Genomic DNA, 72089 nt, shown 5'->3' with positions numbered 1-72089 from the left:
CAAGTCAGGAATGAAGCTAAGCACAGGTCAGGTAGAGTTCCTAAACTAGCAGTGCAGAGTATTGTCAAGCAGAAAGATAAGGACTGTAAGAAATGGTGTCACCGGGATCATCTCCCTCAGCAAACCCCCCCCCCCTCCATCTCACTGTGCTGTAAAGAATGCTGTGTTCATTAATGTGCCTTTTCATTAGAGCTGTGCCGTCCTGTACTACTGGGAAGACTGTGAACTGCTGTGCTGCTAAGGAAACTGTACTGTTTGTCACTGGAGCCTGTTGCTCATAAGATTTAACTTGCACTGGCTGTGCAGCTTCTTATTAAATGCTACTGTTCTACCGTTTATGAGGACTCTTGTCAAGTGTGTCTAGTCAGCAAGTGAAACAACCTACGTGTCTGTGCCTGAGGGTCAGTACCCCTGTGTGCCTGAGAGAAGCTGCAGCATATGGTCTATGGTCGCCCTGAGTAATGGCTCCACCAGGATTCCAAAGAATTCATGTAACCTCTCTAGCCCCTATCTGAACCTAGCACCGTGTGTGTAACATTGGTGGCCCGTACAGAGAGTCATGAGTGGGAATTAGCATGTAGAGGGAGAACAGGAAAAGTATCTGGAAAAACACAGCAGCACATCACCTCAACTCAACTCTGCTACACCAGTTAAAGGGGACCAGCCCTAAAGAAAACTCACTAGCAGCAATGGATGTGGAAATACAAATGGACAGAATTAGTGAGCTGCTTCTTCAGTTAACCTGTGAAGAGTTGAGAACAGTTGCAGAACATATAAAGATGTCAGAAGAACAGATTTCTAAAGCACACAACCGCAGGCAACTGTTAGCTGCCATTAATGCAAAAATAGATGAGCTGGGGAGAAAGAAGCTGAAGACGTCATGGGGACATTCTTCCAGGAACTAACACAGTTTCTAACCTGGCTGAAGTTGGAGGATGGAGAGGCGGCACCAATTACCAAAAGCAGGAATCTCCGTCTACAAACTGAACTACAGGAATTGAAACAACAATCCAAAGCCCTAACAACAGCCCTGCAGGAATCGACCAAAACCTCTGAACGGGTGATAGACTCAGACAGGATCTTTAACCTGCTCGGGTTAGATAAATCAGGGAGACAGTCCTCTCTAACACCACAAATCACCATAAGAAAAGAATTCAAGATCCTGGGACAGATTGGAGTGTGTGAACAGAAGGAGAGACTGTTTTATATGAACTTGTTGCACCAGATTGATGCAAGCTTACAGAAAGGCTACCAGCCAGATGAGATTGTTGAGAGGGTGGTGAAAGAGATCAGCCCAGGACTGAACCTCCGTAGTATGCTAGAAATGAAGAGTCAACTGACCTTGCAACAGCTGAAGATGATTTCCACCGACTTATTAACCTCTCACAGAAAAATAATGAATCACCCCAAAGTTTCTTGTTCAGAGCAATTGAACTAAAGGATAGACTGTTGTTTGCATCCAGAGATGTAGAAGCAGAAAAGAAGTTTGATGCTGGACTAGTCCAGAAGAAGTTCTTGAGATCATTGGGAACAGGGTTAATCAGCAAGGACATCAAGTTGCAGCTGAAACCGTACCTAGAAGATCCTGGCATTCTGGAGGAAGTCTTAATTGAAAAAATGAATGAGGCAGCTAGTTTGGAGTCAGAGAGCGAACAGAAGTTAAAGAAAGGCTCTGCTTCTAAAATCAACAAAATGAGTCAGGTGAAGTTGGAGACCCCCAGTGACCTTAAATCACCAACAAAAGAGAGAACCGCCAGCGCTGACTGGGAGGAAGTAATAGGAGAACGGCAAGCCTATTTGATTGAGCTGAAAAGGTTGTTTCATTCCAGGCCAGAACTTGTATCCCTCAGACCCAGTAGTGGGTTCCAAAACAGAAGATACCCGGCTTGTGACGCATGCTGTTCATCAAATCAGAGTACGGTGTGTGTCCACTGTCTAAGATGTGGTGAGAAAGAACATTATGTCAAGGAATGCCAATGGTCACGGTTGTTTGGGTTAAAAGACAGGAGGTTGCCAGTGCGGGGCGACTGGTAACCGCGACACAGAGGAGGCCCCAGAAGCAAATCCAAATCTCACCAAACCCCAGAACGGCGCATGAGGTTAAAGGCTGCGTCAGTACTATCCCCAAGTGTGTTCGCATCTACAATAGCTGCAAGAGAGACAGGGCATCAGTTACTTAATGCCCAGGGCGGAGGTCAAACAATGTACTCCTGGGAGGAGGATTCCTCGGTCAGTAAAGATAGCCTCATCAGCCTAATTGGTGAAAGGTGCTTTATACAGTGCCAGCTAGATGGACTCCTGGTAAAAGCACTGTGGGACACAGGAGCCCAAGCGAGCCTTTTAAATGAAGAATGGAGAAGGCGCTACCTGCCATATACCTGCCTTCAGTTGCTAAAAGAACTCTTAAGATCAGTGGAACTCCACGGCAAAGCTGTCAACCAGACCGAAATCCCTTTCATAGGCTGGGTGGAAGTGACTTTCCAATTGAGGGCCACAAAGAACATCAACACCATTGAGCTTTTGGTACCTTTTCTTGTGACCAGTGATCAGAACGTGGCGGAGGATCCTATCCTGGGTTATAATGTAATCAGTGAGGTCATCACGAAACACAAGTCAGGGACGCTGGTGGTGGATGCAATTGCCACATCACTTGCCATACCCAAAGCCGTGGCGGAAAATGTGATTCATAGAGTAAAGAAAGTACAGAATACAATGGACCTAAAAGAAGTCAAGGTAGGCTGGCGCCCAGCCATCATCCCTGCAAACCAAATGGTGGGGTGAGGTGTGGAGTCCGAGTACAACCGGGAAGAAAAACCCAGAAAAGACTGGTCATGCCAAAAGACTCCTCAGAACTTCCGGAAGGCCTAGTTCAAGGAGAGACTGTACTTACAATTCCTACTGGTGGGTTTGTTCAAGTGACAGTACCGGTGATGAATACTACGAAACACGAAATTAGACTGGATCCAAAGACTGTGTTAGGTCACATTGAAACCGTTAAAACGGTATATCCAGCCAGTGTGAGACCCGCCCAGGGGTCTACAGTGAATTCAGTCTCCCCACCAAGAAACAGGAGTTGCCCAGGGGAAGAAATTGCATGACCCACCTCGGAGTCCTGGGATCCCCCAGTACCTCTCTAACAGTTGTGTGCTGAAGATCGAGCGGTAGCAAAACAGATGCTGAGAGAAGAGTGTCATGCATTTGACTCGTCCCTGGGCCGCGGGGCACTCGGATCCGGGCAGTAGGGAAACGATGGGAGTAGTAGTGGCAACCCGGTTCCGTGGCTCAGGGTGGTCAGGCCAGTGGTAGTCCGTTATGTGCTGTTGACTATGTCCGACTACGCCACCCGTGGATTTGCGGTCATTAGGAACCGCCGCTGCAAGGCAGACCGCTGGGGCTGATGATGTATGCAGCTGGGATGGTGTGACTCCCCACGGGAAGAGTGCGGCCCCAGGGCAGTATAATGGAAGATGGGGGTGATGGTGTAGGGCGTCCCAGTACCGTTAGTGCTGGAGGAGCAAAGGAGCACACAGACAACAGGTTGCAGTCCAGGGTCTTTACTAAAACAGGTAAACTGACCCATAAACAGTCCCGGCTAGGAGGGGACCTGGATGTCTGAGAGCAATTGGGAGATTGGCCCTGGTCAGGGTGAGGGTGTAAGCCTACCGTGCTTTCTGCGCTCCTTCTGGCTATCTCCTCCTGATAGGGTAACAGCCCACGTTTCCGAGCTTTCCGTGTACTCTCGCCTGTATGGCCTGCGACGTGGGTTCCTTTCTGCTCCCGGCCTGGTACGGCTTTACTGGTCCCTTCTGTTGTGGCAGAGCCTCCAGGCTTCTTAGGCCAAGGAATATACAGTCCCCTGCGGACTGGTTATCTGCGGTAGGATGTGGAATCCTCCCAGCCTCAGACACCAAAGTCTGGTAAATTAAGTCCTTTATCTGCCAAGACAGGCTCACTTCGCCTCTTGTCTCTGGCTTGTGGCTCTCCTCCTGCCACACTTCCTCTTAGGTGCAATACAACTTTCTGTCCCTGCTCTGCTCCGGGACACGTCTCAGTACTGAGACAGGTCATCCAGTTCTCACTAACCCTGCCCCCAGCACCAGCTTTTATATGGGCAGCCTGCTCCCCACATACTGGCCTGAGACAGGAGGTACTGCATGCTAATGTTCCCCTGACTAGAGAACCTCCCCCTTGCTCTCAGACACAGCTTTATTACATTTTGTGGCATCCACGCCAGGGTGACACATTCCCCCCTAGTAAAATTTAGTACTCTGGGACTAAACAATAAACAAAGACAATATGCATAACCATAAAACATTATCAGGAAAGTGACGCACAAATTGAGTTCTTAAGGTCACAGTGTGGTCTGTGACCGGGTGTCCATATCACCAACACAACGGGGAGCCTTAACCAGGTGGGGGTTTGTCCTACCCCAAGTCTTTTACAGTCTTAGTTCATCCCTTGGTTAGGCTCCGAACGCAGTCCATACAAGGTCCCGGTTATAAAAAAGTCCATAACCTGTGAGTCCTTACGGTAGCTGCAAGAAACTGAAACACAGAATTACCAAACATGCATGTAACTTGGCAAACAATTCAACATTTAGCAACAGGGTTATTTACAATCTTAGTGCATCCTATATTTTCCAGCGAGCGGGTATCTGCCCCTTTGTGCTCCTGGTTGACCTACGTAGCCCACTGTCTGGTGGTGGACCGACCTGGCTTTCCCCACTAGCGTTAGGGGTACAGCTACCAGCTGGGTGTACAGGTAGGGCAGGCAGCTGTCTGCGGGTCCTTTGGCTTACCGCAGGCATGGCAGGCTCACTGTCAGCAGAGGGTTGACTCTCCTGGGCTGCTGGTACAGGCTCTTCTGCCTCTGGAACTGCTGGCTCCTCTTCACCTTCCGACTCTGGTGTTGGTTGTTGCTGTGCCGGTTGCAGGAAATGTAGGACGGGTACCACTATGGCATCATTTATGCGAGTCCAGGACTGAGGGAACTCTCCGAGAATGGTGCTGATCATTTCTTCCTTGTCCTCTGCGGGTTCAAGGTCACTCTGATCCTCTTCTGCACTACGGAGTTGCTCGGGGCACCCTTTGAGGTCGTCTCTGGAGACCGTACTAGTGGTTTCTCCTCCGTCCTTGGTGATCACGCACACCTTCGGGTTGTCGTGATCAGACTGCAGTACGGTGTAGGGTTCCCTTTCCCACTGGTCGTCCAACTTATGTAGCCTTCTCTTCCGCTTCAGGACCTGCTCACCAGGTTCTAGGGGACCAGCATAGGCGTGTTGGTTGAAGAGTCTTTCTTGCCTTTCTCTCACCTGGGCCAGGCTCTTCTCCATACTCTCCTGTACCTTCTTGTACTGCAGTTGCCTTTCCGTATCCCAGTCCGCATCCGGGGAGGTGTCCACAGGTGTTAGGACTCCCATCTCCAGGTCTACGGGCAGCTTACCTGGTCTGGCTCGCATCAGGTAAGCCGGGGTGCAGTTTGTAGCATTCACCGGGATATGATTGTATAAGTCTATCAGGTACAGCAGTTTTTCTGGCCACAGGCTGCGTTCCTCCAGGGGTAACGTCTTCAGGAGATCAATGACTATATTGTTCATTTTCTCACACATCCCATTGGTTTGTGGGTGGTAAGGCGTTGTCCGAATCTTCTTACAGCCATAGAGGTTGCAGAACTCTTGGAAGATTTCAGCTTCGAACGCTGGACCCTGGTCTGTCAGGACCTGTTCCGGATACCCGTGTGGACGGCAGAAGTATTGCTGGAAGGCTCTGGCCGCTGTTTGGGCTGTCCAGTCCTTTACCGGGACCACCACTAGAAAACGGGAATAGTGGTCCACGATTGTCAGGGCATAGATGTATCTTGACCGGCTTGGAGCCAGTTTGACGTGGTCCAGAGCTACCAGCTCAAGAGGCTGCGTGGTGACGATGGGCCTCAAGGGTGTCTTCTGGCTGGCACGGTCCTTCCTCCTTAGGTGACAAGGACCACAGTCTCTGCACCACTTCTCTACAGCCCCTCTCATGCCGACCCAAAAGAACCGTCCTCTTAGCAGGAACTCCAGTTTCTTCCAACCGAAGTGCCCCGCTCTGTCATGGTAAGCCCCCAGGACCATAGCTGCATCCCGCCTTGGAACCACGACTTGCCAGGTCAGCTCGTGCGTCCGGTGGTTGACAGTCCTTCTGCACAGCTTGCCTTCGTAGAGGAACAGCTTGCTCTTCTCTTTTCATAGCTGCTTGGCTTCCTCTGGAGCATCCGGATCCATGCGGGCATCTTCCTGGGTCAGCAGATCTTTCACTAGGCGGATGGCAGGGTCACTATCTTGGGTCTCGGCCCAGCTGTGGTGAGGTAGGGGATTGATCATCACGGTTGTTAGATCCTCCTCCTTCACGCGGTGGGAGTATTGAGCGGCTCCATACCGGTGAAATGCGGGGAGTTCTACCTCCTCCAGCTCTTCTGGGTCTTCGTCACCTTCAGGTAAGTGAGGCATTCTCGATAGGGCGTCAGCGTTGGCATTGGTTTTGCCTGCCCGGTACTTGATCACGAAGTCATAGTTGGAGAGACGGGCCATCCACTGCTGTTCCAGGGCACCAAGTCTTGCATTGTCTAGGTGTGTTAATGGGTTGTTGTCCGTGTACACCGTGAACTTTGCGGAGGCCAGGTAATGCTTGAAGCGTTCCGTCACGGCCCACACCACCGCCAAGAATTCTAGCTTGAAGGAGCTGTAATTCTCCAGGTCCCTCTCGGTGGGCCTCAGCTTCCGGCTGGCATACGCGATCACCCTTTCTCTGCCTTGTTGGTTTTGGGACAGTATGGCTCCCAGTCCCACATTACTGGCGTCTGTGTGGAGAATAAAAGGCTGGCCATAGTCAGGGTAGGCCAGGATCTCATCCCCCGTGAGGGCCATCTTCAACTGGCGGAAGGACTCCTCTTCTGGTTTATCCCACTTGAAGGGTGGCTTTTGACTTCTGGACTTAGACTGTCCGATCAGGAGGTCCTGCATAGGAGCTGCCATCTTAGTGAACCCGGGGATGAACCTTCGGTAGTAGCCTACCAACCCGAGGAACTGTCTCACCTCTTTGATGTTCGAGGGGCTTGGCCAGCTCTTGATTGCCGTGACCTTGTCAGGGTCGGGGGCCACTCCTTCCGCGCTTACCACGTGCCCTAGGTACTGGACCTTTTGTTTCAGCAGGTGACACTTCGATGGTTTCACCTTCAGGCCATAGCCTGCCAGGGCTTCGAACACCTCAGCCAGGTGCTTTAGATGGTCCTCGTAAGTCTTCGAATAGACGATCACGTCGTCCAGGTAAAGGAGGACCGTCTCGAAGTTTCGGTGCCCTAGACAGCATTCCATCAGCCTCTGGAAGGTCCCTGGTGCGTTGCAGAGCCCGAAGGGCATACAGTTGAACTCACTCAGTCCCATCGGGGTGGTGAAGGCGGTCTTCTCCTTGTCAGCCTCTGCCACAGGAACCTGCCAGTACCCGCTAGTAAGGTCTAAAGTAGAAAAGAAGTTAGCCGATTTTAGTGTAGCTAAAGACTCCTCTATTCTAGGCAGCGGATATGCGTCTTTGTGGGTGATACGGTTGATTTGTCTATAGTCCACGCACATTCTCATGGTGCCGTCTTTCTTTTTTACCAGAACCAGGGGGGCTGCCCAGGGGCTACAGCTATCTCTAATGACCCCAGCTTCTTTCATTTCCCGCAGCATACCCTTGGCGTTCTGATAATGTGCAGGGGGTACAGACCTGTGTCTCTCTTTTATTGGTGGGTGGCTCCCTGTGGGGATATGGTGTTCTATCCCTTTTACTCTGCCGAAGTCTAGCGGGTGCTTACTAAAGACTCTCTCGTACTCCTGTACCACCCGGTAGACTCCTTGTTTTTGGTGCATGGGAGTGGAGTCAGCACCCACATGGAGTTTCTGGCACCAGTCCTCCTTTTGTTTCTGGGAGCCATTACCCTCAGCCTGAGGAGATGGAGGCAAGGGTTCCACGGCCTCAGTTCACATTGCTTGGTTTTTTGTCTTGTTTGCATTCTGTGCAATTTAAGGGTGTGGCATCCCCTTTGTTGAGCTGATTAGTATATATGTAGCTTACCACGGGCCTAGGTGGTCTGGAGTTGGGACCCGATCCTATTTGTCTACCCTTTTATATGCATTACTTCAACTTTGATATACAGTAAGGTTTTTAATATAGGCAGTATAGGTACCGTCCCAATTTAGGGTCACCTTGCCGCTGGTGGGACGGCTTGTATACTTTTTTTGATCAAAAATAGTTCACTAAGTACCCTATATTTATTATGCAACTTTGCTTTACATTTATATATAATGATGGTAGGGTATGAGATATATTTTTGTCTTTTGTAGGTTTTGCTTCTTTTTGCTAGTGTGAACATGCTCCTATTTCTTGCATGTCTACCATCTTAGACCTCAGTTCACATTGCTTGTTTTTTTGTCTTGTTTGCATTCTGTGCAATTTAAGGGTGTGGCATCCCCTTTGTTGAGCTGATTAGTATATATGTAGCTTACCACGGGCCTAGGTGGTCTGGAGTTGGGACCCGATCCTATTTGTCTACCCTTTTATATGCATTACTTCAACTTTGATATACAGTAAGGTTTTTAATATAGGCAGTATAGGTACCGTCCCAATTTAGGGTCACCTTGCCGCTGGTGGGACGGCTTGTATACTTTTTTTGATCAAAAATAGTTCACTAAGTACCCTATATTTATTATGCAACTTTGCTTTACATTTATATATAATGATGGTAGGGTATGAGATATATTTTTTTTTTGTAGGTTTTGCTTCTTTTTGCTAGTGTGAACATGCTCCTATTTCTTGCATGTCTACCATCTTAGACCTCAGTTCACATTGCTTGGTTTTTTGTCTTGTTTGCATTCTGTGCAATTTAAGGGTGTGGCATCCCCTTTGTTGAGCTGATTAGTATATATGTAGCTTACCACGGGCCTAGGTGGTCTGGAGTTGGGACCCGATCCTATTTGTCTACCCTTTTATATGCATTACTTCAACTTTGATATACAGTAAGGTTTTTAATATAGGCAGTATAGGTACCGTCCCAATTTAGGGTCACCTTGCCGCTGGTGGGACGGCTTGTATACTTTTTTTTGATCAAAAATAGTTCACTAAGTACCCTATATTTATTATGCAACTTTGCTTTACATTTATATATAATGATGGTAGGGTATGAGATATATTTTTGTCTTTTGTAGGTTTTGCTTCTTTTTGCTAGTGTGAACATGCTCCTATTTCTTGCATGTCTACCATCTTAGACCTCAGTTCACATTGCTTGGTTTTTTGTCTTGTTTGCATTCTGTGCAATTTAAGGGTGTGGCATCCCCTTTGTTGAGCTGATTAGTATATATGTAGCTTACCACGGGCCTAGGTGGTCTGGAGTTGGGACCCGATCCTATTTGTCTACCCTTTTATATGCATTACTTCAACTTTGATATACAGTAAGGTTTTTAATATAGGCAGTATAGGTACCGTCCCAATTTAGGGTCACCTTGCCGCTGGTGGGACGGCTTGTATACTTTTTTTGATCAAAAATAGTTCACTAAGTACCCTATATTTATTATGCAACTTTGCTTTACATTTATATATAATGATGGTAGGGTATGAGATATATTTTTGTCTTTTGTAGGTTTTGCTTCTTTTTGCTAGTGTGAACATGCTCCTATTTCTTGCATGTCTACCATCTTAGACTTCAGTTCACATTGCTTGGTTTTTTGTCTTGTTTGCATTCTGTGCAATTTAAGGGTGTGGCATCCCCTTTGTTGAGCTGATTAGTATATATGTAGCTTACCACGGGCCTAGGTGGTCTGGAGTTGGGACGCGATCCTATTTGTCTACCCTTTTATATGCATTACTTCAACTTTGATATACAGTAAGGTTTTTAATATAGGCAGTATAGGTACCGTCCCAATTTAGGGTCACCTTGCCGCTGGTGGGACGGCTTGTATACTTTTTTTTGATCAAAAATAGTTCACTAAGTACCCTATATTTATTATGCAACTTTGCTTTACATTTATATATAATGATGGTAGGGTATGAGATATATTTTTTTCTTTTGTAGGTTTTGCTTCTTTTTGCTAGTGTGAACATGCTCCTATTTCTTGCATGTCTACCATCTTAGACCTCAGTTCACATTGCTTGGTTTTTTGTCTTGTTTGCATTCTGTGCAATTTAAGGGTGTGGCATCCCCTTTGTTGAGCTGATTAGTATATATGTAGCTTACCACGGGCCTAGGTGGTCTGGAGTTGGGACCCGATCCTATTTGTCTACCCTTTTATATGCATTACTTCAACTTTGATATACAGTAAGGTTTTTAATATAGGCAGTATAGGTACCGTCCCAATTTAGGGTCACCTTGCCGCTGGTGGGACGGCTTGTATACTTTTTTTGATCAAAAATAGTTCACTAAGTACCCTATATTTATTATGCAACTTTGCTTTACATTTATATATAATGATGGTAGGGTATGAGATATATTTTTGTCTTTTGTAGGTTTTGCTTCTTTTTGCTAGTGTGAACATGCTCCTATTTCTTGCATGTCTACCATCTTAGACCTCAGTTCACATTGCTTGGTTTTTTGTCTTGTTTGCATTCTGTGCAATTTAAGGGTGTGGCATCCCCTTTGTTGAGCTGATTAGTATATATGTAGCTTACCACGGGCCTAGGTGGTCTGGAGTTGGGACCCGATCCTATTTGTCTACCCTTTTATATGCATTACTTCAACTTTGATATACAGTAAGGTTTTTAATATAGGCAGTATAGGTACCGTCCCAATTTAGGGTCACCTTGCCGCTGGTGGGACGGCTTGTATACTTTTTTTGATCAAAAATAGTTCACTAAGTACCCTATATTTATTATGCAACTTTGCTTTACATTTATATATAATGATGGTAGGGTATGAGATATATTTTTGTCTTTTGTAGGTTTTGCTTCTTTTTGCTAGTGTGAACATGCTCCTATTTCTTGCATGTCTACCATCTTAGACCTCAGTTCACATTGCTTGTTTTTTTGTCTTGTTTGCATTCTGTGCAATTTAAGGGTGTGGCATCCCCTTTGTTGAGCTGATTAGTATATATGTAGCTTACCACGGGCCTAGGTGGTCTGGAGTTGGGACCCGATCCTATTTGTCTACCCTTTTATATGCATTACTTCAACTTTGATATACAGTAAGGTTTTTAATATAGGCAGTATAGGTACCGTCCCAATTTAGGGTCACCTTGCCGCTGGTGGGACGGCTTGTATACTTTTTTTGATCAAAAATAGTTCACTAAGTACCCTATATTTATTATGCAACTTTGCTTTACATTTATATATAATGATGGTAGGGTATGAGATATATTTTTTTTTTGTAGGTTTTGCTTCTTTTTGCTAGTGTGAACATGCTCCTATTTCTTGCATGTCTACCATCTTAGACCTCAGTTCACATTGCTTGGTTTTTTGTCTTGTTTGCATTCTGTGCAATTTAAGGGTGTGGCATCCCCTTTGTTGAGCTGATTAGTATATATGTAGCTTACCACGGGCCTAGGTGGTCTGGAGTTGGGACCCGATCCTATTTGTCTACCCTTTTATATGCATTACTTCAACTTTGATATACAGTAAGGTTTTTAATATAGGCAGTATAGGTACCGTCCCAATTTAGGGTCACCTTGCCGCTGGTGGGACGGCTTGTATACTTTTTTTTGATCAAAAATAGTTCACTAAGTACCCTATATTTATTATGCAACTTTGCTTTACATTTATATATAATGATGGTAGGGTATGAGATATATTTTTGTCTTTTGTAGGTTTTGCTTCTTTTTGCTAGTGTGAACATGCTCCTATTTCTTGCATGTCTACCATCTTAGACCTCAGTTCACATTGCTTGGTTTTTTGTCTTGTTTGCATTCTGTGCAATTTAAGGGTGTGGCATCCCCTTTGTTGAGCTGATTAGTATATATGTAGCTTACCACGGGCCTAGGTGGTCTGGAGTTGGGACCCGATCCTATTTGTCTACCCTTTTATATGCATTACTTCAACTTTGATATACAGTAAGGTTTTTAATATAGGCAGTATAGGTACCGTCCCAATTTAGGGTCACCTTGCCGCTGGTGGGACGGCTTGTATACTTTTTTTGATCAAAAATAGTTCACTAAGTACCCTATATTTATTATGCAACTTTGCTTTACATTTATATATAATGATGGTAGGGTATGAGATATATTTTTGTCTTTTGTAGGTTTTGCTTCTTTTTGCTAGTGTGAACATGCTCCTATTTCTTGCATGTCTACCATCTTAGACTTCAGTTCACATTGCTTGGTTTTTTGTCTTGTTTGCATTCTGTGCAATTTAAGGGTGTGGCATCCCCTTTGTTGAGCTGATTAGTATATATGTAGCTTACCACGGGCCTAGGTGGTCTGGAGTTGGGACGCGATCCTATTTGTCTACCCTTTTATATGCATTACTTCAACTTTGATATACAGTAAGGTTTTTAATATAGGCAGTATAGGTACCGTCCCAATTTAGGGTCACCTTGCCGCTGGTGGGACGGCTTGTATACTTTTTTTTGATCAAAAATAGTTCACTAAGTACCCTATATTTATTATGCAACTTTGCTTTACATTTATATATAATGATGGTAGGGTATGAGATATATTTTTTTCTTTTGTAGGTTTTGCTTCTTTTTGCTAGTGTGAACATGCTCCTATTTCTTGCATGTCTACCATCTTAGACCTCAGTTCACATTGCTTGGTTTTTTGTCTTGTTTGCATTCTGTGCAATTTAAGGGTGTGGCATCCCCTTTGTTGAGCTGATTAGTATATATGTAGCTTACCACGGGCCTAGGTGGTCTGGAGTTGGGACCCGATCCTATTTGTCTACCCTTTTATATGCATTACTTCAACTTTGATATACAGTAAGGTTTTTAATATAGGCAGTATAGGTACCGTCCCAATTTAGGGTCACCTTGCCGCTGGTGGGACGGCTTGTATACTTTTTTTGATCAAAAATAGTTCACTAAGTACCCTATATTTATTATGCAACTTTGCTTTACATTTATATATAATGATGGTAGGGTATGAGATATATTTTTGTCTTTTGTAGGTTTTGCTTCTTTTTGCTAGTGTGAACATGCTCCTATTTCTTGCATGTCTACCATCTTAGACCTCAGTTCACATTGCTTGGTTTTTTGTCTTGTTTGCATTCTGTGCAATTTAAGGGTGTGGCATCCCCTTTGTTGAGCTGATTAGTATATATGTAGCTTACCACGGGCCTAGGTGGTCTGGAGTTGGGACCCGATCCTATTTGTCTACCCTTTTATATGCATTACTTCAACTTTGATATACAGTAAGGTTTTTAATATAGGCAGTATAGGTACCGTCCCAATTTAGGGTCACCTTGCCGCTGGTGGGACGGCTTGTATACTTTTTTTTTATCAAAAATAGTTCACTAAGTACCCTATATTTATTATGCAACTTTGCTTTACATTTATATATAATGATGGTAGGGTATGAGATATATTTTTGTCTTTTGTAGGTTTTGCTTCTTTTTGCTAGTGTGAACATGCTCCTATTTCTTGCATGTCTACCATCTTAGACCTCAGTTCACATTGCTTGGTTTTTTGTCTTGTTTGCATTCTGTGCAATTTAAGGGTGTGGCATCCCCTTTGTTGAGCTGATTAGTATATATGTAGCTTACCACGGGCCTAGGTGGTCTGGAGTTGGGACCCGATCCTATTTGTCTACCCTTTTATATGCATTACTTCAACTTTGATATACAGTAAGGTTTTTAATATAGGCAGTATAGGTACCGTCCCAATTTAGGGTCACCTTGCCGCTGGTGGGACGGCTTGTATACTTTTTTTGATCAAAAATAGTTCACTAAGTACCCTATATTTATTATGCAACTTTGCTTTACATTTATATATAATGATGGTAGGGTATGAGATATATTTTTGTCTTTTGTAGGTTTTGCTTCTTTTTGCTAGTGTGAACATGCTCCTATTTCTTGCATGTCTACCATCTTAGACCTCAGTTCACATTGCTTGGTTTTTTGTCTTGTTTGCATTCTGTGCAATTTAAGGGTGTGGCATCCCCTTTGTTGAGCTGATTAGTATATATGTAGCTTACCACGGGCCTAGGTGGTCTGGAGTTGGGACCCGATCCTATTTGTCTACCCTTTTATATGCATTACTTCAACTTTGATATACAGTAAGGTTTTTAATATAGGCAGTATAGGTACCGTCCCAATTTAGGGTCACCTTGCCGCTGGTGGGACGGCTTGTATACTTTTTTTGATCAAAAATAGTTCACTAAGTACCCTATATTTATTATGCAACTTTGCTTTACATTTATATATAATGATGGTAGGGTATGAGATATATTTTTGTCTTTTGTAGGTTTTGCTTCTTTTTGCTAGTGTGAACATGCTCCTATTTCTTGCATGTCTACCATCTTAGACCTCAGTTCACATTGCTTGGTTTTTTGTCTTGTTTGCATTCTGTGCAATTTAAGGGTGTGGCATCCCCTTTGTTGAGCTGATTAGTATATATGTAGCTTACCACGGGCCTAGGTGGTCTGGAGTTGGGACCCGATCCTATTTGTCTACCCTTTTATATGCATTACTTCAACTTTGATATACAGTAAGGTTTTTAATATAGGCAGTATAGGTACCGTCCCAATTTAGGGTCACCTTGCCGCTGGTGGGACGGCTTGTATACTTTTTTTGATCAAAAATAGTTCACTAAGTACCCTATATTTATTATGCAACTTTGCTTTACATTTATATATAATGATGGTAGGGTATGAGATATATTTTTGTCTTTTGTAGGTTTTGCTTCTTTTTGCTAGTGTGAACATGCTCCTATTTCTTGCATGTCTACCATCTTAGACCTCAGTTCACATTGCTTGGTTTTTTGTCTTGTTTGCATTCTGTGCAATTTAAGGGTGTGGCATCCCCTTTGTTGAGCTGATTAGTATATATGTAGCTTACCACGGGCCTAGGTGGTCTGGAGTTGGGACCCGATCCTATTTGTCTACCCTTTTATATGCATTACTTCAACTTTGATATACAGTAAGGTTTTTAATATAGGCAGTATAGGTACCGTCCCAATTTAGGGTCACCTTGCCGCTGGTGGGACGGCTTGTATACTTTTTTTGATCAAAAATAGTTCACTAAGTACCCTATATTTATTATGCAACTTTGCTTTACATTTATATATAATGATGGTAGGGTATGAGATATATTTTTGTCTTTTGTAGGTTTTGCTTCTTTTTGCTAGTGTGAACATGCTCCTATTTCTTGCATGTCTACCATCTTAGACCTCAGTTCACATTGCTTGGTTTTTTGTCTTGTTTGCATTCTGTGCAATTTAAGGGTGTGGCATCCCCTTTGTTGAGCTGATTAGTATATATGTAGCTTACCACGGGCCTAGGTGGTCTGGAGTTGGGACCCGATCCTATTTGTCTACCCTTTTATATGCATTACTTCAACTTTGATATACAGTAAGGTTTTTAATATAGGCAGTATAGGTACCGTCCCAATTTAGGGTCACCTTGCCGCTGGTGGGACGGCTTGTATACTTTTTTTGATCAAAAATAGTTCACTAAGTACCCTATATTTATTATGCAACTTTGCTTTACATTTATATATAATGATGGTAGGGTATGAGATATATTTTTGTCTTTTGTAGGTTTTGCTTCTTTTTGCTAGTGTGAACATGCTCCTATTTCTTGCATGTCTACCATCTTAGACCTCAGTTCACATTGCTTGGTTTTTTGTCTTGTTTGCATTCTGTGCAATTTAAGGGTGTGGCATCCCCTTTGTTGAGCTGATTAGTATATATGTAGCTTACCACGGGCCTAGGTGGTCTGGAGTTGGGACCCGATCCTATTTGTCTACCCTTTTATATGCATTACTTCAACTTTGATATACAGTAAGGTTTTTAATATAGGCAGTATAGGTACCGTCCCAATTTAGGGTCACCTTGCCGCTGGTGGAACGGCTTGTATACTTTTTTTGATCAAAAATAGTTCACTAAGTACCCTATATTTATTATGCAACTTTGCTTTACATTTATATATAATGATGGTAGGGTATGAGATATATTTTTGTCTTTTGTAGGTTTTGCTTCTTTTTGCTAGTGTGAACATGCTCCTATTTCTTGCATGTCTACCATCTTAGACCTCAGTTCACATTGCTTGGTTTTTTAGCTATCTCTAATGACCCCAGCTTCTTTCATTTCCCGCAGCATACCCTTGGCGTTCTGATAATGTGCAGGGGGTACAGGCCTGTGTCTCTCTTTTATTGGAGGGTGGCTCCCTGTGGGGATATGGTGTTCTATCCCTTTTACTCTGCCGAAGTCTAGCGGGTGCTTACTAAAGACTCTCTCGTACTCCTGTACCACCCGGTAGACTCCTTGTTTTTGGTGCATGGGAGTGGAGTCAGCACCCACATGGAGTTTCTGGGATCAGTCCTCCTTTTGTTTCTGGGAGACATTACCCTCAGCCTGAGGAGATGGAGGCAAGGGTTCCACGGCCCTGATAGATTTGTGTTCGACAACAAACAGTTTGGCAAGTGTAGCGTACCTGGGTAAGTGTACCTCTCTCTCCCCAATGTTGAGAATGCGAACGGACACCCTCCCATTGCGGACATCAACCACCCCACGGGCTGTCAAAATGGTGGGCCTGCTGTCTGAGTACACGGGTTCTACCATGGCTTGGTAGTCTCTACCTCTCAACCCGATTGCAGTCCGACACCAGATCATCATTTCACTTTTGGGAGGCATGGAAATGGAGTATGGGTCACTCAGTCTTACGCTACCGATCTCACCACCAGACAGTTCTACCTGCTGCCGTCTCATCAGGGCTTTTATCTCCTTGTTGAGGACTCTCTGTTGGCTGGAACTAGCATTCACCACCACCTGTTTCAATCACGTTAGTACCCACAGTTATTTTAGGGTGACTTTCACGACGGTCAATGTCCACAATAATTACTCCCTGTGCCAGCAGTTCAACTTTACCAATCTTAATGGTCATCTCCTTGAACCCCATCTGCGGCACGGGTAAGCCATTACTGGCGATGATGCTCAAGTTACTGTCTGGATACCGTGTGCTATCAGCATCAGTCCAATACTGCTTAAAAAGTACATAAGGGATAGTGGTTACTTGCGACCCAGTATCCAGCAAGGCGCTCATGGGGATACCGTCCAGCACCACGGGTAAAACCGGGCGCCCCCCAAAGTACTTATTACGCCAATTATAAGGGCCTGGTGATCTTATGCCTGGGGGTTGGCCCTCTGCCCCAGGTTGGACCCGTTTAAATTACAGTACCTGGAAATGTGTCCGGGCTGGTTGCATCGACGGCAAATGGGCTGTCCATCCTCTGCGTAGCCGTCTGTAGGCCTCCCTCGGAACGACGGGATCCTCCTCTGTCGACGCCACGGGACATCCTCCGGACTTGAAGCCAGCTCGATGGGTCTTGATGGGTCCACTTGCAACTCCTGGACAGTCCTGGTCAATGCCGCGACGCTCCTGGTCAGCTCCTGGACTTGGTGGTGCAGATCTTTCGACGGGGCTTGGTTCAGGGCCTGTGCATCAGCCCCCACGGAGTCCATAGAGGTGGGCGCCGCCTCCTGGTGGTAGGTGAGAGCAGGGCGCCGGGGGTTTATAGCGCCACTTGTTGCGGGTTCACGAAGCACCCTTATGGCCCTGTCCTTGAATTGGGCAAAGGTCAGATCAGGGTTCTGAAAGAACATGAGGCGCAGCTGGGTCCTGTGGGCGCTAGACAGCAGACCTTCTATGAACTGTTCTGTTAGGAGCTTATCCGTATCCTGCACGCTGCCTGGGTCAGATTGTTGGATGGCCCTCAGGGCTTCCTGCAAATTTAGGGCATAGTCTCTGATGCTGTCCTGTGCCCGCTGCTTACATCCATAGAACCTCATTTTAATTTCACCGGAGGTACGTGTGTCAAAGGTACCCCGCAGCCGGGCCAGAATACCCTTCACGGTCCTTTTCTCCTCAGTGGGCCATGATTTTACCTCCCTTTGGGCTGCGCCAGTTAACTGCCCTGTTAGTATGCTGACCTTCTGTTCCTCTGTCAGGGGGTAGACTTGGAACAAACTGTACAGCCTTTCCTTGAAGTCAGTTAGGGCATGGGGCTCCCCTGAGTACTTAGGCAGCCAGGCCGCTTCAGGGATGTAGGGCAGGGAAAATGGCATCACCGCTGCTGCAGCTGCGCTGGTGGTAGTGGGCGCCTCCGTGTCCGACATCTTCCTCCCCCCTAGTTAAGCGTGGCCTACCTTCCGACGATCCTCCTCTGTAGGCCGCGGCTCCGCTGGTGCTGCTCTGGACGAGGACCTTGCGTCGCGTCCTGGTGACGTCAGCGTCGCTCTCTCTCCCTTCCAGGACCTTGCGCAGCATCGGTGCGTGGGGCGGAGCTTCAGGTCTCGCGCGCTTTCGGCGTCCACGCCCCTCTTCTTCCCGCGCGGCGTCCTGAAGATGGCGTCTGACGGCGGGAAAACGACTTCAGATGGCGGGAAAACAGCTGAAGATGGCGGGAACCGACTGAAGATGGCGGGAAACGGCTCCGGATGGCGGGAAACCTCTTTTCAGGTATGTGTACAGTCTTTTTCAGGCACGCAATACCCGTTTGTGGTGGGTTGGTTACAATCCTGCCGACTACGCCAAAGCTGACTCGCCCCCTGGGCCGTGGGGCACTCGGATCCGGGCAGTAGGGAAACGATGGGAGTAGTAGTGGCAACCCGGTTCCGTGGCTCAGGGTAGTCAGGCCAGTGGTAGTCCGTTATGTGCTGTTGACTATGTCCGACTACGGCACCCATGGATTTGCGGTCATTAGGAACTGCCGCTGCAAGGCAGACAGCTGGGGCTGATGATGTATGCAGCTGGGATGGTGTGACTCCCCACGGGAAGAGTGCGGCCCCAGGGCAGTATAATGGAAGATGGGGGTGATGGTGTAGGGCGTCCCAGTACCGTTAGTGCTGGAGGAGCAAAGGAGCACACAGACAACAGGTTGCAGTCCAGGGTCTTTACTAAAACAGGTAAACTGACCCATAAACAGTCCCGGCTAGGAGGGGACCTGGATGTCTGAGAGCAATTGAGAGATTGGCCCTGGTCAGGGTGAGGGTGTAAGCCTACCGTGCTTTCTGCGCTCCTTCTGGCTATCTCCTCCTGATAGGGTAACAGCCCACGTTTCCGAGCTTTCCGTGTACTCTCGCCTGTATGGCCTGCGACATGGGTTCCTTTCTGCTCCCGGCCTGGTACGGCTTTACTGGTCCCTTCTGTTGTGGCAGATCCTCCAGGCTTCTTAGGCCAAGGAATATACAGTCCCCTGCGGACTGGTTATCTGCTGTAGGATGTGGAATCCTCCCAGCCTCAGACACCAAAGTCTGGTAAATTAAGTCCTTTATCTGCCAAGACAGGCTCACTTCGCCTCTTGTCTCTGGCTTGTGGCTCTCCTCCTGCCACACTTCCTCTTAGGTGCAATACAACTTTCTGTCCCTGCTCTGCTCTGGGACACGTCTCAGTACTGAGACAGGTCAACAAGTTCTCACTAACCCTGCCCCCAGCACCAGCTTTTATAGTGGCAGCCTGCTCCCCCTACTGGCCTGAGACAGGAGGTACTGCATGCTAATGTTCCCCTGACTAGAGAACCTCCCCCTTGCTCTCAGACACAGCTTTATTACATTTTGTGGCATCCAGGCAAGGGTGACACACATTCTCCAAAGATGACTCTGATATAGGCTTTATCCCATCGTTGCAGTTGAAAATCAATTTGAAAGACACGACCCCAGTAACCAGAAGTTACATGTCTGTGCCAAAATCATTACACCGTGAAGTGCAAGAGTATTTACAAGACCTAATCAACAGAGGTTGGGTCCAAAAGTCAAAGTAGTCTTATTCCTCTCCTATAGTTTGTGGTAGGTACCTTGAGACTCTGCTGTGATTACCGGGAACTAAACCGAAAGTCAGTACCTCATTGGCACCCAATACCAAAGATCCAAGATATGCTGGTTAGCCTATCAGGAAGTACCTGGTTCTCTGTCCTTGATCAGGGTAAGGCATACCACCAAGGGTTTGTCGAAGAATCAAGTAGACCCTTGACAGCATTCATCACACCGTGGGGATTATATGAGTGGATCCGCATACTGTTTGGGCTCAGTTCAGCTCCAGCAGAATTCAAGAGGATCATGGAGACATGTTTAGAAGGATTGAGGGACAATATCTGCCAGCCGTACTTGGATGACAATGTGGTACACAGCAAAATCTTCCAGGAGCATGTTGAAAATGTGAGGACCGTATTACAGCGGTATCAACATCACTGAGTTAAGTTGACCCCAAAGAAGTGTGAACTGTTCAAAATGCAAGTACGATTTCTAGGGAAAATTGTGCATGGAGAAGGATATACCATTGACCCAGCAGAAATCGCTCCGGTACTGGCCTTAAAACACAAACGGCCCTCTACCGTCGGGGAGTTGAGGCAGATATTAGGATTCCTCTCCTACTATCGTACTTACATTCGGAACTTCTCCAGGATTGCCGTCCCACTATACCTCCTCAACAGAGACGACAACACCCATGGAGAAAAAGAAGAACGCGCATAGGACCGGGCTTAAAAGAAACTATGCTGTTTCGTCCCAACAGCCCATCCTCTGGACAGCAGACCACCAGGAGGATGTCGACTCGAGAAGTGAGGAGGCCCGTGATGCTGATGTATGAGATACTTGGTGAACCGAGTCAAGTGCCAAGGACTGTCGACTGGAAACCGCTATCTCTGCCTGTGGACCAGGTAAGCCCACTTGAGTGGTATTCACCACCGAGAGGCAGTATGGAAGATGTTGCCTACTGGAAAAACTTGTTTTCATGCTTTGATTTTTTTAAAAGACTTTGTAGAAACAAAGAACTGTTAAAGCATAGATAGAGAGAGCTGGTTGAAGACATACGAAAAGCTCCAGCTGAAGAGATGTTGATTGTTTTAATTATGTTAAGTGTTTATTTCTTACAGGCATCTTACAAGAAAAAGGTCATAAGAATAGGTTATCAATGTTTATGAACGTTATACCAATTTGTCAATGCCAATTTGTATGTAAAGCTATCCAACTTTCACCACTGTCTCAGAATTGGTCAGATTGACCAATTAAGACGAATGTCGAGGACGACATTCAAAAAGGAGGGAAGAGTGTGACATGCAGAAGTAGTGCTGTTGCAGAGTGTGACATGCAGAAATAGTGCTGTTGCTTTAAAAGCATTCAGCAACTATTAGCAGTAACACAGGCACATGAGACAGGAAGTGTTGTGCTCCAGAAGCATCCAGCAACTAGAGGAGTTAACACAGTCACAGGAGAAGGGGGGTGTTTTAGCAGAGCCCCAGGGGGATTGTGGGTAAGTTGTTTACTGCCTGGCTGGAGCCAAAGAGAAAGGTGGTGTGTGTGTTCTGCATCTGACAGAAGCTCCCTGCAAGTGAAAAGGATTCAAGTCAGGAATGAAGCTAAGCACAGGTCAGGTAGAGTTCCTGAACTAGCAGTGCAGAGTATTATCAAGCAGAAAAATAAGGACTGTAAGAAATGGTGTCACCGGGATCATCTCCCTCAGCAAACCCCCACCCCCCTCCTCCATCTCACTGTGCTGTAAAGAATGCTGTATTCATTAATGTGCCTTTGCATTAGAACTGTACTGTCCTTTACTACTGGGAAGACTGTGAACTGCTGTGCTGCTAAGGAAACTGCAGTTTGTCACTGGAGCCTGTTGCGCATAAGACTTAACTTGCACTGGCTGTGCGGCTTCTTATTAAATGCTACTGTTCTACCATTTATGAGGACTCTTGTCAAGTGTGTCTGGTCAGCAAGTGACCTACGTGTCTGTGCCTGAGGGTCAATACCCCTGTGTGCCTGAGAGAAGCTGCAGCACATGGTCTATGGTCGCCCTGAGTAACGGTTCCCCCAGGATTCCAAAGAATTCATGTAACCTGTCTCGCCCCTATCTGAACCTAGCAGCGTACGTGTAACACAATGTGTCGATAAAAATTGGATGCTATGCTGTGGCATACAATTTTTTCTCGCACCCATAGACTTAAATGGTCCCATCTGATTACCAGAGGAAACGCGTGCATGCTGCGATTTTTTTGCACACACAGATTCGGTCAGTGAAAATATCTTTCATCTGCACTGCCCCATTAAATAACATTGGTCAGAAAGCGATCCGTTTTTTTAATGGATAGTACTCGGACTGAAAATACGGTCATGTACATGAGCCCTTAAGGAAACCAGTCTGCAGGCAGCATGCTAAAGAACAAGAGAAGCTACACCATGGTTGTCTTTCCTGTATGAGTGCACATTTAGCTGTCAATCACTATTTACAACTGCCCACTGGACTCCTAGGCCTAGAATGAAGAGTGAATAAATTACACTCTATACAGTTGGTATTGAAAGTATTCAGACCCCTTTTAATTTTTCATTCTTTGTTTCATTGCAGCCATTTGGTAAATTCTAAAAAGTTCATTTTTTTCTCATTAGTGTACACTCTGCACCCCATCTTAACTGAAAAAAACAGAAATGTAGAAATTTTTGCAAATTTATTAAAAAAGAAAAACTAAAATATCACATGGTCATAAGTATTCAGACCTTTTGCTCAGTATTGAGTATAAGCACCCTTTTGAGCTAGTACAGCCATGAGTCTTTTTGGGAATGATGCAACAAGTTTTTCACACCTGGATTTGGGGATCCTCTGCCATTCTTCCTTGCAGATCCTCTTCAGTTCCGTCAGATTGGATGGTGAACGTTGGTGGACAGCCATTTTCAGGTCTCTCCAGAGATGCTCAGTTGGGTTTAGGTCAGGGCTCTGGCTGGGCTAGTCAAGAATGGTCACAGAGTTGTTTTGAAGCCACTTCATTGTTATTTTAGCTGTGTGCTTAGGGTCATTGTCTTGTTGGAAGGTGAACCTTCGGCCAAGTCTGAGGTCCAGAGCACTCTGGAAAGGTTTTCATCCAGGATATCTCTGTACTTGGCCGCATTCATGTTTCCTTCAATTGCAACCAGTCGTCCTGTCCCTGCAGCTGAAAAACACCCCCATAGCATGATGCTGCCACCACCATGTTTCACTGTTGGGATTGTATTGGGCAGGTGATGAGCAGAGCCTGGTTTTCTCCACACATACCGCTTAGAATAATCACCAAAAAGTTCTATCTTCGTCTCATCAGACCAGAGAATCTTATTTCTCATAGTCTGAGAGATCTTAATGTGTTTTTAAGCAAACTCCACTGAGGAGAGACTTCCGTCGGGCCACTCTGCCATAAAGGGCCGACTGGTGGAGGGCTGCAGTGACAGTTGACTTTGTGGAACTTTCTCCCATCTCCCTACTGCATCTCTGGAGCTCAGCCACAGTGATCTTGGGGTTCTTCTTTACCTCTCTCACCAAGGCTCTTCTCCCACGATTGCTCAGTTTGGCTGGACGGCCAGGTCTAGGAAGACTTCTGGTGGTCCCAAACTTCTTCCATTTAAGGATTATGGAGGCCACTGTGCTCTTAGGAACCTTGAGTAATGCAAAAATTCTTTTGTATCCTTGGCCAGATCTGTGCCTTGCCACAATTCTGTCTCTGAGCTCCTTGTGCAGTTCCTTTGAGCTCATGATTCTCATTTGGTCTGACATGTACTGTGAGCTGTGAGGTCTTATACAGACAGGTTTGTGCCTTTCCAAATCAAGTCTTATCAGTTTAATTAAACACAGCTGGACCCCAATGAAGGAGTAGAACAATCTAAAGGAAGATCACAAGGAAATGGACAGCATGTGACTTAAATATGAGTCTGAGCAAAGGGTCCGAATACTTATGACCTTGTGATATTTCAGTTTTTCTTTTTTAATAAATTTGCAAAAATTTCTACATTTCTTTTTTTTTTCAGTCAAGATGGGGTGCAGAGTGTACTTTAATGAGAAAAAAAATGAATTTTTTACAATTTACCAAATGGTTGCAATGAAACAAAGAGAGAAAAATTTAAAGGGGTCTGAATACTTTCCGTACCCTCTGTGTGCACAATTATTAGACAATTTGTATTTTTGATGATTTATTTTACTATTGAACAACTGTGCTGCATGTCAATCCAAAAGGTGAATAAACCTGAATATTTAAGAAAGTAAAAGTGAGGTTGTCTCTTTCCATCTCAATTGTTTATTTTCATCTGTTACAGTGAGAATAATAACCAAACAGCTCAAACTGTACAAAAATACATTTCCATAAGAATATCAGTGACCAATATACACTCCCGCTTTTCAATACTATCCATAAGCTCCATCAATGGAGTCTGTCAGTTTCTTAATCTGCTGACGATCAACTTTGTCATCTGAGTGAGAGCCGCATGAGAGAATCACAGCAAAGATGCAGAGAAGATGGAGTATGTAATTTCTCCATTTTCTCTGTGCGTTTACATCGGACTGCACTCGGATGATATCCAAGTGCAGTCCGATATTTCACATGCACTCATAGACTGGTATGACTGTGCATCATCCGAATATCGTAGGCACAATTTTCTCATGCTGAATCTGCACTTCCCCATAGTATAACATTGGGCCGAGCGCTATCTAATAAAACATCATATAGCACTAAGCCGTGTTATATGCCAGTGTGAGCGAGCGCTTACACTGACAGCTATAATGTATTGCAGTGCTGGTCCATTGCAATGCATTATACTAATGATCAGAGTCATAGAAGTTAAGTCCCATAAAGGGACTGAGTAAAAAAGTTTAAAAAAAAATTGCAAAAATATTTAAAAAAAAATCACAAAATAAAAAAAATGAAAAAAACAACATTATACCAATAAATACATGTATTTATGTAAAAACAAAAATAAACAAAAAAAATACACATTTGGTTTTGCCGCATCTGGAATGACCTGTTCTATAAAACTATTACACTAGTTATGCCCTTCAGTGAACACCATAAAAAGAATAAATATTAAACCTGGCAAAAAAAAACCTATGGTTCTATATTATACCACCAAAAATGGTTGAATAAAACGCGATCAAAAAGTCAAATGTAAATAAAAATGGTTCAACTGAAAACGTCATCTTGTCCCACAAAAAACAAGCTGTCATACTACTACTGTACATCACCAGAGAAATAAAAAAGCTATAGCTCTCAGAATATACTGATGCAAAAACTATTCTTTTTTATTTAAAGTAGTTTTTATTGTGTAAAAGCGGCAAAATCTAAAAAAATGATAAAAAATGTGGCATCACTGTAATAAAACTGACCTGAATAAAGATGCCTCATCACTTTTACCACCCAATAAATAGCATAAAAAAACAATTCCTGAATTGCTGTTTTTTGTTTATTTTGCCTCCCAAAAATTAGAATAGAAACCGATCAAAAAGTATTATGTGCCCGAAAATGGTACCAATAAAAACGTCACCTTGTCCCACAAAAAACAAGCCCTTACATGACTGTCGGCAGATGGAGGCAAGGGTTCCACGGCCCTGATAGCTTTGTGTTCGACAACAAACAGTTTGGCAAGTGTAGCGTACCTGGGTAAGTGTACCTCTCTCTCCCCAATGTTGAGAATGCGAACGGGCACCCTCCCATTGCGGACATCAACCACCCCACGGGCTGTCAAAATGGTGGGCCTGCTGTCTGAGTACACGGGTTCTACCATGGCTTGGTAGTCTCTACCTCTCAACCCGATTGCAGTCCGACACCAGATCATCATTTCACTTTTGGGAGGCATGGAAATGGGGTATGGGTAACTCAGTTTTACGCTACCGATCTCACCACCAGACAGTTCTACCTGCTGCCGTCTCATCAGGGCTTTTATCTCCTTGTTGAGGACTCTCTGTTGGCTGGAACTAGCATTCACCACCACCTGTTGTAGAATTACAATTACCTCTGAAAGACAATTTTCAATCACGTTAGTACCCACAGTTATTTTAGGGTGACTTTCACGACGGTCAATGTCCACAATAATTACTCCCTGTGCCAGCAGTTCAACTTTACCAATTTTAATGGTCATCTCCTTGAACCCCATCTGCGGCACGGGTAAGCCATTACTGGCGATGATGCTCAAGTTACTGTCTGGATACCGTGTGATATCAGCATCAGTCCAATACTGCTTAAAAAGTACATAAGGGATAGTGGTTACTTGCGACCCAGTATCCAGCAAGGCGCTCATGGGGATACCGTCCAGCACCACGGGTAAAACCGGGCGCCCCCCAACGTACTTATTACGCCAATTATAAGGGCCTGGTGATCTTATGCCTGGGGGTTGGCCCTCTGCCCCAGGTTGGACCCGTTTAAATTACAGTACCTGGAAATGTGTCCGGGCTGGTTGCATCGACGGCAAATGGGCTGTCCATCCTCTGCGTAGCCGTCTGTAGGCCTCCCTCGGAACGACGGGATCCTCCTCTGTCGACGCCACGGGACATCCTCCGGACTTGAAGCCAGCTCGATGGGTCTTGATGGGTCCACTTGCAACTCCTGGACAGTCCTGGTCAATGCCGCGACGCTCCTGGTCAGCTCCTGGACTTGGTGGTGCAGATCTTTCGACGGGCTTGGTTCAGGGCCTGTGCATCAGCCCCCACGGAGTCCATAGAGGTGGGCGCCGCCTCCTGGTGGTAGGTGAGAGCAGGGCGCCGGGGGTTTATAGCGCCACTTGTTGCGGGTTCACGAAGCACCCTTATGGCCCTGTCCTTGAATTGGGCAAAGGTCAGATCAGGGTTCTGAAAGAACATGAGGCGCAGCTGGGTCCTGTGGGTGCTAGACAGCAGACCTTCTATGAACTGTTCTGTTAGGAGCTTATCCGTATCCTGCACGCTGCCTGGGTCAGCTTGTTGGATGGCCCTCAGGGCTTCCTGCAAATTTAGGGCATAGTCTCTGATGCTGTCCTGTGCCCGCTGCTTACATCCATAGAACCTCATTTTAATTTCACCGGAGGTACGTGTGTCAAAGGTACCCCGCAGCCGGGCCAGAATACCCTTCACGGTCCTTTTCTCCTCAGTGGGCCATGATTTTACCTCCCTTTGGGCTGCGCCAGTTAACTGCCCTGTTAGTATGCTGACCTTCTGTTCCTCTGTCAGGGGGTAGACTTGGAACAAACTGTACAGCCTTTCCTTGAAGTCAGTTAGGGCATTGGGCTCCCCTGAGTACTTAGGCAGCCAGGCCGCTTCAGGGATGTAGGGCAGGGAAAATGGCATCACCGCTGCTGCAGCTGCGCTGGTGGTAGTGGGCGCCTCCGTGTCCGACATCTTCCTCCTCCCTAGTTAAGCGTGGCCTACCTTCCGACGATCCTCCTCTGTAGGCCGCGGCTCCGCTGGTGCTGCTCTGGACGAGGACCTTGCGTCGCGTCCTGGTGACGTCAGCGTCGCTCTCTCTCCCTTCCAGGACCTTGCGCAGCGTCGGTGCGTGGGGCGGAGCTTCAGGTCTCGCGCGCTTTCGGCGTCCACGCCCCTCTTCTTCCCGCGCGGCGTCCTGAAGATGGCGTCTGACGGCGGGAAAACGACTTCGGATGGCGGGAAAACAGCTGAAGATGGCGGGAACCGACTGAAGATGGCGGGAAACGGCTCCGGATGGCGGGAAACCTCTTTTCAGGTATGTGTACAGTCTTTTTCAGGCACGCAATACCCGTTTGTGGCGGGTTGGTTACAATCCTGCCCACTACGCCAAAGCTGACTCGCCCCCTGGGCCGTGGGGCACTCGGATCCGGGCAGTAGGGAAACGATGGGAGTAGTAGTGGCAACCCGGTTCCGTGGCTCAGGGTAGTCAGGCCAGTGGTAGTCCGTTATGTGCTGTTGACTATGTCCGACTACGCCACCCATGGATTTGCGGTCATTAGGAACCGCCGCTGCAAGGCAGACAGCTTGGGCTGATGATGTATGCAGCTGGGATGGTGTGACTCCCCACGGGAAGAGTGCGGCCCCAGGGCAGTATAATGGAAGATGGGGGTGATGGTGTAGGGCGTCCCAGTACCGTTAGTGCTGGAGGAGCAAAGGAGCACACAGACAACAGGTTGCAGTCCAGGGTCTTTACTAAAACAGGTAAACTGACCCATAAACAGTCCCGGCTAGGAGGGGACCTGGATGTCTGAGAGCAATTGGGAGATTGGCCCTGGTCAGGGTGAGGGTGTAAGCCTACCGTGCTTTCTGCGCTCCTTCTGGCTATCTCCTCCTGATAGGGTAACAGCCCACGTTTCTGAGCTTTCCGTGTACTCTCGCCTGTATGGCCTGCGACATGGGTTCCTTTCTGCTCCCGGCCTGGTACGGCTTTACTGGTCCCTTCTGTTGTGGCAGAGCCTCCAGGCTTCTTAGGCCAAGGAATATACAGTCCCCTGCGGACTGGTTATCTGCTGTAGGATGTGGAATCCTCCCAGCCTCAGACACCAAAGTCTGGTAAATTAAGTCCTTTATCTGCCAAGACAGGCTCACTTCGCCTCTTGTCTCTGGCTTGTGGCTCTCCTCCTGCCACACTTCCTCTTAGGTGCAATACAACTTTCTGTCCCTGCTCTGCTCAGGCACACATCTCAGTACTGAGACAGGTCATCCAGTTCTCACTAACCCTGCCCCCATCGCCAGCTTTTATAGGGGCAGCTTGCTCCCCCTACTGGCCTGAGACAGGAGGTACTGCATGCTAATGTTCCCCTGACTAGAGAACCTCCCCCTTGCTCTCAGACACAGCTTTATTACATTTTGTGGCATCCAGGCCAGGGTGACACACATTCTCCAAAGATGACTCTGATATAGGCTGTATCCCATCGTTGCAGTTGAAAATCAATTTGAAAGACACGACCCCAGTAACCAGAAGTTACATGTCTGTGCCAAAATCATTACACCGTGAAGTGCAAGAGTATTTACAAGACCTAATCAACAGAGGTTGGGTCCAAAAGTCAAAGTCGTCTTATTCCTCTCCTATAGTTTGTGGTAGGTACCTTGAGACTCTGCTGTGATTACCGGGAACTAAACCGAAAGTCAGTACCTCATTGGCACCCAATACCAAAGATCCAAGATATGCTGGTTAGCCTATCAGGAAGTACCTGGTTCTCTGTCCTTGATCAGGGTAAGGCATACCACCAAGGGTTTGTCGAAGAATCAAGTAGACCCTTGACAGCATTCATCACACCGTGGGGATTATATGAGTGGATCCGCATACTGTTTGGGCTCAGTTCAGCTCCAGCAGAATTCAAGAGGAGCATGGAGACATGTTTAGAAGGATTGAGGGACAATATCTGCCAGCCGTACTTGGATGACAATGTGGTACACAGCAAAATCTTCCAGGAGCATGTTGAAAATGTGAGGACCGTATTACAGCGGTATCAACATCACTGAGTTAAGTTGACCCCAAAGAAGTGTGAACTGTTCAAAATGCAAGTACGATTTCAAGGGAAAATTGTGTCCGGAGAAGGATATACCATTGACCCAGCAGAAATCGCTCCGGTACTGGCCTTAAAAGACAAACGGCCCTCTACCGTCGGGGAGTTGAGGCAGATATTAGGATTCCTCTCCTACTATCGTACTTACATTCGGAACTTCTCCAGGATTGCCGTCCCACTATACCTCCTCAACAGAGACGACAACACCCATGGAGAAAAAGAAGAACGCGCATAGGACCGGGCTTAAAAGAAACTATGCTGTTTCGTCCCAACAGCCCATCCTCTGGACAGCAGACCACCAGGAGGATGTCGACTCGAGAAGTGAGGAAGCCCGTGATGCTGATGTATGAGATACTTGGTGAACCGAGTCAAGTGCCAAGGACTGTCGACTGGAAACCGCTATCTCTGCCTGTGGACCAGGTAAGCCCACTTGAGTGGTATTCACCACCGAGAGGCAGTATGGAAGATGTTGCCTACTGGAAAAACTTGTTTTCATGCTTTGATTTTTTTAAAAGACTTTGTAGAAACAAAGAACTGTTAAAGCATAGATAGAGAGAGCTGGTTGAAGACATACGAAAAGCTCCAGCTGAAGAGATGTTGATTGTTTTAATTATGTTAAGTGTTTATTTCTTACAGGCATCTTACAAGAAAAAGGTCATAAGAATAGGTTGTTATCAATGTTTATGAACGTTATACCAATTTGTCAATGCCAATTTGTATGTAAAGCTATCCAACTTTCACCACTGTCTCAGAATTGGTCAGATTGACCAATTAAGACGAATGTCGAGGACGACATTCAAAAAGGAGGGAAGAGTGTGACATGCAGAAGTAGTGCTGTTGCAGAGTGTGACATGCAGAAATAGTGCTGTTGCTTTAAAAGCATTCAGCAACTAGTAGCAGTAACACAGGCACATGAGACAGGAAGTGTTGTGCTCCAGAAGCATCCAGCAACTAGAGGAGTTAACACAGTCACAAGAGAAGGGGGGTGTTTTAGCAGAGCCCCAGGGGGATTGTGGGTAAGTTGTTTACTGCCTGGCTGGAGCCAAAGAGAAAGGTGGTGTGTGTGTTCTGCATCTGACAGAAGCTCCCTGCAAGTGAAAAGGATTCAAGTCAGGAATGAAGCTAAGCACAGGTCAGGTAGAGTTCCTGAACTAGCAGTGCAGAGTATTATCAAGCAGAAAAATAAGGACTGTAAGAAATGGTGTCACCGGGATCATCTCCCTCAGCAAACCCCTACCCCCCTCCTCCATCTCACTGTGCTGTAAAGAATGCTGTATTCATTAATGTGCCTTTGCATTAGAACTGTGCTGTCCTTTACTACTGGGAAGACTGTGAACTGCTGTGCTGCTAAGGAAACTGCAGTTTGTCACTGGAGCCTGTTGCGCATAAGACTTAACTTGCACTGGCTGTGCGGCTTCTTATTAAATGCTATTGTTCTACCATTTATGAGGACTCTTGTCAAGTGTGTCTGGTCAGCAAGTGACCTACGTGTCTGTGCCTGAGGGTCAATACCCCTGTGTGCCTGAGAGAAGCTGCAGCACATGGTCTATGGTCGCCCTGAGTAACGGTTCCCCCAGGATTCCAAAGAATTCATGTAACCTGTCTCGCCCCTATCTGAACCTAGCAGCGTGCGTGTAACACAATGTGTCGATAAAAATTGGATGCTATGCTGTGGCATACAATTTTTTTCTCGCACCCATAGACTTAAATGGTCCCATCTGATTACCAGAGGAAACGCGTGCATGCTGCGATTTTTTTGCACACACAGATTCGGTCAGTGAAAATATCTTTCATCTGCACTGCCCTATTAAATAACATTGGTCAGAAAGCGATCCGTTTTTTTAATGGATAGTACTCGGACTGAAAATACGGTCATGTACATGAGCCCTTAAGGAAACCAGTCTGCAGGCAGCATGCTAAAGAACAAGAGAAGCTACACCATGGTTGTCTTTCCTGTATGAGTGCACATTTAGCTGTCAATCACTATTTACAACTGCCCACTGGACTCCTAGGCCTAGAATGAAGAGTGAATAAATTACACTCTATACAGTTGGTATTGAAAGTATTCAGACCCCTTTTAATTTTTCATTCTTTGTTTCATTGCAGCCATTTGGTAAATTCTAAAAAGTTCATTTTTTTCTCATTAGTGTACACTCTGCACCCCATCTTAACTGAAAAAAACAGAAATGTAGAAATTTTTGCAAATTTATTAAAAAAGAAAAACTAAAATATCACATAGTCATAAGTATTCAGACCTTTTGCTCAGTATTGAGTATAAGCACCCTTTTGAGCTAGTACAGCCATGAGTCTTTTTGGGAATGATGCAACAAGTTTTTCACACCTGGATTTGGGGATCCTCTGCCATTCTTCCTTGCAGATCCTCTTCAGTTCCGTCAGATTGGATGGTGAACGTTGGTGGACAGCCATTTTCAGGTCTCTCCAGAGATGCTCAGTTGGGTTTAGGTCAGGGCTCTGGCTGGGCTAGTCAAGAATGGTCACAGAGTTGTTTTGAAGCCACTTCATTGTTATTTTAGCTGTGTGCTTAGGGTCATTGTCTTGTTGGAAGGTGAACCTTCGGCCAAGTCTGAGGTCCAGAGCACTCTGGAAAGGTTTTCATCCAGGATATCTCTGTACTTGGCCGCATTCATGTTTCCTTCAATTGCAACCAGTCGTCCTGTCCCTGCAGCTGAAAAACACCCCCATAGCATGATGCTGCCACCACCATGTTTCACTGTTGGGATTGTATTGGGCAGGTGATGAGCAGAGCCTGGTTTTCTCCACACATACCGCTTAGAATAATCACCAAAAAGTTCTATCTTCGTCTCATCAGACCAGAGAATCTTATTTCTCATAGTCTGAGAGATCTTAATGTGTTTTTAAGCAAACTCCACTGAGGAGAGACTTCCGTCGGGCCACTCTGCCATAAAGGGCCGACTGGTGGAGGGCTGCAGTGACAGTTGACTTTGTGGAACTTTCTCCCATCTCCCTACTGCATCTCTGGAGCTCAGCCACAGTGATCTTGGGGTTCTTCTTTACCTCTCTCACCAAGGCTCTTCTCCCACGATTGCTCAGTTTGGCTGGACGGCCAGGTCTAGGAAGACTTCTGGTGGTCCCAAACTTCTTCCATTTAAGGATTATGGAGGCCACTGTGCTCTTAGGAACCTTGAGTAATGCAAAAATTCTTTTGTATCCTTGGCCAGATCTGTGCCTTGCCACAATTCTGTCTCTGAGCTCCTTGTGCAGTTCCTTTGAGCTCATGATTCTCATTTGGTCTGACATGCACTGTGAGCTGTGAGGTCTTATATATCACAAGGAAATGGACAGCATGTGACTTAAATATGAGTCTGAGCAAAGGGTCCGAATACTTATGACCTTGTGATATTTCAGTTTTTCTTTTTTAATAAATTTGCAAAAATTTCTACATTTCTTTTTTGTTTCAGTCAAGATGGGGTGCAGAGTGTACTTTAATGAGAAAAAAAATGAATTTTTTACAATTTACCAAATGGTTGCAATGAAACAAAGAGAGAAAAATTTAAAGGGGTCTGAATACTTTCCGTACCCTCTGTGTGCACAATTATTAGACAATTTGTATTTTTGATGATTTATTTTACTATTGAACAATTGTGCTGCATGTCAATCCAAAAGGTGAATAAACCTGAATATTTAAGAAAGTAAAAGTGAGGTTGTCTCTTTCCATCTCAATTGTTTATTTTCATCTGTTACAGTGAGAATAATAACCAAACAGCTCAAACTGTACAAAAATACATTTCCATAAGAATATCAGTGACCAATATACACTCCCGCTTTTCAATACTATCCATAAGCTCCATCAATGGAGTCTGTCAGTTTCTTAATCTGCTGACGATCAACTTTGTCATCTGAGTGAGAGCCGCATGAGAGAATCACAGCAAAGATGCAGAGAAGATGGAGTATGTAATTTCTCCATTTTCTCTGTGCGTTTACATCGGACTGCACTCGGATGATATCCAAGTGCAGTCCGATATTTCACATGCACTCATAGACTTGTATGACTGTGCATCATCCGAATATCGTAGGCACAATTTTCTCATGCTGAATCTGCACTTCCCCATAGTATAACATTGGGCCGAGCGCTATCTAATAAAACATCATATAGCACTAAGCCGTGTTATATGCCAGTGTGAGCGAGCGCTTACACTGACAGCTATAATGTATTGCAGTGCTGGTCCATTGCAATGCATTATACTAATGATCAGAGTCATAGAAGTTAAGTCCCATAAAGGGACTGAGTAAAAAAGTTTAAAAAGAAATTGCAAAACTATTTAAAAAAAAATCACAAAATAAAAAAAATTAAAAAAACAACATGATACCAATAAATACATATATTTATGTAAAAACAAAAATAAACAAAAAAAAATACACATTTGGTTTTGCCGCATCTGGAATGACCTGTTCTATAAAACTATTACACTAGTTATGCCCTTCAGTGAACACCATAAAAAGAATAAATATTAAACCTGGCAAAAAAAAACCTATGGTTCTTTATTATACCGCCAAAAAAGGTTGAATAAAACGCGATCAAAAAGTCAAATGTAAATAAAAATGGTTCAACTGAAAACGTCATCTTGTCCCACAAAAAACAAGCTGTCATACTACTACTGTACATCACCAGAGAAATAAAAAAGCTATAGCTCTCAGAATATACTGATGCAAAAACTGTTCTTTTTTATTTAACCCCTTAATAACATCTGATGTACTAATACGCGTCTGTGCCCTGGGACTTAAGAGCCAGACCCGTATTAGTACGTCATGGCGATCGCGCGCGCACACAGGCTGTGCGGGCACGATCGCCGCCGGGTGTCAGCTGATTGTCACAGCTGACACCCGGTACTATGTGCAGGGAGCAGTCCTGCACCGCTCCCAGCACATTAACCCCTGCGATGCTGCGATCGCGGCATTGCGGGGGCAAGGGGAGGTGATCGGCGATACTCACCTCCTCTTCCGGCTTCCAGCGCAGTCTGCAAAGGCTTCCCGGGTGTTAATGTGGCACCCCAGGGGTCTGGTTTTCCACAGTAACAGCAATGTTATGTCTGAGAGCAGGTGGGAGGTCTCTTGGTCAGGGATCCTATGCATGCCACACCTCCTGCCCAGTCCTGGGAGGGGAAGAACTTCCCCTATATAAACCTAGGGCTGAGGCAGGGTGAGTGAGTAGAGAAGAAGCAGAGAAAAGAAGCAAATATAGGAAGAAACAACAGGAGCTCTGTGGGAGCAGTGTTACAAGGAGTCAGGGGCTGGCAGCTGCAGAGCTCGCTCTGACTGAGAAGTTATCACCGGACCCGGAGTCCGAGGCTGTGGGGACTAACTCCTATCCAGCAGCAGAAACCGACCGGCAGGGGATTGCAGGTCCTCTGGCCCAGAAACCCGAAGGCCCCGAGTCACCGGCCATACTGGTGAGCACCACACGGTACACTCAGGGACGTGGGCTACTTATACCCGCCTCTAGCAAGGTAGCCAGAAGAGTATCGTTAGTTTGGGAGGCCTACAACTCCGCCTGGCCAGGGGAGATCCCATCTGCTCAAGGACTGACCAGGCCCCAATCGCTAGCCAGTACTCCGGGAGGGTATATCTTTGTCACCAGTAAAGACCCTGAACTACACAGTACCGTCTCCGAGTGGTTCCTGCTACCCCCATCATCCACGTCGGCTGCCCTGAGGCCATACCCCTCCCGTTGGGGGTTATACTATCACGCTGCACAATCCTACCACCGGCCTCAGCGGTCTGCCCTGCAGCAGCAGCTCCCTGGCTGCACTCAACGGGTGGCGTAGTCGTCCAACATCTACCGCTAAAACAGCGCCACTTAGTCTGACTCCCTGGGCACGGACCGGATCACCGCCACGAGACTACAACCCTCAACAGATCCGGCTCCGGGTAAGCTCCCGCGTGCGCAACGCAGCGCGACACAGGCCCAGGGGCGCGTCAACTTTTGGCGTAGTCGGCAGGATCTCGTGCCCGCAACCACCGGGTACTGCGTGCCTGAAAAAGACTGTGAAAACTTACCCGTGGTGAAGATTCCCGCCATCCGGCGCCATCTTCCGCTTTCTTCCCGCCATCGGTGGAGTTTTCCCGCCATCCGGCGCCATCTTCGGCCTTCTTCCCGCCATCCGTGGAGTTTTCCCGCCATTGGACGCCATCTTGAGGACGCCGCGCGGGAAGAAGAGGGGCGTGGACTCCGAAAACGCGCGAGAACTGAAGCCCCGCCTCACGTCCGGACGTTGCGTAAGGTCCTGGAAGGAGCCCAGCAGACGCCGACGTCACAGGAGTGCGACGGAAGGTCCTCAACCCTGACGATCCACTGCGGAGCCGCGGCCTACGGAAGAGGATCATCGCAAGGTAGGCCACGGTCCACTAGGGGGGAGAAGGATGTCGGATACGGAGGAGAGCTTCACCGCTCCAACCCCCGCCAGCGCCACCGCTGTTGCGGTCATGCCTTTCACCATGCCCTATATCCCGGGGGCAGCCTGGCTACCCCAGTACTCAGGGGAGTCACATACCCTGCAGGACTTTAGAGAAAAACTGGATAGCCTCTTCCAGGTGTACCCTCTCACAGAAGAGCAAAAAGTAAGCATCCTGGTGGCCCAATTAACCGGGGCAGCCCAAAGGGAGGTAAAGTCCTGGCCACCTGGGGGGAGGACTGTCGCAGGGATACTAACCCGGCTGAGGGACACCTTTGATACCCGCACCTCAGCCGAGATCAAGCTTAGATTCTACGGGTGCAAACAGCGGGCACATGAGAGTATAAGGGACTATGCCCTGAACCTACAAGAGGCCCTGAGAGCCATTAAGCAGACCGACCCTGACGGCGTGGGAGACGAGGACAGGCTGTTAACTGAACAATTTATAGAGGGTTTATATTGCAATGCCCACCGAACCCAGTTGCGGGCAATGGCCTTACAGGACCCTCATCTGGGATTTGCACAGTTCAAGGACAGAGCCATCCGGGTGCTCCGAGAACCGGCACCAGGTGGCGTTGTGACCCACAGACGCCCCACTACCACCTACCACCAGGAGGCAGCGCCCTTGTCGGCAGGGCCTGTGGGAGCTGATGCGCAGGCTTTGAACAATGACTCGGCTCCAGACATGCACCATCAGGTCCAAGAGCTAGCTAAAAGCGTTGCTGCGCTAACCCGAACTGTGCAGTCTTTACAGGTTTCCACTCCAGGGAAGATCCAGCTGGCATCCGGACCGGAGGACATCCCGTGGCGTCGACCAAGGAGGACCCCACCGGCCAGAGGAAGACCCAGCGACCGATACAACGAGGACGGACGACCCATCTGCCGCCGCTGTAATCAACCCGGACATATGGCAAGGTACTGTCCTTTAAACTGGCACAACCTAGGGTAGAGGGCCAACCCCTAGGAAAAAGATCATCAGGCCCATCAAACTGGCGCGACAAATATGTGGGAGGACGTCCAGTCTTGCCTGTGGTACTGGATGGCATTCCTATGAGTGCCCTACTGGACACCGGGTCACAGGTCACCACCATCCCGTACGTGCTCTTCAAGCAGTACTGGAATGACTCGGATATTACCCGCTACCCTGACGACGACTTGAGTATCATCGCCAGCAATGGTCAGCCCGTGCCACAGATCGGATTTAAAGAGGTGACCATTAAAATTGGTAGAGTTGAACTGGCAGCACAGGGACTGATCATTGTAGACATTGACAAACACGAGAGTCACCCAAAGATAACTCTAGGAACTAATGTAATTGAAAATTGTCTTGCAGAGGTGATTTTCCTTTTACAGCAGGTTGCCAAGAACGCCAGCTCCGGCGAGCAGCGAGTGCTCCAAAAAGAGATCCGGGCACTGATGCGACGGCAACAGGTGGAACTCTCCGGCGGTGAGATTGGTAGCGTGAGAATGTGTGACCCTTTCCCTATTGCCATGCCCCCAAAAAGTGAAATGATGATTTGGTGCCGGGCAGCTATTGGTCTGAGAGGTAGAGATTACCAGGCAATGGTAGAACCAGTTTACTCAGACAGTAGGCCCACCATCTTGACAGCACGGGGGGTGGTTAATGTACGCCATGGGAGGGTGCCCGTTCGCATAATCAATATCGGGAAGAGGGAAGTGTACCTGCCCCGGTATGCCACGCTAGCCAAATTATATACCATTAACCAAAATGCTATACAATCTGTGGAACCCTTGCCTCCATCTCACCCGGAGGAAGGTAACGGCTCTAAGAAAACAATGGAGGACTGGTGTCAGCAACTACATTTGGGTACTGACTCCACTCCCTCACATCAGAAACAGGGAGTCTATCGGGTGGTTCAAGAGTACGAGAGAGTGTTTAGTAAACACCCGTTAGACTTCGGGCGAGTCAAGGGGGTAGAACACCACATCCCCACGGGAGACCATCCTCCCATAAAAGAGAGGTATCGACCCGTACCCCCTGCACACTACCAACACGCCAAGGGGATGCTTAGAGACATGAAGGAGGCTGGGGTGATCAGGGATAGCTGTAGCCCCTGGGCAGCTCCACTAGTCTTAGTCAAAAAGAAAGACAACACCATGAGGATGTGTGTAGATTACCGGAAAATCAACCGTATCACACACAAGGATGCGTACCCCTTACCAAGGATAGAGGAGTCTTTGGCTGCTTTAAGATCTGCTAACTTCTTCTCTACCTTGGATCTCACTAGTGGGTACTGACAGGTTCCTGTAGCAGAGGCGGACCGGGAGAAGACCGCATTCACCACCCCGATGGGACTTAGCGAGTTTACCTGCATGCCGTTCGGACTCTGCAACGCACCAGGAACCTTCCAACGATTAATGGAGTGCTGTCTGGGCCATAGAAACTTCGAGACGGTCCTGTTGTACCTGGACGATGTCATCGTATATTCTAAGACTTATGAGGACCACCTGAAACACCTGGCGGAAGTGTTCGAAGCTCTGGCAAGCTACGGCCTAAAGGTGAAACCCTCCAAGTGTCACCTCCTGAAACCAAAGGTGCAGTACCTGGGACACGTGGTGAGCGCTGACGGAGTGGCTCCCGACCCTGATAAGATCACCGCAATTAAGGAATGGCCAAGTCCCTCCAGTGTAAAGGAAGTGCGGCAGTTCCTCGGGTTGGTAGACTACTACCGCAGGTTCATCCCCGGTTTCACCAAAAAGGCAGCTCCTATGCAGGACCTCCTGATAGGCCAGTCCCGGAAGGCCAGGAACCAGAAGCCGCCCTTCAGATGGGAGAAGTTGGAAGAGGAGTTCTTCCGCCAGCTGAAGATGGCCCTCACGGGGGATGAAATCCTGGCGTACCCGGATTACAGCCAGCCCTTTATCCTCTACACCGACGCAAGTAACATCGGGCTAGGAGCCGTGCTGTCCCAGATCCAGCAGGGGAAAGAACGAGTAATTGCTTACGCCAGCCGAAAACTGCGACCCACCGAGAGAAACCCTGAGAATTACAGCTCATTTAAGCTAGAGTTCCTGGCAGTGGTGTGGGCAGTCACCGAACGCTTTAAGCACTACCTCGCTTCTTCCCGGTTCGTCGTGTACACGGATAACAACCCGTTGACACACCTGGACACAGCAAGACTCGGTGCCCTAGAGCAGAGATGGATGGCCCGTCTGTCCAACTACGAGTTCACAATCAAATACCGGGCAGGACGCTCCAATACCAACGCGGACGCCCTGTCCAGGATGCCAAACCTACCGGACGTAGGAGAAGATCCAGAGGGACTGGAAGAAGTCGAACTCCCTGCGTTCCACCGGCATGGGACTATCCAGTATTCCCACCGGGTAAGGAGTAAGCAAGCCGCTACGTTTAACCCCTTGCCTCACTACAACTGGGAGGAAACGCAAGACAGTGACCCTGCCATCCGACTGGTGAAGGAGATGCTGACTCGGCCAGAGGCTCGCCTTGACCCAGACGCTCCGGAGGAAGCCAAGCAACTGTGGGCTGAGAAGAGTCGACTGTTCCTTTATAAGGGGAAGTTGTGCCGCAGAATGGTTAACTCCCGGACGCATGAACTAATCTGGCAAGTAGTGGTGCCACGAAGAGACGCAGCCATGGTGATGGAGGCATACCACGACGGGGCTGGACACTTCGGATGGAAGAAGCTGGAGTTCCTGCTGCGCGAGCGGTTCCACTGGGTAGGCATGAGGGGAACCATCGAGAGGTGGTGCAGAGACTGTGGCCCGTGCAACCTAAGAAGGAAGGACCGTGCCAGCCAGAAGACTCCCCTGCAGTCCATCGTCACCCGGCAGCCGTTGGAACTGGTAGCCTTGGATCATGTAAAACTGACCCCAAGCAGAAGTGGCTACGTCTACGCACTAACCATCGTGGATCACTACTCCCGGTTCTTGGTTGTCGTCCCCGTCAAGGACTTAACAGCTCGAACAGCAGCGAGAGCCTTCCAGCAGCATTTCTGCCGTCCACACGGGTACCCGGACCAAGTGTTGACAGACCAGGGACCTGCCTTTGAAGCGGAGGTCTTCCAAGAATTCTGCACTCTGTATGGCTGCCGGAAGATAAGGACGACACCCTATCATCCGCAAACTAATGGACTTTGTGAGAAAATGAACCAGGTGGTAATGGATCTTCTGAAAACGTTGCCCCTGGAAGAACGCAGTCTGTGGCCTGAGAAGCTGCCCGATCTGGTGGACCTATACAACCACATCCCGGTAGGTTCCACCAACTGTACCCCGGCTTACCTAATGAGGGCGAGACCTGGTAAGTTACCTGTTGATCTGGAAATGGGAGTCCTGACACCTGAGGACACTTCACCAGAAGCAGACTGGGACACAGAGAGGCAGCAGCAGTACCGGAGAGTACAGGAGAGCGTGGAGCGAAGTCTCTGTCAGGCTAGGGAAAGACAAGAGAAAACTTACAACCAGTATGCTCCCGCTGTTCCCCTGGTACCCGGAGAGCAGGTCTTGAAGAGAAAAAGACGGCTCCACAAGTTGGACGACCAGTGGGAGAAGGACCCGTACACCGTACTGCCCTTATGCCACGACAACCCAAAGGTCTGTACCATCAGTAAAGACGGAGGGGAAACCACAACCATTGTATCCCGGGATCACCTGAAGAAGTGTCCCGAACAGCTACGGAACCCTGAAGAGGAACAAGAAGACCCTCGACCCGTAGAGGAAAGGGAAGACATGGTTAATACTGTGCTCGGAGACTTCCCTCGGTCTTGGACTCAAGTCAATGGTGCAGTTGTGGTACCCGTACTCACCTTCCTCCAACCAGCATCCCAAGCACCTACGGAGCAACAGGTAGAGCTGGAAGAACAGCCGGTCCAGGAGGCAGAAGACCCCACACCAGCAGACCAGGAGGATCAACCCTCTGCTTGCAGTGAGCCTGCCATATCCCTAGTGAGCCAAAGGGCCCGTAGACCGCTGCCCAGTTTACCCTTAACAGCTCCTACACCCTGTAGTTCAGGGCCAGACAGTCAGCTCCGTAGGTCCACTAGGGCCACTAGGGGCCAGTTACCCGCACGTTGGAGGATTTGAAGTGTATAAATTGTTTTATTTGTGGTTACCTGTTTATTGTTGCTTGTGTATAATTATGTGTTTCTAGTTATTTTTAGGAGTCCTTGGTGGATTTACCGGGAATCCTTTGTACATAGTTGGAGCGTAACCCAGGACGGACTAAAGACTGTTAAGGACTCGGGGCAGGACAGACCCCTACCTGGTTACGTCTCCCTGTTTTGGTGAAATGGACACCTTGCTTTCTTCAAAGACTGCACCCGGTTACGGACATGCCGTGACCACCTTTATGTGTTTCTTTATTGTTATTTTTATATCTTGTTATGTTTTTCTAAAATATGTTTAGTCCCGGAGTACTAAATTTCACTAGGGGGGAATGTGGCACCCCAGGGGTCTGGTTTTCCACAGTAACAGCAATGTTATGTCTGAGAGCAGGTGGGAGGTCTCTTGGTCAGGGATCCTATGCATGCCACACCTCCTGCCCAGTCCTGGGAGGGGAAGAACTTCCCCTATATAAACCTAGGGCTGAGGCAGGGTGAGTGAGTAGAGAAGAAGCAGAGAAAAGAAGCAAATATAGGAAGAAACAACAGGAGCTCTGTGGGAGCAGTGTTACAAGGAGTCAGGGGCTGGCAGCTGCAGAGCTCGCCCTGACTGAGAAGTTATCACCGGACCCGGAGTCCGAGGCTGTGGGGACTAACTCCTATCCAGCAGCAGAAACCGACCGGCAGGGGATTGCAGGTCCTCTGGCCCAGAAACCCGAAGGCCCCGAGTCACCGGCCATACAGGTGAGCACCACACGGTACACTCAGGGACGTGGGCTACTTATACCCGCCTCTAGCAAGGTAGCCAGAAGAGTATCGTTAGTTTGGGAGGCCTACAACTCCGCCTGGCCAGGGGAGATCCCATCTGCTCAAGGACTGACCAGGCCCCAATCGCTAGCCAGTACTCCGGGAGGGTCTATCTTTGTCACCAGTAAAGACCCTGAACTACACAGTACCGTCTCCGAGTGGTTCCTGCTACCCCCATCATCCACGTCGGCTGCCCTGAGGCCATACCCCTCCCGTTGGGGGTTATACTATCACGCTGCACAATCCTACCACCGGCCTCAGCGGTCTGCCCTGCAGCAGCAGCTCCCTGGCTGCACTCAACGGGTGGCGTAGTCGTCCAACATCTACCGCTAAAACAGCGCCACTTAGTCTGACTCCCTGGGCACGGACCGGATCACCGCCACGAGACTACAACCCTCAACAGATCCGGCTCCGGGTAAGCTCCCGCGTGCGCAATGCAGCGCGACACAGGCCCAGGGGCGCGTCATTACCATGACGACCCGATGTCGTCATGACAACATCCGGGTCACCAGAGAGCAGGAAACGAAAAAAAAAACGAAGCAAAAAACAATGCTTTATCACCATACCGCCAAACAAAAAGTGGAATAACACGCGATCAAAAAGACGCATATAAATAAAAATTATACCGCTGAAAACTTAATCTCGTCCCGCAAAAAACAAGCCGCCATACAGCTCCATCAGCTCCATCAGCCAAAAAATAAAAAAGTTATAGCTCTCAGAATAAAGCTATGCTAAAAAATATTTTTTTCTATAAAATAGCCTTTATTGTGTATAAGCGCCAAAACATAGAAAAATGATACAAATGTGGTACAGCTGTAAACGTACTGACCCGAAGAATAAAGCTACCTCATCAATTTTACCATACGCGGAACAGAATAAAAAAAAAAAAAAACAATTCCTGAATTGTTGGTTTTTGTTTATTCTGCCTCCCAAAAATCGGAATAGAAAGCGATCAAAAAATGTCACGTGCCTGAAAATGGCACCAATAACAACGTCAAGTCATCCCGCAAAAAACGAGCCGTCACATGACTGTCTGTCAAAATCTGGAAAAATTATAGCTCTCAAAATATGGCGATGCAAAAACTAGATTTTACAAAAAATGCGTCTTTTAGTGTGTGACAGCTGTCAGTCATAAAAACCCCATATGATTCTGGCATTGCTGTAATCACACCGACCCGAAGAATAAAGTCGTCTAATCACTTATACCGCACAAGGAACGGCGTCAAAAATAAACTCTTGGGTTAGGATTGGGCTAGGGTTAGGGCTGGGTTTGGGGCTAGGGTTGTGCTGGGGCTAGGGTTGTGCTGGGGCTAGGGTTGTGCTAGGGCTAGGGTTGTGCTGGGGCTAGGGTTGTGCTAGGGCTAGGGTTGTGCTAGGGCTAGGGTTGTGCTAGGGTTAGGGCTGGGGTTGGGATTTTTTTCAAAAGTAAGAAAAAAAGATGACGATATGGCGACTAGTGTTGAGAGCAAGTGCTCGCTACTTGAGTTTGCATTGGGTGCTCTGGTATGCATTGAGTATCGTGGGTATTTGAGTGACATGCTCGAGTCTCTGCCCCATATGCTTCGCGGCCAAAAAACTTTACGGGGATTGCCTGCCATGCACGAGCGATCCCCGCATGGTTTTTTTTGGGTGTCTAATAACCGTGAAACATGCGGAGCAGGGACTCGAGCATGTCACTCGAGCACACGCTGTACATGGTGCATACCTGAGTACCCGATGCAAACTCAAGTAGCGAGCACTTGCGCTCAAGAATAATGACAACTTATTCAATATGATGACCTAATGTAAACAAATTCTGTGCCGTACCTCTGGGTTCAAAATGTTCACTATACACCTTAATAAAATCCTTGAGGGCTATAGTTTCCAAAATGGGGACACTTGTGGGGGAGCTCCACTGTTTAGGCACATCACGGGCTCTCCAAACGCGACATGGTGTCTGCTAACAAATTGAATGGAAAATCGGCTCAAATTGTTAGCGGACGCCATGTTGCGTTTGGAGAGCCCCTGTGTGCCCAAACATTGGAGCTCCCCCACAAGTGACCCCATTTTGGAAACTAGACCCCCCAAGGCACCTATCTAGATGCATAGTGAGCACTTGGAACCCCCAGGTGCTTCACAAATTGATTCGTAAAAATGAAAAAGTGAAAAAAAAACACTTTTTCATTTTTATGAATCAATTTGTGAAGCACCTGGGGTTCCAAGTGCTCACTATGAATCTAGATAGGTGTCTTGGGGGTCTAGTTTCCAAAATGGGGTCACTTGTGGGGGAGCTCCAATGTTTGGGCACACAGGGACTCTCCAAATGCAACATGATATCCGCTAACAAATTGTCGGCTCAATTTGTTAGCGGATATCATGTTGCATTTGGAGAGTCCCTGTGTGCCCAAACATTAGAGCTCCCCAACAAGTGACCCCATTTTGGAAACTAGACCCCCCAAGGCACCTATCTAGATGCATAGTGAGCACTTGGAACCCCAGGTGTTTCACAAATTGATTCATAAAAATGAAAAAGTGTTTTTTTTTTCACTTTTTCATTTTTACGAATCAATTTGTGAAGCACCTGGGGGTTCCAAGTGCTCACTATGCATCTAGAAAGGTGCCTTGGGGGGTCTAGTTTCCAAAATGGGGTCACTTGTGGAGGAGCTCCAAAGTTTGGGCACAGAGGGGCTCTCCAAACGCAATGTGGTGTCCGCTAACAATTTGAGCCGATTTTCCATTCAATTTGTTAGCGGATACCATGTTGCATTTAGAGAGTCCCTGTGTGCCCAAACATTGGAGCTCCCCCACAAGTGACCCAATTTTGGAAACTAGACCCCCCAAGGCACCTATCTAGATGCATAGTGAGCACTTGGAACCCCTAGGTGCTTCACAAATTGATTCGTAAAAATGAAAAAGTGTTTTTTTTTTCACTTTTTCATTTTTACGAATCAATTTGTGAAGCACCTGGGGGTTACAAGTGCTCACTATGCATCTAGAAAGGTGCCTTGGGGGGTCTAGTTTCCAAAATGGGGTCACTTGTGGGGGAGCTCCAAAGTTTGGGCACAGAGGGGCTCTCCAAACGCAATGTGGTGTCCGCTAACAATTTGAGCCGATTTTCCATTCAATTTGTTAGCGGATACCATGTTGTATTTAGAGAGTCCCTGTGTGTCCAAACATTGGAGCTCCCCCACAAGTGACCCCATTTTGGAAACTAGACCCCCCAAGGCACCTATCTAGATGCATAGTGAGCACTTGGAACCCCTAAGTGCTTCACAAATTGATTCGTAAAAATGAAAAAGTGTTTTTTTTTTCACTTTTTCATTTTTACGAATCAATTTGTGAAGCACCTGGGGGTTCCAAGTGCTCACTATGCATCTATAAAGGTGCCTTGGGGGGTCTAGTTTCCAAAATGGGGTCACTTGTGGGGGAGCTCCAAAGTTTGGGCACACAGGGGCTCTCCAAACACAACATGGCGTCCGCTAATTATTCAAGCAAATTTTACAATCAAAAAGTCAAATGGCGCTCTTTCCCTTCCGAGCCCTGCCGTGCGCCCAAACAGTGTTTTTTCCCCAAATATTGGGTATCTGCGTGCCCAGGGGAAATTGCACAACAAATTTTGGGGTCCATTTTTTCTTGTTACCCCTGTGAAAATAAAAAAAATTGGGTCTAAAGTAACATTTTTGTGAAAAAAGTTAAATGTTCATTTTTTGCTTCCACATTCAAAAAATTCCTGTGAAGCACCTGAAGGGTTAATAAAGTTCTTGAATGTGGTTTTGAGCACCTTGAGGGGTGCAGTTTTTAGAATGGTGTCACTTTTGGGTATTTTCTGTCAAAAAGACCTCTCCAAGTGACTTCAAATGTGATGTGGTCCCTAAAAAAATGGTTTTGTAAATTTTGTTGGAAAAATGAGAAATCGCTGGTCAACTTTTAACCCTTATAGCTCCCTAACAAAAAAAAATTTTGGTTCCAAAATTGTGCTGATGTAAAGTAGACATGTGGGAAATGTTATTTATTAACTCTTTTGTGTGACATATCGCTCTGATTTCAGGGCTTAAAAATTCAAATTTTGAAAATTGCAAAATTTTCAAAATTTTCGCCAAATTTCTGTTTTTTTCACAAATAAACGCAAGTGATATCGAAGAAATTTTTCCACAATCATGAAGTACAATATGTCACGAAAAAACAATCTCAAAATCAGGGGGATCCGTTGAAGCGTTCCAGAGTAATTACCTCATAAAGTGACAGTGGTCAGAATTGTAAAAATTGGCCCGGTCATTAACGTGCAAACCACCCGCGGGGGTTAAAGTAGTTTTTATTGTGTAAAAGCGGCAAAATCTAAAAAAATGATAAAAAATGTGGCATCACTGTAATAAAACTGACCTGAATAAAGATGCCTCATCACTTTTACCACCCAATAAATAGCATAAAAAAACAATTCCTGAATTGCTGTTTTTTGTTTATTTTGCCTCCCAAAAATTAGAATAGAAAGCGATCAAAAAGTATTATGTGCCCGAAAATGGTACCAATAAAAACGTCACCTTGTCCCACAAAAAACAAGCCCTTACATGACTGTCGGCAGAAATATAGATAAACTTTAGCTCTCAAAATATGGTGATGCAAAAACTTTTTTGGGCAGAAAAAGTATTTTTTAGTATGTGATAGTAGCCAAACATAAAAAACCTAATATAAATCTGGTATCGCTGTAATCGCACCGACCCGAAGAATAACGTTGTGTAATCACTTATACCGCACGAGGAACGGCATAAAAATAAAAAAACAATTCTTCATCTGCTTTTAATTTGTTCATTTTGCCTCCCAAAGATTGCAGTAAGGCCCGGCTCATATTTATCCTGCGCTCTGCGCTGAACGCTTACATCGGGGTTTCCGTGTAAATCTCTGAAATACCTGATTCGGATGGAACCCCAGGTGGAAGATTTCCTATAATGAGGCAGATGGAGGCAGTGTGGACATTGTCTGGCCTGTGATCCAGTGGTGTCCTTCTTTTTAAGCGTGCATAAAAGTCCCGTCGGCCACAGTTTTGTGCAAGTCTGAAAAAAAGGGTACCACTGAACAGAGGCCAGATGGAGTACAGAGTAACTCTGCTGCCTCATTATAGTGAATGGATCCCTTGGGGTTTCATCTGAATTACATAATTCGGAGATTTAAATGGAAACCCCAAAATCAGTGCTCAGCGTAGAGCACCGGATAAATGCGATCCCAAACGTTATGTCAAATGTTCTCAATAAAAGCTTCAACCCAATCCACAAAGAATGCAAGTCCCGCTTCCACATTCCTGGTAGTACAAAGGCTCTGGAAAAGCAAAATGGCTTCCCGAAAAGAAATCCACGAAATTCTGCTCTCCCAAATCCAAATGCTCCCCTCCCTTCTGAGCCCCATAGTGTGCCTAAACCACAATTAGCATCCACACGTTTGGCATTTCTGTAGCGATGAGAGCAAACTTAATTTACAGATGTGTGTCTCCAGAAGCATGAGCTGGGCACAATGTGCAGGAACTACAATGGCAGATTTGCAATTTTCACTCATCATCATCATCCACTGCTGCTTGTTTCTGGAAAACACCCATGGAGTCAAAATAATCACTACACCTGTAGATAAATTCCCACATAGGTGTAATTTCCAAATTGGGGTCACTTGTGGGGGGATTCTGCTGTTCTGGAACTTAGGGTCTCTGTATATGGGGTCTGCAAACTATTCTAGGAAAATCTGCACTTCAGGAGGCAAATAGCGGTCTGTCCCTCCCTCTCGCCGTGTGGCTAAGCAGTACTGTACATATGGAGTAATTTTATATTCAGCAGAAAATATGGGACAAATTTTGGTGCCATTTTTACCATTGCCCAATGTGAAAATGTAAAATCTGGGGCTAAAACAACATTTTGGTGGTAAAAATTAAATTATACTTTCTTCACCACCCAATGGCATAAAATTCTGCGAGGCACTTGTGTCAGCATGTTCACTGCACCCCTAGATGAATTAATTTTAGGAGTGTAGCTTGTAAAATGGGGTCACTTATGAGGGGGTTCTGCTGTTTTTGCACCTCAGGGGCTATGCCAATGTGACATGCCACCCTCAAACCAGTCCAGCAAAATCTGAATTCCAATATGTGATTCTTCCCTTCTGAGCTTTGCACTGCACCTCAAAAGTAGTTTTTGACCACATGTGGGGTATTGGCGTACAAGGAGACATTGTGTAACAAATTGTACCATTCATTTTTTCCTATCCATATTAATATCATATATCATATTTATATATGTGTATATATATATATATATATATATATATATATATATGATATATATCATGTTTATATTATATCATATCAATATTTCCTATCCTTTTGAAGATTAAAAACTCGGGGCCAAAGCAACATTTTAGTGGAAAAAATGGTAATTTTCCATTTACTCAGCCTAACATTACACAATTCTGTGACTTGCCTGAGCATTAAAAATGCTCATTACACCCCTAGATGAATTCCTCAAGAGGTGTTGTTTGTAAAATGGAGTCACTAGTGGGGGTTTCTGCTGTTTTGCCATGTCAGGGGCTCTTCAAATGTGACATGTCGTCTGCTATCTATTCCAGCCAAAATTGCGCTCCTGAATTCAATTGGCCCTCTTTCCCTTTTCAGCCCTGCTGTGCGCAACAGTAATTTTTCACCACAATAAGGAGTATTGGTGTACACAAGGGGAATTTTCAAATTTGCAAAATCATATCAACCAAAATTTACCACTAATCTGAAGTACATGTCACAAAATCACTGGGATATGTTGAAGGGTTCTAGAGTTATTACTACATAAAGTGACACTGGCCAGAATTGAAAAAATTGGCCTGGTCAGGAAGGTGAAAACAGGTTTGGGGGTGAAGGGGTTAAGATTACCAATGCACCAGCAGGATGCAGCAGACCCCCATGATAAAGGCGGGGGCAGCCCAGGTGCAAAATACTGATGCAACAGACAGTCACCAACCTATCAATTCATGGAGAGGGTGGCTGTGTAGTATTAAACACACAGATATGTGTCATGCAGTGTTTGGCTTTACAGCCTATTAATGACGCCCATACTTTTAGATCAGGCGGGCTGTCCAGAACTATATGAGTCACAAGGACAGATGCCCCAATTCACCCAACCAACACTAAAGGGCCCGGCTGCATCCTGCATAAAAATGGAAAAAAGTGCAATAAAAATGTATAAGATAAATACATTAAATGAGGTATTGGTCAATATTTTGGCCAAAATAGGTAAGCTCGCAACCCACGTCAATGGTTCTCATGTTTGCAAGTCCTGACACTAAAATTAAAAATGGCTAACATAGAACAACATTTCAAAAAACATCACAGAAAAAAAGATGCAGGCTTACCAACACCAGGTCAGATTAACAATGCACCAGCAGGATGCAGCAGCCCCCCCCCCCCCCTATTTTGGCCAAAATATCGACCTCAGGCTGTTGGTAAAGCTGCATCTTTTTTTCTGTGATGTTTTTTGAAAATGTTGTTCTATGTTAGTGAAATGATTAAGGCCTTTACTGGCAGGCAAGCAGTGGAGGCTTCGATGCTGTGATGGAGCAATGTCCTGCAGAAAAATCATGGTTTTCTCGAAAGATGCCGACTTCTTCCTACACCACTCCTTGAAGAAAGTGTCTTCTAAAAACTGGCAGTAGGTTTGGGAGTTGATTTTGAGTCCTATATTCAACCCGAAAAGGTCCAACTAGTTAATCTTTAATAATAGCAACCCACAGCAGTGCCCATCCCCTCCTTACTGCCATCTTAGTGGAAGTGAACGTCTGTGCCTGTTACTGATCCAGGCTTGGGCCCATCCATATTGTCCGTCAACAGTCATTCTGATCTCCTCAGTCCATAAAACCTTTTAATAATCTGTCTTCCGATATTTCTGAGCCCAGTCTTGACGTTTCACCTTCTGTGTCTTGATCAGTGGTGGTTGGGTTTCAGCTTTCCTCACCTTCTCCATGTCTCTGAGCACTGAACACCTTCTGAGCCCTATAGGGAGGTTGCAGTTCTGGAATATGACAGCACTGGAGGATAATGGCTTCCTGGTCGCCTCACATTTGATTTTGTAACAAAACTCTTGATGGTTCTGTGATTGCTCCAATATCTTAGCAATTTCAGAAGTGTTGCCTCCCTCTGTAAGACATATAACTTTTAACTTTTTAGAGTCAGTTAAATTTCCTTTTTGGCTCATTTTAGCTGAGGAAAACAAGCTGCCTAATAATTCTGCACACCTTGATCCTCAGGCTGCACCCGCCCTCATTACACAAATACAAATCACTTGATCTGCTTTATCCAATAAGCATTCACATTTATACAGCGCAGAGTTGAAAAATCTGCATAGAAATGATGATATGGTCAAAATGCCTAATCATTTTGCACACATTGTACTAGTTATACTGAATCTTTTCCTGCAAATATGTTTATCAACCTGCTCGAGTTCTGATCCATAACATGCTGCTGTAAGGGGGTAGAAAGTGAAAGATGAAGTTAGCCAATGTTCCACAGCACTCGCAACCAAATGCCAACATCTACTGGTTGAACCAAACAAACGGGAACTGAAAGATGGGAAGAGTATTCCCGGAGGGAAGAGCTTGGAGGGGATACCAGTTTAGGTGACAGCTGTGGCGCAGTTGCTAAATATAAAAGGCCGGAATGGTGAAGAGAGAACTCAGTTGACACCAGAACGTGAGAAGGAGAAGATGCGTGTGCAGAGTAAAGAGCTTCTGGTCATCTCCGTAGTGGAGTTACCTGAGAATGACTGGATACCAGAGCAGGCAAGACGTCATTGGTCAAGCACTGAAGTCCAGACTTTGCTGGTCAAGACCCAATGTCCAGACTTTGCCAGTCAAGAGTAGACCCAAAGTCCAGACTTCATCAATCAAGATCCAACGTCCATACTCCACCGGTCAAGCATCGAAGTTAAGTCGCTAATCTTTGGACTTGACAGAATGTCTGTCATGCTGAGGAGTAGTCCAGTGTTAATTGGGCCATTACTTCCAGTGAAGATGTACGGTACAGGGTGTGGGCCAGGGTAGCACTTTAGGAAACGAAGGTGGCCAGTGCGAGGAACACACTGGGTGCCAAGTGACTCACATATTGGGGACTTGCGGCCTAGTGGGAAGTACTGGGGACACCCCTTTATGGTCAGTGTAACTGTAATACCCAAGAGTTGCATTACCAAGAAACTCCTGTGTAAATTATTGATAAGGTGTAAGTATTTATATGTATATAATTGTCTGTTACACCGTTTGTAAGGAAACAGTTAAGTCTCCTCACCAAGGCAGGTTGCTTGGAGGATAGTTTGGTGGGAGGAGTTTTGTACATAAAACTTATAACAAGAATAACTCTAGCTGGAGTAGAGAGAGTCACCTAGAAAGTGTTTTATTGAGTGTTAGCAGGAAGTAGACAGAGCAAGTGAATCGTTTGGGATCCTGAAGCTCTGTGTGTGCAGTGTGCTGGGAGCTGTGCTGAACTTTGAGGAAAGGTGTAACTTTGCCTGTGACTCCTGCCAGAGAGGAAGAATTACTTTGGGGGGACGACTACAGTTGGATGCAAAGTTGGATTCCCCCCAAGGCATCTGCTGTGACATGAATGGTCTTCTGCTAGCCTGTCAGGCTAAAACTGCGCTTCTGTAACAAGCCCAGGATCCACTCCTCGGTCTCCCAGCTAAGCGGCCGATAAGACGATCAGGCAGCCTCTTCAGTGATCAGTTAATGACCAGTAAGTCCTGAGCTCAGTCCCCACCACAGGGATCCCAGGGGAAGTGCGCAGGCAGACTTTGGAGAGAGTTTGGCGCAAAAAACATAGATTCTCAGTTAGAGACATTGTTTGCTAATAGGACTGTGTGAACCTTAGCTAGATACTCCCCTCAGTGGATGAGCTTGTGACTCGCCCCCTGGGCCGTGTGTGTGGGGGAATACCCAGAGCCGGGTCTCCGTGTGATGCTGGGGGTTGTTATCTCCGTGGCGGCGACCCGGTCCGTGCCCAGGGCGGTCAAACCAAATGGCAGTCTATAAGCTGAATGTCCGACTACGCCACCCATGGATTGCGGTCAGAGTGAACCGCCGCTGCAGCAGACCGCTGAGGCTGGTGTTGTGGGTGCAGCAGAGGATAGTATAACTCCCCACGGGAGGAGTATAGCCTCAGGGCAGCAAATGTGGAAGTTGGGGGTGATGGTGCGCGGGAGCAGCAGAAACGACACAGAGTCCTGTAATGCAGTCCAGGATATTTACTCACAGTTCTTTATCCACGTTACTACAGCTGGTCATAACGTCCCACGTCGCACTGTGCTCACCAGGTGAGGGGCTCGGCCTACTCCCAGATAACTTTGGAGCGTTTCACAGGACCCCCTTTGTGTGTCCTTTCTCTGGCCTGTCATACCCCGCCAGTGACCTTGCTTCTGTCCGGCTGCCTCGGGCCTTCTCTGGTGAACCTTGGTGCCAGTTTCCCTGACCCTATATGGTGCCTTCCTAGCAGGTGTAGCTAGGGGCTGCGCCACGTGCAATGTCACAGCCTCCGGTTTTCTAGCAGAGGGTAGTTCCCCGCCTCCACTAGTTTCGGGGACCGGTCCCCCCTTTGGCCTGACCCTTCTACGCAGGTAGATTCGGGCGTGCGGTGGCGACTCGCCGGTCCACACCCCTGGGGTCCCTTCGTTCCTTGTTCCTGGAGCCTCCTCCGCTCCTCTTCCTTCCTTCTCCTTCCTCCAGGCTCCGGCCGCTTTCTCAGGCCTGCCTGAGGAGCAGAGCTCGGTCTGAGCCTCTGCTCCCTGTCTTCTCCTCTTACTGACTGAACTTCTTCACTCTCCCTTTCAGTGCTGGCTGGGCCTCACAGGCTAGGCCCGCCTCCGGAGCAGAGCTCCACAGAGGCCCTGCTCTGTCACTTCTTCTCCCAGACTGAACACTGTTCTAAGATGGTGCCCACCTTTTATACCTCCCTCTAGGTGCACCCAGGAACTGCCCTCTCCCTCCTATGCACTACAGGGTTCCCCCTTCCTCAGTGTTCCCTCCCCCCACTCCAGCCAGGGACAGGGACTGTCGTGCTCTACTTGGAGCATATCGGTCGCCCTGCCCCCCGGAAATGTGGTGTAATGCATGCAGGTGTCGGGGTCCTGATCCACACTCCATCCTTACCTGGAAGTGAGATATCGCACATCTGGATGAGATGCAATACCTCTGTAGCAACCGAGCCCTCAGGGTGCTACACTTGTGTATAGATAGCATAACAGAATTGTAATCTTAGAGAATTGTTAAGTTTGTGAATCTCTGTGCTGCACCGCTGCAGGGGCCGCCTCTTGCACCCATTTGATTACATCCTTGCTCTGGGTAACTCTCAGTTACCGCATTAGGTGGAGCCACAGGTCAGGTAAATTATAGTTGATCGTATAGTACATCCTAGACCTGTCAGTTGTGCTGCGCAGGGGTCCTAGCTGTCCTGGGCTGGGTGTGTGTGAAATTTATCTGTGTTTCTTTCTTGCGCTGCCGGGGTAACCCAGTTTCCATTCTTAGTAAAAAGTGGTTCCCTAACAAATTGTCTGGTAGTATCCTTTGTCCTCAGCCCGCTGAATTCTGAGAGAGACCTCCCTGGTACACGGTATACAAAGGAACCCACAAGACGTCTACTGCTGTGGTGAGTGATGCCCTTATTCTACCATGCACACACAGGTGTACTGCCATTGCAAGCGTGCCCAGAATGCAGGAAGAACATTCGGCCAGGAGTAGTTACTCATAGCAACTATGGGGAGAACATCTGCGACTCACACGTTAATGAAGGTTAGTGAGGCTGGGACATGGACGCCGACCAGGGATTGCGATCCTGAAAGGGTGGAAAGCAGTTTCCACAGCGTTTAGTATTGGACACTGGAGGGAGTTGCTGTCATGTGCTCCTCTTATGTTCCCAGTTCTCTGTCTTGGCTGCCATATGCTGTCTGTGATTTGGGACTGTCTTGTCATCTGCATGTGTTTTCCAATGTACCATCTTTTGGTTGTTACCATCCATGGCTGTGCTGAAGTAAAAGTTAACCTCTTCATCGTTAACCTGACTCTTGACTACTCTCTGACTCTCATGTCCTCCCTTTGCACCTACATCATGCGGAATGCCATTGTAGCGTCGGCGTCTCTGCCTCCTGCCGGGCAGAGACGCCGATCCCCTCACCGCCGCGGTCCCGGTCCAGCGTCCTCCGGCTCCCCTCCTGCGTCTGCCCGGGGTGCGCGCACCACGCGCAGTTCCCCGGGCACTGTACTTAGGGCGCGCGCGCTCCCTCCCTCTTAAAGGGGCCGCGCGCGCAGTCCTAAAGAGTCCCCGGCTAATGGCCGGAGGACTGCTCTTATATAGGGCACCTCCTCCAAAATGGAGGTGCCTGTGCAAGATTGTTGTTTGTGTGCTAACACTCTCCTCAGTCCTCAGGTTCCAGTGCCCGCCAGCCTGTCTATCAGCTGTGCCCGCCTGCCTGTCCATCAGCTGTGCCCGCCTGCCTGTCTATCAGCCGTGCCCGCTTGCCTGTCTATCAGCTGTGCCCGCCTGCCTGTCCATCAGCTGTGCCCGCCTGCCTGTTCATCAGCTGTGCCCGCCTGCCTGTCTATCAGCCGTGCCTGCCTGCCTGTCTATCAGCTGTGCTGCCTGCCTATCGGCCGTGCCCGCCTGCTTGTCTACCCGCATCACCTGCCTGTCTACCAGCCGTGCTCATCTGCTGTGCCTGTCAGCCTCGGCCATCAGTCCCGTGGGAGTCGCCTGCTCTCACACAAGGTCGGTCCCAGAGTGGCACCTGGTTCACCTTCCCGGTCCCTTCTTGGTTCACGGAGTCGACTAAGCCGCCGTGTGACCAGGGTTGGTCCGGGTAGGCACTTAGTTATGCCCCTCTGGTCCCTCCTTGTATCACAGCACAGAGGTTCCACCCCCGGATCCGTAACAGCCATCAACATCACAACTCCCAAAAGGAACAGTAAAAGCAACAGCCTTTAACCCCCGTACATTCATGGCCATGTGCCTTCCTTATTTGTCCTCCGAAGCACCAGGCGGCGGGCACGGCCACCACCGACCATGCGCAAAGTGACTGAGAGAATCTGACACATGCCTGGCGAACTGGAGGGTGGGAACAAATAACCAAGTAGAATAGCGGACACAATTCCAAGTGACAGTTTACCAGTTAATACAAATAGTTGGCAAAATTATTAAGTTTAATAAATATAAATTTAAAAATGTGAATATATATATAAGAAATAATGAATTTTGTCATTACCCCAAGGAAGTGCGATGGATATGCAAATATATATTAAAAAAAACAAAAAGTGCAACCATGCATAGATATATAAAGAGTAAATATCAGGACCAGTTATACTAACCAAAAGAATACAGGTTATATACGATCATCAGTATCAATATAGATATATGCAGCTTTAAATTATGGAAACTGGTCAGTAAGGTGCAAGTGCATCAATATCAGGAGCCCACATGGTGGCTCTGTTAATATGACACAATATAGAAAGTGTGGCGCCCCTGAGGGTTCGACCGCCGCAGGAATACTGCACTTCTTCAATGGAGTGTGGTGTTCCTCCTCTGAGGTAAGGCCAGTGTGATGGTAGTGATCTAGCCATTTGCATCCAACACCACATTCCACCAGAGGGAGCTAGTATGCACTAGGTGCTGCTCCCCTGGTTACACTTCAAATTTCATATTTAATAGAATGCCATCTTTGATCTTGGTCCTTCTAGTTCGTCTTCTTCTGGTTCTTCGCTAACCTTCACTAGTCTGTCGGCTGTCACTGTGCTGTCAAAATACTGTGTGTAATGTGACTTCCCTCCGGGAGCGCAGATCCTGTGTGGGCCTGCACCGGCATGGGACACAGCCCTCGTACCCTGATATTGGGACGAGTGGTAGGTTGCAGACAAGGAATGTCTCAACCCGGCCGAGGACCAGGATCAAGAAGGCCCGGGAGCTTTAGAGTGTGGCTCCCTAGCAAATGGGGAGGATGCAGACGGAGCGGAGCACGCAACCTGTCCTCGCCTACCTGATCTATTCAGAGGGATTCCGGCTGCGAGAGGGGTACCGGCCCCCGACACCCGACCTCGTACTCTACATCCAGGACGGGAAAGCCCGGTTAGGCCCTGAGGATCCCACCGGGCGTTGGATGGAGAGGAATTGCCACCCGACCCCTACACCTGAGAGGAGCTCAGAGGGAGACCCGGCCTATCTACACACGCACAGACGGGAAAGGGTGAAGTCTGTAGTGCAGGAACACTCTGGTGTAGGGTCGCTACCGAACACTGGACTTCCTCGGAGGTAGTCGGACCCCCGTCCCTGGTGGCCGCAGGACTCCGCGAGGAGCAGGGAGTCGCCTTCCCGCTAACATCTCTGAGTGAGTAAAGCTTTGGAAGTTCACCCCTATGGCCTCCGGACTGTTCATTACGCGCCATACCACGCGACACGGTGCCCGTACTCCCCGCACTACTACCCCCCCTTCATCCTGTCTTGCCTGCCCTGAGGCCTTGCTCCGCCTGTGGGGAGCAGTGAGAACTTTAGCCGCCATGACACCAGGCCTCAGCGGACTGTAGCGGCGCTGGTGGCCCTTCACCAGACACCACAGGTGGCATAGTCGTTAATCAGCCACTCAACCCGGAATAGCCCACACCATCTCTTTCTAATGTGACGGCCCTGAGCCCGGGCCACGGCTGCATCCCATCTCTTCAACGCAGGGCCCAACACCGAGTGCCCCATCACCCAGGATAAAACACGGGCTTTCTGAGTAGAGGCGTCACAACCTGGCGTAGTCGGCAGGATATCGTGCCCGCAGTAACGGAGAAGAGTGCCCATTGCTATCGGGTACTGTGTGCCTTACACTTTGAACTGTTGTTTTTAACTTAAAATGTCGCCCGCCCAAGAAGAACAGACGCCATAACACTGTAAAAAGACTGTCTTTGAACGCCTCCCATCGTGGGCTGGGCTCCCGCTTGGCGCCAAAAATGTGGACTGCCCCTTCCATCAAAGACTGTCCGCGGGGTAATGCCCGTCAAATCGGATGGGCTGAACGGAGGCGGGCCTGTCAGCAGTCCGCCCAGGAACCGCCCCGAAAGAGGAGGAAGAAGAAAAGCAACAAGGTGCGGCCATAGCAGTCGGAGCTTGGCAGTCAACGGAGGCAGACATGGATGCCTCTGGGGAACAAGACCATGCGTCTGCTGAACCCGTTTCAGGCCCTTCACCCGGCAGAGAGCAAGGCGGCAGAATATTGACCCAGGGAGATATTGAATTTCTCCATCGAGAAGCTCCGGAACTCATAAGGAGGCAGAAAGAGGCCCAGGAGGTGGCGACGGCAGCGTGGAAAGAGGAGATGCTGCTGCGTTACCGAGACCGCCGCCAAGGAGTAGAGGTTCCAGGACCAGTCGACTCGGTGACAGAGGTCGAGGGTGACCTCGCGGCGGGTGAGTGTGCAACCCCTGCCCCGGCTGCAGAGCCAACAGAGACTATTCTGGACCTCATGGCGAAGTACTTAGTTCCCCACGCGGTCACCTGGGAGCAAGCATTGGCTCCTGAGCTGCAATCGTCAGCCATCGGTGGGGACCTGCGATGCTTCCCAAACTCGGATACGGAGGTGCCTGAAGCTGCGGAGGAGGCTACCGGCTCCAACCCGGACTGGTCCGCATCAATCGAGGACTCGCAGCAACCCATCCTCACCCCGCTACCTGCACCAGCAGTAACCTGGCCCGAGGCCGAGGAGTGGGCCTGGGAAAACCAGGGGGGCGACCTAATGGGCTTCCCTCGGGAGACCCGATCTGAAGCGCGAAGGAGGAGTCAGTGGTGCAGCGACCAGATCTTTCAGCTCGCAAGGGAGCAACGTTGGCGGGAGCATCGCTGCGAGCGCCTCGAGGTCAGGACCAAAGCTGCAAAGACTCGGGCGCGTCAGGAGGAGGCCACCCGTCCCAGCCTCCAGTACGAAGGCCAAGTCGTCCGCTTCCATCATGAGGCAGGGTGGGGGTTCATCCGGTGTCCCCTGTTCCAGGACGATGTGTTCGTCAGCCGGCGGGACGTCGAGCCGCGCCTCAAGAAGGGACACCCCGGTCGGAACCTCTTCCCGGGTGACACAGTGACTTTCACTCGCCACCAGGGGGAGCGTGGGTGGTATGCCCTGGACGTCCACAAAGTGTCTGGGAGCGACGCCACCCCGTCCCCAGCCTCAGGTGACCGGCTAGCCGCCGTCGGGAGGAATGAGCCTTTTCCTAGACGAGAACCCGAAGTCTAAAGCGGCCCCCGGCTGCTGCTGTTGTTGTTAAAGTTTAGTTGAATGCTGCTATTTTTGTGTTTTTCCCTGTTTTTAGAGACTTTGGTCCCTGCGGACTATGGCAGGCTGCGGACTGTGTGTGTATATAGTTATGCATCTATTTAGGTGCTTCCTATTGGTTTTATGCGAAACCGTGCCTCTTCTTCTACCTCAGACCTCAGAAGCAAAACCTGTCTGGAGTGGCTTTTGTGGAGGTCCAACTCCGGATCTTCATGCCCTGCCGCCACCCCAGGGCCCACGTAGAGGGTTTAGGGCAGGTCCTTCTTGCTACTGAACTGACCGTCGCTACTTCTAACCAGTCTGCTGCCATTGTCAAGTCTCTTGTCCTAATTTATGCTTTATACTTTTATAATTTTATACTTTTGCACTTTTATACTTTTATACCTTGTTATGCAACGTTTAAGAAATGTGCCTCCCATAAAGGGATGATAGTTCTGTTATTATAAAAAGAAAATTTCCTGGGTGTTACTTCCTTTGCAGCCCGCGGACGTGCTGTGTTTTACCAGGGGGGAATGTGGCGCCCCTGAGGGTTCGACCGCCACAGGAGTGCTGCACTTCTTCAATGGAGTGTGGTGTTCCTCCTCTGAGGTAAGGCCAGTGTGATGGTAGTGATCTAGCCTTTTGCATCCAACACCACATTCCACCAGAGGGAGCTAGTATGCACTAGGTGCTGCTCCCCTGGTTACAGGGAGACTGGGGAACACAAAGTGGTAGGAACCAGTTAGTGGGTGTGGGTGGAGGAACAACTAGTAGGTTACACTTCAAATTTCATATTTAATAGAATGCCATCTTTGATCTTGGTCCTTCTGGTTCGTCTTCTTCTGGTTCTTCGCTAGCCTTCGCTAGTCTGGCGGCTGTCACTGTGCTTTCAAAATACTGTGTGTAATGTGACTTCCCTCCGGGTGCGCAGATCCTGTGTGGGCCTACACCGGCATGGGACACAGCCCTCGTACCCTGATATTGGGACGAGTGGTAGGTTGCAGACAAGGAATGTCTCAACCCGGCCGAGGACCAGGATCAAGAAGGCCCGGGAGCTTTAGAGTGTGGCTCCCTAGCAAATGGGTCCCGGGGAGAATGCAGACGGAGCGGAGCACGCCACCTGTCCTCGCCTATCTGATCTATTCAGAGGGATTCCGGCTGCGAGAGGGGTACCGGCCCCCGACACCCGACCTCGTACTCTACGTCCAGGACAGGAAAGCCCGGTTAGGCCCTGAGGATCCCACCAGGCGTCGGATGGAGAGGAATTGCCACCCGACCCCTACACCTGAGAGGAGCTCAGAGGGAGACCCGGCCTATCTACACACGCACAGACGGGAAAGGGTGAAGTCTGTAGTGCTGGAACACTCTGGTGTAGGGTCGCTACCGAACACTGGACTTCCTCGGAGGTAGTCGGACCCCCGTCCCTGGTGGCCGCAGGACTCCGCGAGGAGCAGGGAGTCGCCTTCCCGCTAACATCTCTGAGTGAGTAAAGCTTTGGAAGTTTACCCCTATGGCCTCCGGACTGTTCATTACGCGCCATACCACGCGACACGGTGCCCGTACTCCCCGCACTACTACCCCCCCTTCATCCTGTCTTGCCTGCCCTGAGGCCTTGTTCCGCCTGTGGGGAGCAGTGAGAACTTCAGCCACTCAACCCAGAATAGCCCACACCATCTCTTTCTAATGTGACGGCCCTGAGCACGGGTCGGGCCCGGGCCACGGCTGCATCCCATCTCTTCAACGCAGGGCCCGACACCGAGTCCCCCATCACCCAGGGTAAAACACGGGCTTTCTGAGTAGAGGTGTCACAAAAGCAATGATGGCTATATGGTGTGTCGTAAACTATGCCAGAGATGATGTTGTGTATATAATATATATTATATACTATATATAGGGACTATACCTGAAGGAAGTGAATAGTGTCCTGTCACAGGGAAGTTTCCACCCCAACACGCGATCCAGCATCTACCCCTGATGAAGGCAAATGCCGGAAAGCGCGTCGGGGTGGACGCTTCCTTGTGACAGGGCACCATTCACTTCCTTCAGGTATAGTCCCTATATATAATATATGTTATATACACAACATCTCTGGCATAGTTTAAAATCTTGACTAATAAAAATTGTATTTTTTAACTATACCTACCATGGACTCCTTCCATTGGTTCCTTTCCGTCTGTTTTTCTGTATCTTTACCAATGAGTCTCTAAATAGCCTGAGGTACACATAAGGTGGTGGTAGGGTATTTTTCCTGGACTTATCTATTTGATATACAATGCTTATACCACCTGTATGTGTAATATTCTCTCTTTATGAGTTTTTGTTATGTTTGGTATCTGCAAACTCATAATGACCTAGAGAATCATAATGGCAGTTCAGTTTTAGAATTTAGTGAACATGGTAAAAAAAAACAACTATTGTGCACTTTTTTTGCAATTTCACCACACTTGGAATTTGTTTCCCGTTTTCCAGTACACTATACGGTAAAACCAATGGTGTCATTCAAAATTACAAAGTGCCCACGATGCAGAAATGCTCTGGATTTTTCCTGAGCGTTTCTGCATCTCCCTGACAGAAAAAAGGCATGCGGATTTTCCATGCGTTTTTCCTGCCAGGGACAAGTGGAAGTGAAGCGTTTTGATCATGCGATTTCGCATGCGGGTTGTCAAGCGCTTTCCAAGCAATTTTAGCATCACTTGGAAAGTGCTTGACAACTTGGTCACACTATATAAATCCATGCAACCGGCATGGATTTTATAAAGTGTGACCAAGTTAGTTAAAAAAAAAAAAAAAAAACGGTAAAAAAAACCCCAAAAAAACATATACTCACCTTCCGATGGCCCCCGGTCTCCTTATCCGATGTGTCTGGTCTTCCCGGTGTCTCGCGGTTGTGTAAAAGGACCTTCCATGACGTCATTTAGTCATGAGACAGGTCATGCCACCGCCGACGTCAGCGGTCGCGTGACGCGCCACATGACTAAATGACGTCATGGAAGGTCCTTTTAGACCATCGCGAGCTGCCAGGGAGGGGAGCCAGGACGCATCGCTATGGAGACCGGGGGCCATCAGAAGGTAAGTATAATGTATATTTTTTATTTAAATTCTTTTTTTTACAGGTACTATGGTACCCGGGTCTGGAGGAGAGCCTCCTCTTCTCCAGACCCGGGTACTATCCGCACATTGAATTGACCAGCCCAGGGGGATGGGGATTACTCGGTACCCGGGCCTTTGCCTTTAGGGATGTCGTGGTGGTCGGCTCCCGGGCCCGTACCCTGGGGTCTCTCTTAAAAAGGGTGGATAATTTTTTAAGTTTATAAAAGTTTGTGACGCCACCTGTGGCTTCTGGTGACAATCACCAGCGCTGCGCAGTCCACTGAGGCCGATAATAAGGCAGCTGGATGGTATCGCTCCCCACAGGTGGAGCTAGGCCTCAGAGCAGCGTATGCAGGGGGAATGCAGGACAGGCGAGACCCAGCCGGGTCAGAGCAAGAACAGGGACAGACACGATAGCCACTTCAGTACCCTTTACTGATGGAAATTCAGGCACGTCCCGGAGCACTGTAGGGTGAAGGGTGCATGTCAGGATCCTCCCCAATGAGCGGGTTTAGGGCCTCCTGTTTCTTGCCTCTGCGTAGTAAGTTTCTGACCTGCCTGGAGCTAGGCTTAACTTTGTCTCTGTCCTGCGCTGGCTGACCTTGTGGTAGGGCCTTTTCTTGGAGTACACGCTCCTCAGCTTGCGGGGCCTATGTGTCTCCGGGTTCTATTACGTATCAGCACTTTAGCGATCCTGGGACTTGTAGTTCTCCAGGGATTCCGGTTATGCCTTACTGAGTCATAGAGATCCCCGTAAGCTTCGGACCCGGTGTCTGGTAAATTCTTCGGGGTGAGCTAGTTAAGCTCCTCTGCCCCCTATGTACTAACTCTCCACTCGCCCTCAGCCTACTCGGGCCCTCACTAGGCTACTCACACTAACGGCAGCTTGCCGCGCTTCACCGATCTTATGGCGCCGACACACCTAAAGCTCACTTCTCTGAGCTACACTGAGTCTTGATCTGGATAAGCTCCACTGCAGGATAGCAATTGCAGGAGCTGGAACAGGCTTTTGTCCTCTGAGGTAACTCTTCTCAGACTGCACTGGACTCACTGCTAAACCAGACTCAACTAGACTAACTGCTGCCTGGCTCCACCTTCCCTATTTATTTCCCTAACGGGCTCCCTCTGCTGGTCTGAGGTGGAAGGTGGAGATGTGTGAATGGTTATGGGGGCCTCTTGTGGAGGAATCCATCAATGCACTCTTCCACGATCTGTGATACCAAGCGCAGCTGGGCATCACATTCCCCCCTAGTTAAGCTCAGCAGTTCCAGGCTGAAGTACATTTTATCACACAACAGGAAACATGAACAATGCATTAACAATCTTCCCTTTATGGGAGGCACCAATCTTAAACGTTGCATAACAATAACAAATACGAAGTGTCCTCAGAACTCAAGTCTCTTGTGGTGAGGTTCCCATACAGGATGTCCATCTCACTGGGTAGAGTACTTGGTGGCTTTTGAGGGACCTGTAGGCCCTGGGGTGGCTGCAGGGCATGAAGATCCCGAGTTGGACCTCCAACAGAGCCACTCCCGACAGGTTTTCCTTCTGAGGTCACCTAAAAGGGGCACTCCAGGGAGCGCAATTATATACAAAAGCAGTTTTTGGGCTGCACACAGTCCTCAGCCACGAATTTCTTAGGTAAATAATAAAGAAATTAATGAGGTAAAGTGTCCATGTCACTTAGATTGGTCATTAACAAGGCAAAACACAAAGTAATATACATATGCATGAAAATACACAACAATACAGTATAATCATACACAATACCCCAGGGGTAACTATCTTACTGTGTGTACCTGACAGGGGGTTTACCTCTTGTACTACGTGCTGATCTGCGTAGTGCGGTGGTCTGTGGGGTATCAGAGTCTGCATTGTCAGTTACCCTACCAGTTCTACGTGTGACTAAGTTGTAAAACTGCCTTAACCTCTCTCTTGGACTGGCAAGTCTACCATAGGTTGGGCCCTCTTGCTCTGCTCCTACCGGGGATCCTTCATCCGGGGATACTTCTTGAGCTGGCTCTTCTGCAGCACTTACAGGTTCAACTTGCTGTGGAGGGTTTTCTGGCTGTTCGTAGAATTGGTGTACTGGGATGATTATTGCTCCTCCTATTTGAGGCTAATCTGCTGGGAAGTCTCCTAGGTCAGTGTGGATCACTGTTTCTTTCGGTTCTTCCAGGATTGTGAGAGGCACTTCATCTTGGGGTTTCAGTAAGTCTGGACACAACTTTAGGTGGTCCCTGGACACTGTTGTAGACGTTTTTCCTCCATCTCGACTGATTATGCATGTCTTCTTATTGTCAAATCTTGATGGTAACACAGTGTAGGATTCTTTCTCCCACTGGTCATCAAGTTTGTGGTTGCGTCTTTTCCTTTTCAATACTGTTTCACCAGGTGTGAAGGGTTCTGCGGGTGCGTTTTTGTTGTAGTGCGCCTCCTGCTTTTCTCTCACCCGAGTGAGACTGTCCTCGACGCAGGCTTGTACTCTTCTGTACTGCTCTTGTCTGGTCGTGTCCCAGTCCTCAGTGGTCATATCAGCTTCAGGCTCAACAACACCAAGCTCCAGGTCCATGGGCAGCTTTCCTGGCCTTGCCCGCTTGAGATATGCCGGAGTGCAATTGGTGGAACTTACTGGTATATGATTGTACAGATCCACTAGGTCTGGTAGTAGGTCTGGCCACTGGTTTCTCTCCTCAAGTGGTATGGTCTTTAGCAGGTCGATGATGATGTTGTTCATCTTTTCGCAGAGACCGTTTGTCTGTGGGTGGTACGGTGTAGTTCTTATCTTCTTACACGCGTATAGATAGCAGAACTCCTTGAACAACTCAGCCTCAAAGGCCGTGCCTTGGTCCGTCAACACCTGCTCAGGATAACCATGGGAACGTCTTTGCTGCTGTCTCTGCCATCAGGTCTTTGACGGGGGCGACCACCAGGAAACGTGAGTAGTGATCCACCATGGTCAGAGCATAGGAGTACCCTGACCTGCTGGGGGACAGCTTGACATGGTCCAGGGCCACGATCTCCAGGGGTCAAGTCGTCTTGATGGGTTGCAGGGGTGCCTTCAGGCTGCTGAAGTCTTTTCTTCTAAGGCTACAGGGTCCACAGTCCCGGCACCACCTCTCAATGGAGCTGCGCATTCCTACCCAGTAGAATCGGCACTTCAGCAGGGTATCTAGCTTTTTCCAGCCAAAGTGCCCCGCCTGATCGTGGTAAGCTTCTAATACCATCTGGATGTCTGTCTTCGGGACCACTATCTGCCATACCATCTCATGGGTTCTTGGATTAACGTACCTCCGGCACAGCTTCTCACGGTAGATAAACAGCCGGCTCCTCTCGCTCCACAGCTGCTTTGCTTGCAGAGACGCTTCCTTCTCCAGGGAGGCACCTTCTTGGGTTATCAGCTCCTTGATGCGGCTGACAACCGGGTCACTGTCCTGGGTCTCTTTCCAGCTGTGGTGAGGCAGGGGGTTTAACGTCTTTTCACGCTGCTTCCTGGAGGCTCGTTGCTCGTGGATCATCCCACTCTGGTGAAAGGCAGGTAGCTCTATCTCTTCCAGGTCATCCACTTCTTCCTCTGTGTCTGACTGGTGAGGCATCCTAGACAGGGCATCGGCGTTGGCATTCTTGCGGCCCGCCCGGTATTTAATTGTAAATTGGTAGTTTGACAGCCGAGCCATCCATCGTTGTTCCAGTGCCCCCAACTTAGCTGTTTCAAGATGGGTCAAGGGGTTGTTATTAGTAAAGGCAGTGAACTTACTGGAGGCTAGATAGTGCTTGAACCTTTCAGTGATGGCCCAGACCAAGGCCAGGAACTCCAACTTAAAGCTACTATAGTTCTCTGGGTTCCTCTCGGTCAGGCGGAGCTTCCTGCTGGCGTATGCGATCACCTTCTCTTGGCCATTCTGCTTCTGACTTAGGACAGTGCCCAGCCCTTTGTTGCTGGTATCTGTATACAGCAGGAACAGTTGGCTGTTGTCAGGGTAGGCTAGGATCTCATCACCTGTCAGGATCTCCTTCATCTCCTGAAACGACTCGGCTTGCTCCTTACCCCAGTGGAATGGGGGATTTCTGCCTTTGGGGGACAGCCCTACCAGGAGGTTTTGCAGAGGAGCTGCTTTCTTAGTGTAGTCCTTTACGAACCTCCGGTAGTATCCTACTAGTCCCAAGAACTGACGCACCTCCTTGAGGTTCTTCGGCTCCGGCCACTTCTGGATGGCTGTGACTTTCTCCGGGTCTGGTAATACCCCTTCCGGACTGACAATGTGCCCCAGATACTGTAGCTATCACTTGAGCAGGTGGCACTTTGAGGGCTTCAACTTCATCCCGTACCGGGACAGTGACTCAAATACCTCTGCCAGGTGTTTCAAGTGGTCCTCGTACGTTCTGGAGTACACTATTACATCGTCCAGGTAAAGTAACACAGTCTCGAAGTTGCGGTGTCCCAGGCAGCACTCCATCAATCTCTAGAACGTTCCTGGGGCATTGCAGAGTCCAAACGGCATACTGTTGAACTCGCAGAGTCCCATCGGGGTAGTGAAGGCCGTCTTCTCCCGATCCTCCTCAGCCACAGCTACTTGCCAGTATCCACTAGTGAGGTCAAGGGTGGAAAAGTAATTTGCAGACTTTAAGGCAGCTAGAGACTCCTCTATGCGTGGTAAAGGGTATGCATCTTTATGTGTAATGCGATTTACTTGACGGTAATCTACACACATTCTCATGCTCCCGTCCTTTTTCCTAACTAGCACTAGGGGAGCTGCCCAGGGACTATAACTATCCCTTATTACTCCCGCCTTCCTCATGTCCTGCAGCATTTCCTTTGCCTTCTGGTAGTGTGCTGGTGGTATAGGCCTGTAACGTTCCTTGATTGGGGAATGGTCGCCTGTGGGGATATGATGTTGAACCCCCTTAATCCTCCCAAAGTCAAGTGGATGTTTACTGAACACCTGCGAGTATTCTTGAACCACCCGGTGTACACCCTGTTTTTGATGGGTAGGAGTGGTGTCTGTCCTAACATGGAGCTGTTGACACCAATCCTCCACCGGGGTTGCAGGGTCATTATCCTCCACTTCGTCTGGTGAAGTTAAGGACTCCGCCTCGTGAATGCAGTTGTTATTGACAGCATGTAATTTGGCAACAGTGGCATAACGTGGCAGTCTGACCTCATCTTCCCCTAAGTTGAGAAGATGGATGGGCACCCTCCCATTGCGTACATCTACCACTCCCCTGGCGGTTAAGAGCGTGGGTCTATGCTCGGAGCAAAGGGGTTCTACTACCGCCTGGTAGCTCAATCCTCTAAGACCTATAGCAGCTCTACACCAGATGAGCATTTCACTCATTGGGGAGATGACAATGGGTATGGGGTCTGTTACCCGCACGTTACCGATTTCACCGTCTGTTAACCTTACTTGCTGTTGATACATCAGGACTCGGATCTCCCTTTGCAGTGCCCTCCTCTGTCTCGGTCTGGCAGTGTCGGCGATCTGTTGGAGCAAGAACACAACTTCTCCCAAATAGTTACCAACAATGTTAGTGCCAAGTACCATATACAGATTGGTGTCATCAGAATTAGTCTCTACTACAATTAGCCCCAGGTCCTTTACCTCCACTCTCCCCACCTTTACAGTCACATTCTTAACCCCGAGTAGGTTAAGGGGGAGTCCATTTGAGGCATATACAGAAATATTTGGAGCTGGCGGACGTAGGTCGTCCATGGACCAGAACCTCTTGTAGAGGACGTCAGGCATGATGGTTACCTGCGATCCTGTGTCCAGCAGGGCGTGCGTCGGGATCCCGTCCAGTACAATGGACAGGAAAGGTCTTCCTCCAACGAACCTGTTGTACCAGTCTGATGGGCCTGGTGAGTTTACTCCTGGGTGTCGGCCCTCGGACCCAGGGTTTTCTCGTTTAAAGGACAATTCTGGGCGATGTGTCCGGTCTTGCGGCATCGGTAGCAGGCAGGGTCCTTTGGCGGACGGCGCTGGTCACTGGTCCTCGAAGAGGGTGATGTTGGCCTCCTCCTCCTTCGCATCCAGGGGACATCCTCAGGGCTGTTGGCTAACTGGATTTTCCCTCCTTCCTCAGGCTCCGTCCGCAGCTGCAGAGCACTCAGTACAGTGGTCAGGGTTTTACTCAACTGACGCACTTCAGAGCGCAGACTGTCCAGCTCTCTGGGGGACGTTGCTGGAACCTTAGCTTCAGCAGCCACTGGGGACAAGGTAGGTGTAGAAGGCACTGGGGTAGCCCCACCCTGGTAACGTTGGATGGCATTTGTTTCCAGGGGCTGCAGTCCTTTTATAGCCATGTCCTTAAGATTGTCAAAGGTGGCATCTGGATGATCCAGGGACCACCAACGCACAGTCCTGCTCTCCTCTGGAGACCTCAGTCCCCGGACAAACTGGTCCTTTAGCATTTTGTTCTCATTTTCAATGCTAGTCGGACTAACCTGTTTCAGGGCCCGCAGGGCCCCCTGTAGACGCCAGGCGTAGTCCCGAACATTATCCTCCGGCTGTTGGGAACAGCTATAGAACCTCATCCGGAGGTCCGCCTCAGTAAGATCCTCAAAAACAGTCTGTAGCTTTTGGAATATTGTGGACACTGACTCCTGGTCTGCGGCCGACCATGTTTCCACTTCCCGTTCCGCAGCACCAGTCAGTTGTCCTAATACAACGGCGGCTCTTTGTTTCCCGGTCATAGAGTACATGTCCAAGATACCACATATCTTCCGTTTGAATCCAGACAGGGTATCTGGTTTGCCGTTGTACTGGGGGAGCCACTTTGCTCCGGGAATGTACGGTAAAGTCATAGGCATGACAGGTGTTACAGGCGCTGCTGGTAGAGCGGCGGCTTCGGCCTGCTCATCATCGGGTGCGTGCTGAATTTCAGGGACGTTGACCGGCATGTCGGCGTTCTGCTGTTCGTTTGACATCTTGGCGCCCCCCTAGTTAACCGTGGCCTACCTTCTAGTTTTTCTTCCGGTAGGCCGCAGCTCCGCAGGTGACGGTCGTCTTCAGGACCTTGTGTCGCTTGCGTCCTACGTCAGAGCGTTCCGCGACGCTCCTTACAGGACCTGGCGCTTCCTGGTTTGACGCCGAGGCGTGGGGCGTGTCCGGGGCTTTGCGCTCTTTTGCAGGTACGCCCCTAATTTTCCCGCGGTTACGCCCTTCTTCTCGCTCGGCGCCCAACAATGGCGGCAATTTTCACCACAGTCAAATATACAGTTCACTTTAATAAAGGCGCACAGTACCCGGTGGCAACGGGCAAAACACTGCGGCGTTGCAGCGGGCACGCTATCCTGTTCGTGACGTCAGAAGAGATGACGAGCCCAGGGGGATGGGGATTACTCGGTACCCGGGCCTTTGCCTTTAGGGATGTCGCGGTGGTTGGCTCCCGGGCCAGTACCGTGGGGTCTCTCTTAAAAAGGGTGGATAATTTGTTAAGTTTATAAAAGTTCGTGACACCACCTGTGGCTTCTGGTGACAATCACCAGCACTGCGCAGTCCACTGAGGCCGATGATAAGGCAGCTGGATGGTATCGCTCCCCACAGGTGGAGCTAGGCCTCAGGGCAGCGTATGCAGGGGGAATGCAGGACAGGCGAGACCCAGCCGGGTCAGAGCAAGAACAGGGACAGACACGATAGTCACTTCAGTACCTTTTACTGATGGAAATTCAGGCACGTCCCGGAGCACTGTAGGGTGAAGGGTGCATGTCAGGATCCTCCCCAATGAGCGGGTTTAGGGCCTCCTGTTTCTTGCCTCTGCGTAGTAAGTTTCTGACCTGCCTGGAGCTAAGCTTAACTTTGTCTCTGTCTTGCGCTGGCTGACCTTGTGGTAGGGCCTTTTCTTGGAGTACACGTTCCTCAGCTTGCGGGGTCTATGTGTCTCCCGGCTCTATTACGTATCAGCACTTTAGCGATCCTGGGACTTGTAGTTCTCTAGGGATTCCGGTTATGCCTTACTGGGTCATAGAGATCCCGGTAAGCTCTGCCCCCTATGTACTAACTCTCCACTCGCCTTCAGCCTACTCGGGCCCTCACTAGTCTACTCACACTAACGGCAGCTTGCCGTGCTTCACCGATCTTATGGCGCCGGCACACCTAAAGCTTACTTCTCTGAGCTACACTGAGTCTTGATCTGTATAAGCTCCACTGCAGGATAGCAATTGCAGGAGCTGGAACAGGCTTTTGTCCTCTGAGGTAAGTCTTCTCAGACTGCACTGGACTCACTGCTAAACCAGACTCAACTAGACTAACTGCTGCCTGGCTCCACCTTCCCTATTTATCTCCCTAACGGGCTCCCTCTGCTGGTCTGAGGTGGAAGGTGGAGATGTGTGAATGGTTATGGGGGCCTCTTGTGGAGGAATCCATCAATGCACTCTTCCAGGATCTGTGATACCAAGCGCAGCTGGGCGTCACAGAATCGCTTAATATCCGCATGTACACATGTAGTCATGTGGATATTAAGCGATTTAATGCAAGTCAATGGCGGCGAAAACGCCGCGATTACACAAAATAATTGGTAGTGCTGCAGATTTTACCGCAATGATAATCCGCAGCGGAAATTTCCGCAGCATGTGCACAGCACATGCGGATCATCATTGGGGAACATGGCAGGCCTTCTACCAAGCGTTTTTTACGTTTTTCTACAGCGGAATTGCCGCTGCGGAAACCCTTAAAAAAAGCATGGTGGGCACACAGCCGTAGACAAATAAATTGTGTCTGTTTACTCCCACTGCATACTCATTGTCAGTGACGCGCCCCCTGGGCCGTGGGGCACCCGGGACCGGACTTCAGGGCAATGCTGGGAGTAGTAGTGGCGACCCGGTCCGTGGCTCAGGGTGGCCAGACCAATATTCTGGCTGTCTCTGTATCAGTATAATGCAATGTCCGACTACGCCACCCGTGGATTGCGGTTAATAAGTACCGCCGCTGCCTGACCGACCTCTGAGGCTGATGTTGTGAGGGCAGCACAGTGTGGTATAACTCCCCACGGGAAGAGTCTAGCCTCAGGGCAATGTAGAGGGATGATGGTGGTTGTGGTGCGGGGCGTCCCAGTACTAGTAGTGCCATATACGGTGAGAAATCAGAGAAACAAGGTGTTGCAGTTCAGGTTCTTTACTCACAGTTCTCATCCAGGTCACTTGTGCACAGGTAGGACCGCCCGAGCCGTGCTGCGCCCACCAGGCAGGGGCTCGATCAACCCCCAGGTAATTCCGGAGTGTGGCACAGGACTCCCTTCTATCCTTTCGTCAGCCGTGCACCACCAGTGACACTACTCCTGTCCAGCTGCCTCGGATCTTCTCCTGGGAGGGCTGGGTGCCCACTTTCCTGACCCTATGTGGTGTGCCTTCCTAGTAGGTGTAGTGAGGGGTCGCACCAGTAAATGATCACGACCACCGGTTCTTGGTTAAGGATTAGTCACCTCCGCCAACTTGGGATCCGGTACCCAGTTCTGCCAACCCGTCACCCGCAATCTCCTGGGTCCTTAGGATTCCTTCTGCCTTCGTGTCTCTGGGCCCTTCTACACTTTGGATACTTCTCTTTCTTTGCTGTTCCTTTCTGTTTCTGTTCCTTTCTGTTTCTGTTCTTTCCTTCTGGCTCCGGCCTTCACCCTAGGCCTGCCTCGTGGAGCTGGGCCCAGACTGAGCCACAGCTCCCTGTCAGCCCTCTCTGGCTGAGCTCCTTCTCTCACTCCTCTGACTGAACTTCTCCTCTCTCCCAGAACTAAGATGGTGCCCACCTTATATACCTCCCCTTAGTGTGTGAGCTCAGGTGACCAGCAACCAATGAGCTCCTACCTATGCTCAGAAACCGTCCCCTTCTGCTCCTACATCACTGGGTTTTCCTCCCCCCTCCCCACTCCAGCCAGGGACATGGTCTGTCGTGCCTGTGACGCGCCCCCTGGGACATATTCCTTTTTGAGGGGAATACCCGGCACCGGATCAGATGGGGGGTTGTAGTCTCCGAGCGGCTGTGACCCGGCCCGTGCCCAGGGCGTCAAGCTCAGTGTTATGTGGCAGTCCTACAGATGTTATTAAGAGTTCTTTTGTGTCGACTACGCCACCCGTTGTGATGCGGTCACTGTGGCCGCCGCTGCAGCAGGGTCCGCTGAGGCTGATGGTGGGTGCGCAGCTTGGTGGGATAACCCCCAACGGGAGGGGTATAGCCTCAGAGGGGACAGGTGCAGAGGATGGGGGTTGTGGTGGTGTAGTGCAGACGGCAGTGAAGACAGAGTCGGGTTGTGCAGTTAAGGGTGTTTACTTACTGCAGATGTTGTACTGGTCACTCCAGCTGCTAGTGACCACCCGAGCCGTGCTGCGTCCACCAGGTCCTGGATCCAGCCAACCCCCAAACAAGTCTGGAGCTTGGCCCTGAGCTCTCTTTCTGTCCCGTTCTCTGGCCGTCCCCACCAGTAATCCACCTAGGTCCAGCTCCCTCGGGCCTTCTGTTGGGACACCCTTGGCCCTGGGTTCCCTGACCCTTCATGTGGTGTGCCTTCGGGGTGGATGTGATGGGTGACCGTGGCAAACGCTGCCCACGGTCTCCGGTCTCTGGCTGGGGAATGTTTTTACCCCCACCAGCTTGGGTTCCGGTACCCTGATGCCGACTCTTCACCCGGGGATTTTAGTTGGGATCTCAGAGTCCTTTTCTTCTGTGCCTCTGGGTCTCTCTCTTTTCTCCTCTCTCACTCTGGGGTTTTTCTTCTCTCCTCTGCTCCTGACTTGTTCTCTGCAACTGACTGACCCTGATCTTAATTGGTGCCCACCTTATATACACCCTCTATGTGTGAGCTCAGGTGACCAGCACCCAATGAGCTCCTAACTTTACCCAGGCTGCTCCCCCTATCTGCCCCTACACTACATGGGATGTACCACCCCCCCTCCCACTCCAGCCAGGAACAGACTCGGTCGTACCTGCACATTTCTAAGTGGGAGTACCGTCGGCCTGTTCCCCGGAAATGGGATGTGTGTAGTGCATGCAGCCTACCGAGCTCAGTTCCACACTCCTTCCTTGCCCGGGATTGGAATATCACACCTCTGGGTTGAGGTGCAATACCCCTGTAGCAGCCGAATCCTCAGGGTGCTACATTCCCCC

The sequence above is a fragment of the Phyllobates terribilis genome, unplaced genomic scaffold (assembly GCF_046119375.1).
Source record: "Phyllobates terribilis strain yellow unplaced genomic scaffold, ASM4611937v1 Scaffold_4__5_contigs__length_816908805, whole genome shotgun sequence".
Taxonomy (NCBI): Eukaryota; Metazoa; Chordata; class Amphibia; order Anura; family Dendrobatidae; genus Phyllobates; species Phyllobates terribilis.
The sequence above is the reverse complement of the archived record's forward strand: the minus strand, read 5'-3'. Positions refer to the sequence as shown.